At 43.8% G+C, this 71,350-nt stretch overlaps 4 protein-coding genes across 7 annotated transcripts; 1 reads left to right on the top strand and 3 right to left on the bottom strand.

Annotated features, from left to right (window-relative positions):
* Positions 1 to 8,508: 8,508 nt before the first annotated feature.
* On the bottom strand, positions 8,509 to 13,758 carry meak7 (MTOR associated protein, eak-7 homolog). Of its 3 annotated transcripts, none has more exons than XM_039017412.1 (8): positions 13,672 to 13,758; positions 13,249 to 13,411; positions 12,735 to 12,968; positions 12,491 to 12,635; positions 11,930 to 12,328; positions 11,626 to 11,744; positions 11,254 to 11,433; positions 8,509 to 10,240 (listed from the first exon to the last, which is right to left on the bottom strand). In XM_039017412.1, exons 2-8 carry the CDS (start codon positions 13,405 to 13,407, stop codon positions 10,118 to 10,120), a joined length of 1,359 nt encoding a protein of 452 aa, XP_038873340.1. In that variant the 5' UTR covers positions 13,408 to 13,411; positions 13,672 to 13,758; the 3' UTR covers positions 8,509 to 10,117. The 3 variants fall into 3 exon arrangements, with proteins under 3 accessions (XP_038873340.1, XP_038873341.1, XP_038873342.1); XM_039017413.1 differs by having other exon boundaries at positions 13,577 to 13,690; XM_039017414.1 differs by lacking the exon at positions 13,672 to 13,758 and having other exon boundaries at positions 12,735 to 13,018; positions 13,249 to 13,348.
* A 25,532-nt stretch (positions 13,759 to 39,290) lies between these two features.
* On the bottom strand, positions 39,291 to 47,094 carry LOC120066659 (coactosin-like protein). Its single transcript, XM_039018093.1, has 4 exons — positions 46,703 to 47,094; positions 46,091 to 46,173; positions 40,524 to 40,681; positions 39,291 to 40,297 (listed from the first exon to the last, which is right to left on the bottom strand). The coding sequence occupies exons 1-4, from the start codon at positions 46,777 to 46,779 to the stop codon at positions 40,187 to 40,189; spliced, it is 429 nt and encodes a 142-aa protein (XP_038874021.1). The 5' UTR covers positions 46,780 to 47,094; the 3' UTR covers positions 39,291 to 40,186.
* Positions 47,095 to 47,741: 647 nt separating this feature from the next.
* Positions 47,742 to 57,206, top strand: LOC120066209 (kelch-like protein 36). Its single transcript, XM_039017411.1, has 5 exons — positions 47,742 to 48,037; positions 48,170 to 48,253; positions 48,360 to 49,433; positions 55,250 to 55,407; positions 55,666 to 57,206. Exons 2-5 carry the CDS (start codon positions 48,194 to 48,196, stop codon positions 56,237 to 56,239), a joined length of 1,866 nt encoding a protein of 621 aa, XP_038873339.1. The 5' UTR covers positions 47,742 to 48,037; positions 48,170 to 48,193; the 3' UTR covers positions 56,240 to 57,206.
* A 3,473-nt stretch (positions 57,207 to 60,679) lies between these two features.
* On the bottom strand, positions 60,680 to 69,007 carry LOC120066208 (tyrosine aminotransferase-like). Of its 2 annotated transcripts, none has more exons than XM_039017409.1 (12): positions 68,874 to 69,007; positions 67,751 to 68,034; positions 67,531 to 67,635; positions 67,056 to 67,123; positions 66,745 to 66,903; positions 65,940 to 66,099; positions 65,780 to 65,832; positions 63,225 to 63,377; positions 61,976 to 62,104; positions 61,752 to 61,835; positions 61,556 to 61,654; positions 60,680 to 61,455 (listed from the first exon to the last, which is right to left on the bottom strand). In XM_039017409.1, exons 2-12 carry the CDS (start codon positions 68,025 to 68,027, stop codon positions 61,315 to 61,317), a joined length of 1,428 nt encoding a protein of 475 aa, XP_038873337.1. In that variant the 5' UTR covers positions 68,028 to 68,034; positions 68,874 to 69,007; the 3' UTR covers positions 60,680 to 61,314. The 2 variants fall into 2 exon arrangements, with proteins under 2 accessions (XP_038873337.1, XP_038873338.1); XM_039017410.1 differs by having other exon boundaries at positions 65,940 to 66,078.
* Between the last annotated feature and the right edge of the window lie 2,343 nt (positions 69,008 to 71,350).

Here is a 71,350-nt window from a genome sequence, read left to right as displayed (position 1 = left end):
TCTTACCTTCTGCTGGTACAGAAGAAACCGTTGGAAATCATGGAGAAGAACTGCAGAGGCATAGGGTTTATCTGTACTACTACAGTAGGGTAGAACCACAACACACCAACATACCATCAACAAGTCAAGCTTATCGGTATAAGCAGAGAAAAGGATTGATTGTGATTGTAGAACTACATACAGTATTTCAAAGAAATAGAAAGACCCACCCCATGATGAAAGCACACGACTCCCTTTAAAACTCCTCGAGAATCTGATGAAACATATACACACAAGTCACAAGTCAATACACAGTCACACACACAGCCAGGTTGACAGCACAAATCGGTCTCATCATATTTTTAAACATGCAAAATGTGATATACTAGCTAACACTTTCAATATCAACACATACAGTACATAAGCTGTAAGAAGAGTAAAACTGTTGGTAAATGGTGGTGAAACTGTAGTATATGTTCAGCATTTTGTACTTAGAGAGTGCATTAGTACAGTAACATTCTGATACATCTTTCTGATCGAACATTAGAATATTGTAGAATTTATGAAACTGCTCAAAGTCCAGGACATCTTTCCCTGCTCCAATTTCCTGGAACAAAAGTGGGAGATGGACAATGTTTGTTTTTGTTTTATACGTGCAGTGCATCTGGACAGTATTTAGACCCCTTCCCTTTTCCACATTTTGTTATGTTATAGCCTTGTTCAAAAATTTATTGAATTAATTATTTTCCTCATCAACCTACACACAATACCACACAATGACAAAGCCAGAAAAGGTTTTTGGGAAATGTTTGCACATTTATGAAAATAAATTCCTTATTTACAGAAATTATTCAGACCCTTTGCTATGAGACTCAAAATTGAGCTCAGGTGCATCCTGTTTCCATTGATCATACTTGAGATGTTTCTACAACTTGAACAAAGTCCACCTGTGGTAAATTCCATTGATTGGACATGATTTTGAAAAGTAAACACCTATCTATATAAGGTCCCACGGTTGACAGTGCATGTCAGAGCAAAAACCAAGCCAGAAGATTGAATGAATCGTCCATAGAGCTCCGAGACAGGATTGTGTCAAGGGTACCAAAAAATTGTGCAGCATTGAAGGTCTCCAAGAACACAGTGGCCTCCATCATTCTAAAATGGAAGAAGTTTGAAACCACCCTAGACTCTTCCTGGAGCTTGCCGCCCAGCCAAACTGAGCAATCGGGGGAGAGGGGCCCTTGGTCAGAGAGGTGACCAAGAACCCAATGATCACTCTGACAGAGCTCCAGAGTTCCTCTATGGAGATGGGAGAACCTTCCAGAAGGACAACCATGTCTGCAGCACTCCACCAATCAGGCCTTTATGGTAGAGTGGCCAGACTGAAGCCACTCCTCAGTAAAAGGCACATGACAGCCTGCTTGGAGTTTGCCAAAAGGCACCTAAAGGACTCACAGACCATGAGAAACAAGATTCTCTGGTCTGATGAAACCACGATTGAACTCTTTTTCCTGAATGCCAAGCGTCACGTCTGGAGGAAACCTGGCACCATCCCTAAGGTGAAGCATTGAGGTGGCAGCATCATGCTGTGGGGATGTTTTTCAGTGGCAGACTGGGAGACTAGTCAGGATCGAGGGAACGATTAACGTAGCTAAGTACAGAGAGATCCGTGTAAAAATCCTGCTCCAGAGCGCGCAGGACCTCAGACTGGGGCGAAGGTTCACCTTCCAAGAGGGCAACGACCCTAAGCACACACCCAAAGCAACGCAGGAGTGGCTCCGGGACGAGTCTCTGAATATCCTTGAGTAGCCCAGCCAGAGCCCGGACTTGAACCTGATCGAACATCTCTGGAGAGACCTGAAAATAGCTGTGCAGCGACACTCCACATCTAACCTGACAGAGCTTGAGAAGATCTGTAGAGAATGGAGATGAAATGTAGAGAAACTCCCCAAATACAGGTGTGCCAAGCTTGTAGCGTCATACCTCTTGATCAGACTCTTCTTGTACTATGTCAACTCTCCCTGCTGGCTTCGCCCAGACACCGCCATCTCTGCCCCTGTGGAATGGGCCCATACTCTACTTATAGTAGGGTGTGCAATGGTTTACTATGTCCACTGTTCTGTTCAGTGAATCATTATACCCCTACTTTATAGCCTCTCCATAAATCTGTTTCAGGAGTCATGGTTTCATCATGTCAAACAGAGGACGAGGAAGCAACTACAGGCCCGAACAGTCATAAAGCAGGCTTTTTAAAAAAATATTTAAAATATTTCAGGAGGTGCATAGGTGTACAGTGACACTATATGATGTTCATTTGCATTATGTTAATAGGCATCATGTCTATGTTTATAATAACATGGAAACAAATGGCCACCATTGTAATTTGCTTAATGTAACTTGGAACCGCTTTATAGTGCATTGCAGATTAGCTTATTTATAGATATTTTTTTCCCGTCAATACACCTACAATTCAACCAAGTGCATTGCACAGCTCTACTAACCATGTGGTCTAGGCTACTTTCTAAACCACAACGTTAACAACCAACCTTTTTCCTTTTTTTCTGATCAACGTCTCAGTGTGAGAGAGGGAAAGGTATTTGCAGCTCTAAGTTATTAGGCTTCAGGTAAATAAGGTATGGTGGTTGTGTACGGATGGAAGCAAATTCAGTGCTGGAATAGGGAGGGAGGTGATATTATATGAGCAGTGTGTCAGACCTGATTCTACATAGCACTCATTATTTACATCGCAAATGAGCAGCAGGCGCAGGGGATGGTGGGATTGACCCAGAGAGAGGTGAAGTATTAACCCAGAACTATTTCAATATCTTCCCTGAGGAAAGTTTGCTCTCCGCTGGTGCCGTCCCCTTATTGGGCTATGGATCAAATATACACAAATTAGTTTCCTGATACACCACTCTACAAAAACATAGCCAACAACACACATATAAACCATAAGCTTGACTGATGGTTCACTACTTCATTCTAAAAAATAAGTTTGTATCTAATGTAGTGTAGTGTAGTCCAAATGTGAAACCAATGAACACCGTGGCATTCCCCAGGTCTTGTCATGATGTACCTACCATATGAGAGATAATGCAATACACATGCAAATGGTAACCCTGCCTCATAGGCTATATTAGGCACATAATACATCAAAATACCCACTTTTTTTGGTTATTGGTGCTTGTTATCCACAATGACATCATGATGAAAACAGACGCAGCTTGTTAGACAATTACTCCCAAGTGTTAAAATGAAAAATAGGACTACAACATAACGGTTCTTTGGAAATGCATATTCTAAAGGAATTTTTGGAAATGCATATACTAACAGATTAGAAATTAGATCGACATTCGGATGTGCAACCGGTGTTTTGTCTTGCCTGCCAATTCTATTAGGAATATTAACACAAAAGACATCACCATTGCGCTCCAGTTGAACCTAAAAGCAGATTTCCCCCTTGTCACTCTGTCACTTTGCTGTCCACTTGCACACCTACAAAAGAATTGAACGTTTTAAGACTTACCCAATAAATGAAACAATCAGTGTTATAGCTGTAAAGTAGCCTCTTGTTTAAATTAGGCTACAGATGAAATAAGTTATGATGAACTTCACAGAGTGGTGAAAGTGCAAGGTGATGAGCTAGATGCTCCTTTCCAATAAATATCGAGGATCTTATTTTGGTGACAGGATCATCAATGCTTGGCTGTCATTTGACAAAATATCAAAATCTCTTTTGTCCATATTAATCTCATCATGCTGGCCATACATGGGCACGTGCCAATACCGAAGTGGGCACACTTGCTATATAACGCAACATCTTTTGTGGGAAAACCATCAGTAGAGTTGAAAATGTGATGGAAAGCCATTTACCATGTATGTTTTATTTGGTACATGGGAATTTACCCACAAATTATTTTTTATGTGTGCTACATCATCACGCACAGCCTTTTATCTGCAACAAGTCCATTTGATGGAAACACATCTCTGGTGGGAAAATGTGCATATTGTTTTTATGCAGATTTTAGAATATTCACATGAAAATCTGTCAAAAATTGGAAGAAAGCCTAGCTAGTGTTAGCAGTGGTCTTCTTGTCAAAACTAAGACTGTTGCTGAAACAAAGACTGTTCCACCGACCTATTGGAGGAAGGCTCCACACCACTGTCTCACTTGAGTATTTTACCTATTTATTGTCAGATTATCTCATTTTGCTCTTTTGTAGTATTGGCAACTATGTGTGTTTTCTATCCCAGTTCGCTCCTCTTCCTGTAGATTTTACAGAAACTCCCCGCCCCTTGGCTGCAACGCTTCTAATTTAGTGTACCCTGCGCGCACAACCCATGTGGAATTCCTGGTCTCTGGCAGTGTTTGGAACTGCCGATCTGCGGTCAAGATAGCGAGTTCCTCTCAGCCTATGCTGCCCTTCAGTCCCTATACCTGTTGTCCCTGATGGAGACATGGATCACCCCAGAACACTGCTACTCCAGCTGCTCTCTATTTATCTCGTCTCTTATATTCCCGAGAGCCTTTGGTTGTCGCAGTGGTGGCACAGGGCTGCTAATTTTTCCTAAGTGGAGATTTTCTCTTTTCTACCTCACTCACCTGATCATCTCCTCATTTGAATTTCAAGCTGTCACTGTCACTCAAGCTTAACATTGTTGTCATCTATCACCCACCAGGTGACCTTAAAGAGTTCTTCAATGAGTTTGACATCTTAATAAGCTAATTTCTTGACGATGGCTCACCGCCCTTCGTACTGGGAGACTTCAACTTCCTGACGTCTGCCTTTAATTAATTTATTTTCAACTCTTTCTTTCCCCTCCTTGCCACTTCTGACCTCACCCTTTCCCAGTCCCCTCCCACTCACAAGGCAGGCAATACGCTTGACCTCATCTTTACAAGAGGCTGTTCGCCTACTAATCTCATGGCAACCCCCCTCTAAGTCTCTGATCAATACTTTGTTTCCTTTTCTGTCTCCCTCTCCTCCAAGCCTAGCCACTCAGTCCCTAACCAGATGGTCATGCACAGTCGCAATCTTCGCTCTCTCTCTCTCCTACTACTTTCTCTTCTTCTATCCTATCATCTCTCCCTTCTACTAAATCCTTCTTCCTCCCGTCTCCTGATTCTGCCTCTTTGACCCTACTATATTCCCTTTCTGCATCATATGACTTGCACTGTCCCCTTTCCTCACGGCTGCCTTGGCCCTCCCCTCTTGCTCCGTAGCCGAGTAAATCATTCTGAGCTTAAATAACAGGGCTGCGGTCAGCTGAGTGAAAATGGACGAAAACTAAACTTCCGGAGGACTTATCATCTTTTCACTCCCTCATCTCTACCTTCTCTTCGTCTGTATCTGTTGCTAAACCTACTTTATCACTCTAAATTTCAAGCTTCTACCTCTAACCCTAGGAAACTCTTTTCCACATTCTCCTCCCTTCTTAATCCTCCACCCTCTCGCTCACTGCGGACGACATTGTCAACTACTTTGAAAAGAAGGTTGATGACATCCGCTCCTTATTTACTCAGCCTATTGAGTCCACTGGTCCCACTCACACATAACTACCCTACACCTTGACCTATTTCTCCCTTCTCTCTCCAGATGAAATCCTGCAACTAGAAACCCTCCTCAAGAAACCAAAACTCGACCCCTCTGACGTAAATAAATACCTATTTATTTTCTTTACAAAACACTAGAGAGTGCCGTCTCTGACCAACTCTCTTGCTATCTCTCTCAGAACGATGTTCTTGGCCCTAACCAGTCAGGCTTCAAGATGGGTCACTCTCTGCACTGCCAAAGCTGACTCTATCTCCTCTGTTCTCATCCTCCTTGATCTATCCACTGCCTTCAACACCATGAACCATCAAATCCTCCTCTCCACCCTCTCAGGCTCTGCATAGTCTAGGATTGCATCCTACCCGGCAGGCTACTTCTACCAGCCGACATGGAGAAGATCTTTGTCTGCACCACGTACTCTCACTACTGGTGTCCTCCAGGGCTCGGTTCTAGGCCCTCTCCTCTTCTCTCTATACACAAAGTCACTCGGTTTCATCATACCCTCACATGGTCTCTCCTATCATTGCTATGCGGATGACACTCAACTACTTTTCTCCTTCCCAATTGACACGCATCTGTGTGCCTGGCAGATATCTCAGCTTGGATGTTGGCCCACCACCTCAAGCTCAACCTCGACATGACAGAGCTGCTCTTCCTCCTGGGGAAGGCCTGCCCGCTCCAAGACCTCTCCATCAGGGTTGACAACTCCACGGTGTCCCCCTCCCAGAGTGCAAAGAACCTTGGCGTGACCCTGGACAACACCCTGTCGTTCTTTACAACATCAAAGCAGTGACTCGCTCCTGCAGGTTCATGCTTTACAACATCCATAGAGTACCACCATACATCACACAGGAAGCGGCGCAGGTCCTAATCCAGGCACTTGTCATAGCCCGTCTGGTCTACTGCAACTGTTGGCTGGGCTTCCTGCTTGTGCCATCAAACCCCTGCAATGTATCCAGAACGCTGGCGTTCAACCTTCCCAAATTCTCCCATGTCAACCCGCTCCTCCGCACACTCCACTGGCTTCCAGTAGAAGCTCGCATCCACTACAAGACCTTGATACTTGTCTACGGAGCAGCAAGAGGAACTGCCCCTCCCTACCTTCCAAGCTCTGCTCAAACCCTATACCTCAACCCAAGTACTCCGTTTTGCCACCTCTGGCCAGCTGGCACCGCATTGGTGGAAGTTGGAACCAGCTTCCCCATGAAGCTAGGACAACAGTCCCGGCCCATCTTCCGAAAACATCTGAAACCCTACCTCTTCAAAGTATTGAGAGTATCTTAAATAATCCTTGCGAGATCAGGATGGTTTGTACAAGGCTAGCACTGCATCGCTATCAGAGATAACAATTTGAGAAACATCAACTGATAGTTTATTTAATCGTTTCATAATTTCAATGTATTTACCAATGAACCATTACTATTATTCAGTGGCGTGCCGTGGGCCTGGGGCCTGGGCCTTCAGTGAGGTACTACACAGTCCCACCCGAATTAATCCACCTCATTATGATGCCATGGCTCTAGAAACTATACATTTAGACAGAAACGCAGTATAACCAGGCGTTGCGTCACCTTGAAATTGACAAATTGACATTTTTGGGTAAACAGTGTTTACCCAAAAACATGACACAATCAATGAGTCTTTTCAATATTTCCCTTCACCTTTTCATTGTGCAGCTCCGTTGCCCTGCGCGCTTGTTCTTTGAGCTGTAGATCCACTCCGGTGTCCCCAAAAGTTTTCAAAAGCACCATTGCTTGTTAGTGCCCAGCCGTACTTTGGTGTCTCGTTGCTGCCTTGGTTAGACAACTCAAGTTTGCAAAGCCAGTGTGGCTCCAAACACCAAATCGATCACTTGCAAATAATAGGCATTCCCAGCAGTACAGTTTGCAGTGCTTCTCGGAGCCAAGGAGCCTGTGAGCCATTGACAGCGCTCGTAGTTGAAACTTTGAAAGTGGCGAGCGAACGAAGCACTTTCCCGCCTGTGACAGGCTTTGTGGCGTCGGGCGACCTCTCCTTACAATGTCTAACTTTTCTTGAAAAGTTCGTCTTGAGAATGGCGTTATAATTATATCCTCGACCAAATCGATATCTTCTCCTCCTTCCGCCATTGTGGGTTGAAAAAACAGCTTAGTAGTACGCGAATTAATTCGTTTATCAAATTCAGTTTCCTAGATCTCCATAGGACCTGCCTCTCAATATTGGTAATCCAATCAAAAGACGTGCACGCACTACGCCTGCTAGCTGGCTCCTGTGTAACACTGGAGCCAGCCAGAAGGCGTACAATAGCCAACTCTAAAGCTGATTGGTTGACACTAAATTTTCATTTCCATTCACTATAAGCTACAAGCGCCCGCACTGTTGATTCTGAAGGCCTGAGGGCAGATTTTAGACCCCTGGCAACACATGATGGCTGAATATGATTGGATAAAAGTTCTAACATAAAGACCAGCCCTCAAAATCTCAACCTGGGGCTGGAAGCAGTGCAACCAAGAGGAAAGCTATGAAATGAAGAGTATAACTCTTACTCTGGGGAATAATTTAATACATATTTGTGGGAAAATATATTTAAAAAAAAATTATATTCTGATGATGTTTAGGCCAGCAGAGAAGGCCTTGCAGGCCCTGACGGCCCACCACTGCTATTATTAATACCATTACATACAAACCATTACATACTGAAGTCGATATCTAATATTAAACAAATGCTCAGTGACTACAATAAGCCTACGAAATATATATATATTTTTAAATTTAAGTTGTGGAAATGTCTGATCTATGATCTCTTATTTATTTTACTTTATGAAGCCGCCCTCGTGTTCTATTCCATTCACTGCGTCTACATGGAAATGAAACTGCTGATTTGCCTATGTAGCGTCACTTTCCCTCGTCATTTGCATAAAAATATGAAGAGGCGAGATCAGGCAACCAGAGTACTAAACCTAGCGAGGCAGTACAGTGAATGAGAGAACCGCCAGAGTAGGTTATGTAGGCTTCATTACTGTAAGTTGCCTCCTGGAAGTTTACATTTATTGGTGCTGTAAAGAAGTAGATTAGCCAACATGTCTATCTAGCGTCATACTTGAAAAAAATAAAAAGGTTTTACATACCATTCATGTTATAGGTGAAACACAATGTTTACACATCCTTACTAAACACTTTGGAATAAAAAGCCATCAAAGCAAAACAATGACTTATGACAATACAAATTATTAATCAATTACAATATTTCTTTAAATACTTGTTTACATGAGCTCAGACAGACTCGTCCTAATATTTATATATTTCTTAATTCCATTATTTTACTTTTAGATGTGTGTATGTTGTTGTGAATTGTTAGATACTAGTGCACTGTTGGAGCTAGGAACACAAGCATTTCGCTACACCCGCAATAACATGTGCTAAAAATGTTTATGTGACCAATAAAATTTGAGAAGATAAAGGTTGGTGTGAGTGGGCAACACCTGGTGTCCTGTTCAGTTAATGTAGCCAATAGTACCTGTAGTTCACACAGATAAAAAAATCTCAGACTTATCATCTACACACACACACAAAAATTAGGCGCTAGGGGCCCAATTCCAATTTAGGAAATTACTCCTTCCTTACACACTTCTCAGTAGTTGGTATTGACTGTAACGAACGCGCTTTGCCGGTGTGGTTAACTGCTGACAACCCTCCCACTTGCTGGCCAACAGATTTTCGTGTGGAGTTTTCATTCAATAGGGTTCAGTACGTTTATCTTAAGCCATCCCTTTAAATACGGTGTACCTCTTAGTTAGAATTTTGTCCACAGACTCACTAAAATGTATCAAGAGAACGGGTTCAGAATATTAGGGATCATGAAAGAAAGGGATCTAAATATATACATATTTGTCTCCGTTTCAACACCAATTGGTAGATTTAAAAAATACTCTGATCTTGTAGGTTATTTAGGCTTAGGAAAGTATTTATGAATCATAAAAGAACAGGTTAGGAGAGCCTTTACGCACGAAAGAAAGAAAAGTGGTTTGATTCATTCTGAAAATTGCCACATTCAAGTCTTCAACCCATTGTAATGTTGGATTGTAATTTTGGAAGATTAGTGTACTGTACATAGATTTATAATAGGGAGAATAGTGTACAATAGTGTTCTATACCCGAATATATTGCCTGCACTAACCATGGAACTGTGTGATGACACAGCCAAGTATTGGGCCATGTGTCGGGTTCATACTCTTATGGATAGAGTAGATGCTTTTTCCACTTGGAAGCGGTAGGTTCGCTAGACCTTATTCATGGTTCCTTGGGCGTAAAGGTGGTGAAATGATTTGGGAATTAAGTCAAGGTCAGAATACAGCGCACCTGTAGACACACTTATTCGATCTCCAACCCAAAAGAATAGCGGGTGAATAGCATGCTATTCTCATGCTTAAGTTCAAGGTCAGAATAAGTGTAGAGAAAAAGTGAATTTACGTTCCATTCACGCTCGCTTAACTCGGGTCAGAATCGGCCCCTAGGAGATTAGTGCACTCTTTTCTACAAAATTTCTTCTTGAAATGTCTTGTCTGAGAAGAAACTGTGACAAATCTATATCATGTCTACATGTCTCATTATTCATTGTTCTCCTCTGGCTCTCGGAGGCCCTGGCTGTGTAGGGTTTTCCCTGCCATCTCCATCATGGCCTGAACCTCAGGGTCTGCATCCAGGATACTCCTCTTGCCTCCTGTCGCTCCCTGCAACAAAACACCCCAACATCACTGATGTCCTCATGACAAGTCATGAATACAATAAATCAATGAATATTCACTGAGTGTACAAATCATTAAGAACACCTACTTCACTACATTCCTAAAGAATATTATGTACTTTTTACTCCATACATTTTCCCTTAAACCCAAAAGTACTTGTTACATTTTGACAGGAAAATTGTAAAATTCACACACTTATCAAGAGAACATCCCTGGTCATCCCTACTGCCTCTGATCTGGCGGACTCACTAAACACAAATGCTTCGTTTGTAAATGGTGTCTGAGTGTTGGAGTGTGCCCCTGGCTATACGTGAATTTAAAAAACAAGAAAACCGTGCAGTCTGATATGCTTAATATGAGGAATTTTAAATGGCTTATACTTGTACTTTTACTTTTGATACTTAAGTACATTTAAAACCAAATACTTTTAGACTTTTACTCAAGTAGTATTTTACTGCGTGACTTTCACTTTTACTTGAGTCATTTTCTATTAAGGTATCTACTTTTACTCAAGTATGACAATTTAGTACTTTTTTCATCACTGGTAGTAGGTGCCAGGCGCACCGGTTTGTGTCAAGAACTGCAATGCTGTTGGGTTTTTCACACGCAACAGTTTTGTGTGTGTATGAAGAATCGTCCACCACCCAAAGGACATCCAGCCAACTTGACACAACTGTGGGAAGCATTGGAGTCAACATGGGCCAGCATCCCTGTGGAACGCTTTCGACACCTTGTAGAGTCCATGCCCCGACTAATTGAAAAAGGGTGGGGGTGCAACTCAATATTAGGAAGGTGTTCCTAATGTTTGGTATATTCAGTGTACTTCGTAGGTTACTTCCTATAATGACTTGAATGTGCCTCTATCTCCACCTGCAGGTAAAAATAAGGAACACACTGATACAGGCACAGCATTAAAAGAGACAGAATTCATAAAATATTAGATGAAATAAATGGATCAAAGGAGTAAGAAGGCAGTGGTTGTCCAGGTTGATACTGACCTCTTCCTCCTCAGGGGGCTTCCCAACCCCCCACACCTCCAGAGAGTCCAGGGTGAAGTCCTCCTCAGCAGAGAGCTGAGGGCTGCCGTAGGTAGTGCAGCGAGGCCGTGCCCGGCTATGCCCACGGCCAAAATCACTGTCCAGCCACAGGCCAAAGTACCCATGCTGACCACCCATGCCCTGATCATAAGCAAATTATAGAAATTACATTGCTTGGGTTAAGAAAAAATACTATTGAAGCATAGGCATGTGGTAGTTAATATGATGTAGTTACTTGTGTGGTATTTCACATAATTATAGTAACATATTGTAAAATAAAATGTTCAGGTGAGATTGTGCAGTTGAGATTTATGTAGTAGTGGGGTGTCTCACCAAGCCGTTGGGCATGGTCTGCTGGCCCTGGTTGAGGTACATGTAGTGCTGGTTGTATCCTGTGCAGGTGTACACCCGTAGACAGGGGAATACTGAGAACAGGAAGCACCTGGAGTCTCCTACAATCAAGACAATCCAGTCACAAACACACACATCCAGAGATGAGCACTGATTATAGAGATGGACAACATACTGTATATGTCAGCATACATTACAAAAAAGGTCTTAAATATCTCTGAAGCAATCTCAGTAGGCCGTGAGCCTGTTTCTCCCGATTGCTACTTCCATCCACCACCACTCTCACCTTGGAACTGAGGCTTTACTTCCCAGCCATGGGAGGCGAAGCCACCAAAGATGTGTCCCTTAGTGTCTTTGATCAGGAGCACGGTGGGCCCTCTGCCTTTACAGCTGCCTACTATTTTGGTGAAGCTCTCCCCATGCAGCTGAGTGGAGAAAAGCAGCTTCCAGGGGATGTTGTACCCATCAGGTAACTGTGGTGTGAGGAACATCAGCACGGGCAGGTCCAGCAGGCAGCGCAGCTTCTCCCAAGGGGTTTCCCAGCATGGGGGCAGTAGGGTGGGAGGGGGACGGGAGGTTAAGCCCACGTTTAGGCCTTCACCTATCAGAAGGTCCATGTACATGGCCACATTGGAAACTCTGAACAGCCAGTCCTCCAAACATGGGACGTCACAGGTACGCTGGTCTGAGAGGGGGGAAGGACAGAATGTCAGGTTGTTGTTGATACAGTAATATGTATGAATCTGAATTATTGAAAATATGAAATCTGGGTGAGCAAGATTTATCTCCTTTCCCATTCACTCTATTCTGAAAACCTCATCAGTAAATTATCCCTCCATCCCTTTACCTGAGGGTTTCAGTTCAGAGCTCATCTGTTCAGCCAATAGTTTAACACCAATGGAACCGTCAGCCATACGCTCTGGCTTCCAGCCCTGCAAACGACCCTTCTGGATGATGATCTGCACCACAGCAGAAACCAGGTCCTGCAAGAACTGAAATCAGTGCCAAATTAATTTGAGTTCAGAGCTAAAAATGCATGTCCGCGAAGAACACAGGAGCACTTGCAGAAGACCTTCTGAGGGTCTACTAACCTCCATTATTTGGTCACATGTGGCAACACCTGTCCCTGCCCCCTGAGCCATTGCCATGAAAAGGGGCGCCCGCTCCTCTGCAGTGCCTCGCAGGACATCGGCCAAGAAGACCACCAGCTGCTCTCGACTCACCCCAGCCCCAGGGGGAGGAGGGGCCACTCCGGGGTCCATGCTACACATCCCAGCATAGACCCTCTTTATCATAGAGTCTGAGGCAATGTTTCCCATACAGGGCTACAGGACAGAAGATATGTTATATCTCCCATACTGGTACTGTTAAATATCTGCAAAGTAATAACCACATTTATTACATATATGTGTTATTATGCCTCCTACACATTGTTATTAGTTATTACATATCTTAACCTTCTTGCAACGTGAGAACTTACATATTTCTGTATTATTTGATTTCTTATTACAAGATTTTAAACAAGATTTTGATTCTGGAGGTTAACTGATTAGATATCCTCGATTTGATAAATAAAATGTAATATCATAGTAACTCCACCCTCACTTTCAACATGCCCAGCGTTAAAACCTTCCCTGCTTTTCCAGCGCCACCTGCTGGACTCGCGCCGTGGAGCCGATCGAACACTCCCTCCACAACCGGCCGCTCCTCTGGGCGAAAACGGGCCAGCCGTTTCTGCACCACAACACTGTCGGTGTTCCCCATGGCCCTGTGTACACATTGGACAACACTATCAGTGACAGGTCGGTAGCCATCGACAATAAAACGAGCACATGACTTGAAACTGTCTGAAGGCTTGAAGCATCCAAGGCTTCAAATCTGATGTAAAGTTAGCTATCGTGACTGCTAGCTAGGTGTCGGTGACATAATTTACCTAACGTTAGCTAGCTCGAGATGATGATTATAGCTATTTACTTATCTACTAACAAACAACGTGGCAATTAAATTAACATGAAACATCTAGCTAACCTTGTTGAAAGAGGATAATTATCTCATTCCAGGGGCACTATGTAAACACAATACACTTCCTGGTATAAATAAGGGGCGAAGATGAACACCAATCGAAATACCCGATAATCAACAGACTCCAATTATATTGGCTGGTAGTTCAAAATAATTATATGATTGGTCCAACGTCATATGGGTTTCCTCCAATCTGGAATTAGGGGAATGGGTGTTGGGCCGAAACCGAAAAACGTGAAGTTGATCGATCCCTGTCGAGGGAGGAGCTGTTTTTTGTATATGATAGTAAAACATTCTTATGATGACTATACAATGTGTTGGCACCTTCCATTCTTGCACATATTCTCATAAAACGTATATTTCAACACTGTCTGCTCAGGCAAATTTGCCGAACTGATAAACTTGGAACCAATTAGAACTCCCGTACAAACCCCTTGTGATGAAGCCAGCCAATGGCCTGCTTCTATCTAGGATGTAAACACAGCCTCAAAATGAAAACTCGACCTGCTTTCTGTATGTATGTGATGAGCTCCCAAAAACTGAAATAAGATAAATATATGTTATGTAGCACAATATTTGATTATTGCAATATGGTATCCTTCTGCGCGGCAGTGTATATAAGCGCAGAAGTATACCCGCAGCTATTCAATATCTTGGATCAGCTACTATACTCGTTTTGGTGTACCAGTATTGTTACAGACGACCCACACGTATAAAGCAAGAAATAAGCTAGAAACGTGTGTGAGGTAGAATGCCCCTTCACGATCAGGCAATTTACACTGTTGGATTAATTATTTTTCCACAAGGAAAACTACAGTCATTCATGTCTCCTCTCCTTTATTCAGATAGTGTATGAGACCAAGGCTGATACTGTAGGTCCATAGTAATCGGTACCTTTATGCAGTATATACTATAAACATAGTATATTACACTGATGGCTTGATTATTTCCAAAATGAAAAGGTACAGCCATTCACGTCTCCTCTCCTTCAGGTAGTGTATGAGACGGAGGATGATGCTGTAGGTTTTATTCTATACAGTATTGCCCAGTGTATAGTAGACACAGTAATATTACAGTTTGCTTCATTTTCCAGTATTGGGCTGAGTTTATGTTAACCCAACCATAGTTAGATTACATTGGTGTTTTTTTTCACACAGTTGCTGGGTTGCGATAGTTTTTGTTACACTATTTTACAGTACAGACAGTCATCGTTTCCCATGGAAACTCTATTGCACTGAGGGTTTCGGTGTGTAGCTGTGTTTACTATAATTCTGTTGCACTACTTTACAGTACAGACAGTAACTATCCCTTAATTGGACACTGACAGCTCTATTACATTACTGTGTCTAGCTGGGTTTACCTTAGTTTTCATGTTGCACTACTTACAGTAGGCTACATACAGTAACTATGCTAGTTTCCAGTGACTATCCTAGTTTCCCTTGGAAAGACCAGCAGTGTATTCTAGCTAGTCTGTTGTACTTACAGTTAAGATGGTAACTATCCTGGTTTCCCCTGGAAACTCAAATTACAGCTCAATTACACTGCTGTTTTTCACACAATGCGTAGCGGGGTTGGTGCTCAATAGTTTCTGTTACGCTACTTTACAGTACATACAGTAACTATCCTAGTTTCCCCTAGAAACTCACATAACAGCTAGAATACACTGCCGGTCTTACGCAGTGTGTAGCTGCCACCGCTATAGTTCTACTGAATACAGTGATGGAAGGCTACGAACTCCAATTCCGATGCTAAATGTCCCAGGGTCTTCTAGTGTTGATGCCCTGGTTGACTGAATGTTTCCCAATGAGTTCAGATGAAGGGGTGTCAACCTACATCTTAGCCCCTTATTCTGGCCAAGGATTCTGTCTGACAGACACGTTAACCTGCCTTTACAGTTGTCCATATACACCCCTCTTGCTGTTGTGGGTGATCTAAGGGCTTCCCCCAGTGTGTTGTGCCCGGCTAGGGCAATGGACACTTCACAAACGCAGGCAATACAAAATCTTTATCAGTTTCTGTTTACTATGGTGAGAGAGTTCTAGGCTAGGGTCTATTAGACCGGCCTCTCACATTGCATGGTGGACACTGTTACTGCAGCATTTCTACTGGCCCACCGGCCTTTGCCTTTTTCTGTGGTGGCATATTCTACTGGAGGAGTAACTGCCTTATATGGACGATTGGATAGTCTGTCCCATTCAGGGACCAGGCCACAACGGACACAAGGACGCCTTGAATCACATTAGAGTTCTGGGCCTCACCCTGAACAAGGAGAAAAGTCACCTGACATCTCACGGAAGGTGAGCTACCTCGGGATATCCATAGACTCGACTCTCATGAGGGCACGTCTCCCTCAGCTTTTTTGAGCATCTGGGGACCCATGCCAAATCTTTTCAGTCTCCTGAGGAGGAAAAGGTTTTGTCGTGCCCTCTTCACGACTGTCTTGGTATGTTTGGACCATGATAGTTCGTTGGTGATGTGGACAACAAGGAACTTGAAATTCTCGACCCGCACCACTACAGCCCCATCGATGTTAATTGGGGCCTGTTCGGCCTGCCTTTTCCTGTAGTCCACGATCAGCTCCTTAGTCTTGCTCACATTGAGGGAGAGGTTGTTGTCCTGAAACCACACTGCCAGTTCTCTGACCTCCTCCCTATAGGCCGTCTCATCGTTGTTGGTGATCAGGCCTACCACTTTTGTGTCGTCGGCAAACTTAATGATGGTGTTCGAGTCATGTTTGGCCACGCAGTCGTGGGTGAACAGGGAATACAGGAGGGGACTAAGTACACACCCCTGAGGGGCCCCAGTGTTAAGGATCAGCGTGGCAGACATGTTGCGCTTTACCACGTTCTTACCACCTGGGGGCGGCCCGTCAGGAAGTCTAGGATCCAGTTGCATAGGGAGGTGTTTAGTCCCAGGGTCCTTAGCCTAGTGATGAGCATTGTGGGCACTATGATGTTGACCGCTGAGCTGTAGTCAATGAACAGCATTCTCACATAGGTGTTCCTTTTGTCCAGGTGAGAAAGGGCAGTGTGGCGTGCGATTGAGATTGCGTCATCTGTGGATCTGTTGGGGCGGTATGCGAATTGGAGTGGGTCTAGGGTGTCCGGGAGGATGCTGTTGATGTGAGCCATGATCAGCCTTTCAAAGCATTTCATAGCTACCGACGTGAGTACCACGGGGTGGTAATCATTTAGGCAGGTTACCTTCGCTCCCTTAGGCACTGGGACTATGGTGGTGTGCTTGAAACATGTAGGTATTACAGACTCGGTCAAGGAGAGGTTGAAAATGTCAGTGAAGACACTTGACACTTGACAGTTGGTCCATGCATGCTTTGAGTACACGTATTGGTAATCCATCTGGGCAGCAGCTTTGTGAATGTTGACCTGTTTAAAGGTTTTGTTCACATCGGCTACCGAGAGCGTTATCACACAGTCACACAGTCATGTGACGCAGCTACCGTCTGGGTTTCCCTTTGTAGTCCGTAACAGTTTTCAAGCCCTGCCACATCGGATAAGCGTCAGAGCCGGTGTAGTTGGATTCAATCTTAATCCTGTATTGATGCTTTGCTTGTTTGATGGTTCGTCTGAGGGCATAGCGGGATTTCTTATCAGCATCCGGATTAGTCTCCCGTCTATGCTAGCAAAACAGTCCTGTAGTGTAGCATCCGCGTCATCTGACCACTTCCGTATTGAGCGAGTCACTGGTACTTCCTGCCTTAGTTTTTGCTTGTAAGCAGGAATCAGGAGGATAGAATTATGGTCAGATTTGCCAAATGAAGGGCGGGGGAGAGCTTTGTATGCATCTCTGTGTGTGGAGTAAAGGTGGTCTATGATTTTTTTCTCCCTGGTTGCACATGTGACATGCTGGTAAAAATTTGGTAAAACTGATTTAAGTTTGCCTGCATTAAAGTCCCTGGCCACTTGGAGCGCCGCATCTTGGTAACCATCATCTTCTGACCTCCCGGGTGGCACATTGGTCTAAGGCACTGCATTACAGTGCTAGCTGTGCCACCAGAGATGCTGGGTTCGAGCCCAGGCTCTGTCGCAGCCGGCTGCGACCGGGAGGTCCATGGGGCGACGCACAATTGGCCCAGCGTCGTCCAGGTTAGGGAGGGTTTGGCCGGCAGGGATATCCTTGTCTCATCGCGCACTAGCGACTCCTGTGGCGGGCCGGGCGCAGTGCACGCTGACCAGGTCGCCAGGTGTATGGTGTTTCCTCCGACACATTGGTGCGGCTGGCTTCCGGGTTGGATGTGCGTTGTGTCAAGAAGCAGTGCGGCTAGGTTGGGTTGTGTTTCAGAGGACGCATGGTTGTGTTTCGGAGGACGACCTTCGCCTCTCCCGAGTCCATACGGGAGTTGCAGCGATGAGACAAGACTGTAACTACTACCAATTGGAGATCACGAAATTGGGGAGAAAAAAGGGGTAAAAAAAAAAAATCCATCATCTTCTTTGCTTATGGCCTTATAGAGATGGTTGAGAGCGGTCTTAATTCCAGCTTTGTTTTGTGGTGGTAAATAGATGGCTACGAATAATACAGATGAGAACTCTCTTGGTAGATAATGTGGTCTGCAGCTTATCATAAGGTACTCCACCTCAGGCGAGCAATACCTCGAGACTTCTTTAATATTAATATTAAATATTAATACCTCGAGACTTCTTTAATATTAAATATTACATATTAATACATCGAGACTTCTTTAATATTAATATTACATAGTAATACCTCGAGACTTCTTTAATATTAAATATTAAAATAAATATTTAATATTAGACATCACGCACCAGCAAACGGGTCTGTAGGATTATAAAAAAAGCAGTTGGGAAATTAATGTTTGAAATACTAAATGTTCAGTAAATGTGAATATATTTAGTTGGTTTAAATGATTAGCCTAACTTTCCTACTAACCTTCTAAAAGTTGACGATGCCAAATTCTTGCCAATCCATTATTTCTCTACTAACTATGATTGAATGTAAGGCATGTTTTCCATAACGTACGTTGCATGAATATACATTAGAACAAAATCACATTTAGTGTTTCACCATTTATTGTGTACAGAGACAAATACTGTAGCTAAGGTGACTCAAGCAGTATTTGAAGTATCTAAATATATTGCCGGTGGGGGGGGCACAATCTTACAATGTTGCAGTCCAGAAATGAGCGCTTTACCATCTATGCCAAAAGCCTTAGCCTGTAATGGAGACAGTAGAACTGTCATCAACGCATGCTTCAGTATTCCCCCCTCTCTCTAGGATGGAGACAGTAGAACTGTCATCAACGCATGCTTCAGTATTCCCCCCTCTCTCTAGGATGGAGACAGTAGAACTGTCATCAACGCATGCTTCAGTATTCCCCCCTCTCTCTAGGATGGAGACAGTAGAACTGTCATCAACGCATGCTTCAGTATTCCCCCCTCTCTCTAGGATGGAGACAGTAGAACTGTCATCAACGCATGCTTCAGTATTCCCCCCTCTCTCTAGGATGGAGACAGTAGAACTGTCATCAACGCATGCTTCAGTATTCCCCCCTCTCTCTAGGATGGAGACAGTAGAACTGTCATCAACGCATGCTTCAGTATTCCCCCCTCTCTCTAGGATGGAGACAGTAGAACTGTCATCAACGCATGCTTCAGTATTCCCCCCTCTCTCTAGGATGGAGACAGTAGAACTGTCATCAACGCATGCTTCAGTATTCCCCCCTCTCTCTAGGATGGAGACAGTAGAACTGTCATCAACGTATGCTTCAGTATTCCCCCCTCTCTCTAGGATGGAGACAGTAGAACTGTCATCAACGCATGCTTCAGTATTCCCCCCTCTCTCTAGGATGGAGACAGTATAACTGTCATCAACGCATGCTTCAGTATTCCCCCCTCTCTCTAGGATGGAGACAGTAGAACTGTCATCAACGTATGCTTCAGTATGCCCCCCTCTCTCTAGGATGGAGACAGTAGAACTGTCATCAACGCATGCTTCAGTATTCCCCCCTCTCTCTAGGATGGAGACAGTAGAACTGTCATCAACGCATGCTTCAGTATTCCCCCCTCTCTCTAGGAGCATTCGTGTGCCCAGGCCCCATAAGCGTATCAAACGTTTCCCAGCCTGGTCACCAATGTAGCCAACCAATGTAGAGAGAGAAGTGCCTTAGCGGAATGCAATCTTAAGATCGTGTGGTCCAGAGACGAGAACTCTACCATCTACGGCAAAAGCCTGGGCACTTGACTGGGAAATATAATTCTCATCACTGTTACAATAGTAAAACGTAATGTTAGTCACCTCATCAAACTGATTCTAAATTGAATTTTGTCTTCCAGATGCTCTAACAAGCATGTGTATATGTAGTTGGTGATCTTCAATTATAAAATGCAGTAGACTGTAGGCTGTGTAAGACAAACCCCACAAAGAAAAGACATCAGGCACATGGATATGTGTTCTCAATGTCTAATAGTGATGGCAGGGCTACTTTAAACAGCAGTAGGAGGGTTCTCCTCACAGGTGAGTGACTCAGCTGAGCCAATGCTTGGTTAATAGCACATGGTTGATCATCGGGAGCAGGCCACAGGAGAGGAGAGCTAAAAAGATAATGGGAGAAAAAAGTGAGAAGAATGAATCAAAGAAATGACATTAAACGATTGTAGTTTATAACTAGAAATGAACATCCTGACAGATCTTCTTTTTTTTTTTACAACAGCTAGGCTACTAGAAGGATAGAGGCAGGGTGCTCTGCATCCTACTCCAACTTAGCTACAGATTGTACACCAGATAATGTGATATAACCAAATACTTTTGATATCCATTACTGGATGTTACAGGTTTGCCTATACCAAAACGCAGTCATACATTCCTCAACTAACCTGGTATTAGCAATACTGTCTTCGTTCTCAATTCTGGAAAACAGTTATCTTATAAATGTATGTTTCCAGTTGCAGGTAGTTCTGCAAACAGATAAAACTCATGAAGATTGTAAATCCTTTCGTACCGCACAAGGAGGTTCCTCGCCATCTTAGCTGCCGCACATCTAGAATTTCCCAGCATCTTTGCCAGAACTAGTCGTTTCTATGTGATGCAGCCGCGGCCACCTGTAAAAGTAGATGACAGCGCGTTCACACCGCGCTACTAAAACAAAAAGATCTACACACATGCAAGAGGCATATTTCAGTCGAGACAAAACATGGATTTACTATATAAGTTATCTCTGGTCTTTATAGAACCACCTGCAATTTGACACAGACGTGTACACTGGGTGTACAAAACATTAGGAACACCTTCCTAATATTGAGTTGCACCCCCTTTTGCTCTCAGAACAGCCTCAATTTGTTGGGGGGTCATGGACTCTAACGTGTCGAAAGCATTCCACAGGGATTCTGGCCCATGTCGACTCCAATACTTCCCACGGTTGTGTCAAGTTGGCTGGATGTCCTTTGGGTGGTGGACGATTCTTGATACACACGGGAAAATGTTGAGCGTGAAAAACCCAGCAGCGTTGCAGTTCGTGACACACAAACCAGTGTGCCTGGCACCTACTGCCGTACCTGTTCAAAGGCACTTAACTCTTTTGTCTTGCCTATTCACCCTCTGAATCGCACACATACACAATCCATGTCTCAACTCTCAAGGCTTAAAAATCCTTCTTTATCCTGTCTCCTCCCCATCTAGACTGATTGAAGTGGATTTAATAAAGGATCATAGCTTTCAACTTGTCAGTCTGTAATGGAAAGAGCAGGTGTTCCTAATGTTTTGTACACTCAGTGTATAATATAACTGTTTTCCAGAACCGAGAACGAAAACAGTATCGCCAACAGCAGGCTAGTTGAAGAATCTATGGCGCCGTCCAGTAATGGATACCAACAATCTTCGGTTATATCACATCTAGTGTAGCCTACAATCTGTAGTTAACTATTGACAGGGATAATGTGGCATTTCTTATTTGTTATATGAATGAAATTAGTGAGTCCTGCCTTGATGACAGTATTAGCTTTACAATACTTGTCCTATAGATGTTTGTAGTTTTAAATTATTACTTGGAATAATGATATCTAAAGCTCCCTGTCCTGGAATGACATGATGATAAAGATATCTGCTCCTGCTAGCTATCAACAGGTCTACTTGTTGTAGCTAGCGAGCTACATTGCTAAGGTTGCTACATTATAAGTAAAGTTGGGAGTTATTTTACAGCTTGCATTATGGTATCATGTTTCTATAAGTAAATAGATTACGAATATAAAAAAATACATTAACCATAGCAGTTTGTCGGACAGAGATCTCTCGAGGTGTCGCCGGCTGTGTTTAGTTCCTTAGATATGGAGAACTTGATTGGCAGATGTGATCAGCAGAGATGGAACCGATAGTTCACGGAGTTGTATCTCTAGTTCTATGAGTGGAGCAGAGCCCAATTGTAACGGCGGCCTTCCCTCTCTTCACTAGAAGAGGGGGTGAAACAGGGATCGGACCAACACGCAGCGTAGCCAGTGCTCAACATGTTTATTTAACAAAACTACAGTGAACACTAAACAAATACAAATTAACAAAAGTGGCAAACCGATACAGACCTATCAGGTGCAGAATACAAACACAGAGACAGGAAACAACCACCCACAATCCCCAACACAAAACAAGCCACCTATATATGATTCTCAATCAGGGACAACGATTGACAGCTGTCTCTGATTGAGAACCATATTAGGCTGGACACAGAAACAGACTAACTAGACACACAACATAGAATTCCCACCCAGCTCACGTCCTGACCAACACTAAACAAGCAAAACACATAAGAACTCTGGTCAGGACGTTACAGTACCCCCCTCCTGAGGTGCGGACTCCGAACGCACCCCTAAAACTCAAGAGGAGGGTCTGGGTGGGCATCTGTCCGCGGTGGCGGCTCCGGCGCAGGACGAGGACACCACTCCACCACAGTCTTTGTCCCCCTCCTTAGCGTCCTTTGAGTGGCGACCCTCGCCCACGACCTTGGCCTAAGAATCCTCCTCAAGGCCCCCACATGATTTAGGAGGTAGCTCAGGACAGAGAGGTAGCTCAGGACAGAGAGGTAGCTCAGGACAGAGAGGTAGCTCAGGACAGAGAGGTAGCTCAGGACAGAGAGGTAGCTCAGGACAGAGGGGCAACTCCGGACAGAGAGGCAACTCCGGACAGAGAGGCAACTCCGGACAGAGAGGCAACTCCGGACAGAGAGGCAACTCCGGACAGAGAGGCAGCTCTGGACTAATGGCAGCCCCGGACTGAGTGGCAGCTCCGGACTGAGTGGCAGCTCCGGACTGAGTGGCAGCTCCGGACTGTAGGGCAGCTCATGACTGTAGGGCAGCTCATGACTGTAGGGCAGCTCATGACTGTAGGGCAGCTCATGACTGTAGGGCAGCTCATGACTGGAAGGCAGCTCATGACTGGAAGGCAGCTCATGACTGAAGGGCAGCTCATGACTGGAGGGCAGCTCATGACTGGAGGGCAGCTCATGACTGGAGGGCAGCTCATGACTGGCTGGCGGCTCTGGCAGCTCCTGACTGGCTGGCGGCTCTGGCAGCTCCTGACTGGCTGGCGGCTCTGGCAGCTCCTGACTGGCTGGCGGCTCTGGCAGCTCCTGACTGGCTGGCGGCTCTGGCAACTCCTGACTGGCTGGCGGCTCCTGACTGGCTGGCGGCTCCTGACTGGCTGGCGGCTCTGGCGGCTCCTGACTGGCTGGCGGCTCTAATGGCTCGGGACAGACGGACGGCTCAGATGGCGCTGGGCAGACGGACGGCTCAGATGGCGCTGGGCAGACGGACGGCTCAGATGGCGCTGGGCAGACGGACGGCTCAGATGGCGCTGGGCAGACGGATGGCTCAGATGGCGCTGGGCAGACGGATGGCTCAGATGGCGCTGGGCAGACGGATGGCTCAGATGGCGCTGGGCAGACGGATGGCTCAGACGGCGCTGGGCAGACGGATGGCTCAGACGGTGCTGCGCAGGCAGGCAGCTCAGATGGCGCTGGGCAGACGAGCAGTGCAGGCGGCGTTGGGCAGACGGCCGACTCTGACCTGCTGAGGCGCACAGTAGGCCTGGTGCGTGGTGCCGGAACTGGTGGTACTGGACTGGAGACACGCACCTCAAGGCTAGTGCGGGGAACAGGAACAGGGCACACTGGACTCTCGAGGCGCACTATAGGCCTGGTGCGTGGTACCGGAACTGGAGGTACCGGGCTGAGGGCACGCACCTCAGGGCGAGTGCGGGGAGAAGGAACAGTGCGTACAGGGCTCTGGAGACGCACAGGAGGCTTGGTGCGTGGTGCCGGAACTGGACGTACTGGGCTGGAGACACGCACCATAGGGAGAGTGCGTGGAGGAGGAACAGGCCTCTGGAGACGCACTGGAAGCCTGGTGCGTGGTGTAGGCACTGGTGGTACTGGGCTGGGGCCACGCACCATAAGGCGAGTGCGGGGTGCTGGAACTGGAGGAAATGGGCTGGGGCGGGAAGGTGGCGCCGGATATACCGGACCGTGCAGGCGTACTGGCTCCCTTGAGCACCGAGCCTGCCCAACCTTACCTGGTTGAATGCTCCCCGTAGCCCGTCCAGTGCGGGGAGGTGGAATAACCCGCACTGGGCTGTGTTGGCGAACCGGGGACACCATGCGTAAGGTTGGTGCCATGTACACCGGCCCGAGGAGACGTACTGGAGGCCAGATATGTAGAGCCGGCTTCATGGCACTTGGCTCAATGCTCAATCTAGCCCGGCCAGTGCGGGGAGGTGGAATAACCCGCACCGGGCTATGCACACGTACAGGAGACACCGTGTGCTCTTCCGCATAACACGGTGTCTGCCCGTACTCCCGCTCTCCACGGTAAGCATGGGAAGTTGGCGCAGGTCTCCTACCTGACTTCGCCACACTATCCTTTAGCCCCCCCCCCCCCCCCCCCCAAGACATTTTTGGGGTTTCTTCACGGGCTTCTTACCGCGTCGTCGTGCTAACCTCATTCGCCGGTATCCCTCTGCACATTGCTCCATCGAATCCCAGGCGGGCTCCGGCACTCTCCCTGGGTCAACCGACCACCTGTCTATTTCCTCCCAAGTGGTGTAACCCAGATCCGGCTCCTGCTGCCGAGCTAGCTCCTCGAAACGCCGCTTCTCTGCTTTTGCTGCCTCCAGCTCTGCTTTGGGGCGGCGATACTCCTCTGGCTCTGCCCAGGGTCCTTTTCCGTCCAGCTCGTCCTCCCATGTCCATTTCTCCTGGTCCCGCTGCTGCTGCTGCTGCCACTGCTGCCCGTTGCTACGCTGCTTGGTCCGAGATTGGTGGGTGGTTCTGTAACGGCGGCCTTCCCTCTCTTCACTAGAAGAGGGGGTGAAACAGGGATCGGACCAACACGCAGCGTAGCCAGTGCTCAACATGTTTATTTAACAAAACTACAGTGAACACTAAACAAATACAAATTAACAAAAGTGGCAAACCGATACAGACCTATCAGGTGCAGAATACAAACACAGAGACAGGAAACAACCACCCACAATCCCCAACACAAAACAAGCCACCTATATATGATTCTCAATCAGGGACAACGATTGACAGCTGTCTCTGATTGAGAACCATATTAGGCTGGACACAGAAACAGACTAACTAGACACACAACATAGAATTCCCACCCAGCTCACGTCCTGACCAACACTAAACAAGCAAAACACATAAGAACTCTGGTCAGGACGTTACACCAATAGGGGAGCTCTGCTCCTAGTGGTTTACCCCACTGCTTAGGCAGCGAACAGCCTGAGAGAAAATTATGCACACACCTGCAGCCAATAGGAGTACAGGTGTCCCTATATAAGGGGATGCTTCCCCTCAATCAGCCTCCCGAAAAATGATCTTCAGCGAGACTGGGGGTCGGCTGGGCCTTAAGTCCTATGGGGCTCCGCTCCACTCATAGAACTGGAGTTACACTCCGGTAACTATCGTTCTATATCGTGGAGCTCCGCCCCAAACACCTTAATGGTGGCCGGGGACCGCTGCTTGTCAAACATGAACTGTAGGAATGAGAGCACGCTCTCGACCTGACAGCACACGGGGTCCAAATTCTCTGTGGCACACCATTGTGAAACACGTTCCATCTGCTGGCATACATCCTGGATGTGGAACTGGCACGCGAGCCCTGTATGGTTCTGATTACTGAATCAGATAACCCACGGCGCTCTAGCCTGTCCCTCTCAGGGGCCAAACCCTCAGTGGCTGGCTGATTAGAGGCAATTGCTCTATCATGCTCTCCGCCTGAGACATTGCGTCCTCTCGATGTGGAATTGGCCATGATGGCACAATCAACATTTGAGTCATCTCTGCGTACCACGGAGCACCTGGGTGATCGGGGGCTATTAACCTCTACCTCTCACCAAACCCGGATCCGGGAGCACCCCCACCAGTAAAAAAGCTGACTAGCATAGCCTAGCATAGCGTCACAAGTAAATACTAGCATCTAAATATCATTAAATCACAAGTCCAAGACACCAGATGAAAGATACACTTCTTGTGAATCCAGCCATCATTTCTGATTTTTAAAATGTTTTACAGGGAAGACACAATATGTAAATCTATTAGCTAACCACGTTAGCAAAAGACACCACTTTTCTTACTCCAACCATTTTTTTACTGCATCAGTAGCTATCACAAATTCGACCAAATAAAGATATAAATAGCCACTAACCAAGAAACAACTTTATCAGATGACAGTCTGATAACATATTTATTGTATAGCATATGTTTTGTTAGAAAAATGTGCATATTTCAGGTATAAATCATAGTTTACCATTGCAGCCACCATCACAACTCTCCCCAAAGCGACTAGAATAACTACAGAGAGCAACGTGTATTACCTAATTACTCATCATAAAACATTTCTTAAAAATACACAGCGTACAGCAATTGAAAGACACAGATCTTGTGAATCCAGACAATATTTCAGATTTTCTAAGTGTTTTACAGCGAAAACACTATATAACGTTATATTAGCTTACCACAATAGCAAACCACACAACAGCATGGATTCCAGCCAAACATAGCGATAACGTATTCACCACCAAAATATATTAATTTTTTCACTAACCTTCTCAGAATTCTTCAGATGACAGTCCTGTAACATCATATTACACAATGCATATAGAGTTTGTTCGAAAATGTGCATATTTAGCGGCACAAATCGTGGTTATACAATGAGAAAAGTTGCCAAGCTGCCCAGAAAATGTCGGGCGCCATCTTGGAGAGGCACCTATTCTAATCAATAAATAATCATAAACTTGACTAAAAAATACAGGGTGGACAGCAAATGAAAGACAAATTAGTTCTTAATGCAATCGCTTTGTTACATTTTTAAAATTAACCTTACTGCGCAATACAGCGTGCGCTAAACAGAGGCTACACAGAAATTAATGGCGGCTTATGCATTTAACATTTTTCAACAGAACAACGATTTATCAGCATAAATAGTTCTTACTTTTCGATGAACTCCCATCAGAATCTTGGGAAAGGTGTCCTTTGTCCAGAACAATCGTCTTTTGGTCGAAAGATGTACTCTTGTCCTGTCGAAATAGCCGCTAACGTTCGGCATGTGCCGGAAAGGTGTCCAAATCTTGAAAGCGCGTCACAAAGAAATGCCAGAAAATCGCAATAAACTGATATAAATTGCTATAAGTCGGTTTAAATTAACTACCTTATGATGTCTTTAACAACTATAACGAATAAAAACATGACCGGAGATATAGAACTGGCTAAACGAAAGCTTGGCAGGAGGCCACTCTGGTGTCCATACTGCGTCAGACGCACAGTTGAAAAGGACGGTACTTCCGCTCCAGGGTCTTATATAAGGTCCCAGATTGCGCAATCCACTCCATTCAAATTCTCCCCGCTTACTGACATCTAGAGGAAGACGTATGCAGTGCATGTAGCCCCACAGCGTACACAGGGACTTATAAACTGACCCTAGAACAGGGACCTCGATTTCTGAAATCTCACTCCCTGGCAGGAAATGTGCTGCAGAAGGAGTTCTGTTTCACTCAGAGACATAATTCAAACGGTTTTAGAAACTAGAGAGTGTTTTCTATCCAATAGTAATAATAATATGCATATTGTACGAGCAAGAATTGAGTACGAGGCAGTTTAATTTGGGGACCAATTTTCACAAAGTTGAAACAGCACCCCCTATACTCTCAAGGATTGACAGCCCTCCTGTTCTCATGTGGGCTAGCAGTGGGAGAATGCAGGACAGCGGTGGAAATGCGTACAGGAGAACATCTGGCCACGGTGGGTGCCCAAAAGCGTCTATCACTAGTGGTGGTTCATCCTGGGCTCGTAGGGAAAACCATAGGGGACACTGCGCGTTCACATGTGACGCGAACAGGTCCACCTCGGCTCTCCTGAACTGTTCCCATATTTGGAGAATAATGTCGGAGTGCAGCTGCCACTCGTTGTCTCGGGGACGTTCTGATAGCCTGGAATATGTGCTGCTGTCAATGAGCGAAGGTGCTCATGAGCCCACAGCCACAATTCCTCCGCCAGCCGGTGGAGTGCAGGAGACCTGACTCCTCCTTGGCGATTCATGTAGGCTACTGTGGTTCGGTTGTCCGACCAGACCAGCACGTTGTGACCCCGTAGGGTAGACACGAAGTGAGTCGGAACCAGTAGAACTGTCTCCAACTCCAGAAGGTTGATGTGACGTCCAGAAGGAGGCCACACACCTCCGACCGCCCGAGCCTGACATGTCCCTCCCCATCCAGTCAGACAAGCATCTGTAAACACTGAAATGTAGGAGGACACTCTGCCCATTGGGACCACTTGCATCAGGACGCACGGGTCTCTCCAATAGTTCAGGTCCGCTCTGAGCGAGAAGGGAACTACCAACAACCAACGATAGTGCCTCACTGGGTCCAGTCGTAGTTGGACAAACCATCGCTGTGTTCTGCACATGTGCAGAAGTCCCAACGGAACCACGGAGTGGGCAGACAACATGTGACCCAAGAGTGTCATGACGGAATGCGCCGTCACCGTGTGATTCGGATAAAACATTTGTAGGGCTAGCAACAAGGCAGTCCGCCGAGGATCCGAAATTCAAGCCTTCATAGTCACAGTGTCTAGCTGTAATCCCAGGTAGACAATCCGATGACTGGGCCAAAGCGTGGTCTTTTCCCAATTCACAGCGAACCTCAGACGTGTGAGATGAATCACTGTCTGTGTCGTGTGTGCGATCGCCAGCTCTGCTGAAGGGGCGAGAACCAGTAGGTTGTCTAGGTAGGCTATTAGCCTTATCCCCTGACGATGCAACGGTTCCAATGCCGCCTCCGCGCATTTGGAAAAGGTGCCAGGGCGTACCCGAAGGGCATCCTCGAATACTCATACGCTACCCCTTGGAAGGCGAAATCCAGAAACTTCAGGTGACGCGGACATACCGGCACATGAAAGTATGCGCCCTTTAGGTGTATGATTATACAAAAGTCTTTGTTGTGAATACATTCCAGCAGACGCTTTGTCCCTCGACACTGAAGTGATGGGACACCCCAGGGTGGGCCCCCCTCGAAAGGGGGAGGAAATATTGCCGTGTTCTGTGAGAAACGCGCCAAGGTTTTGGTTATACGTGTAACCTTGTGGTTCCAGCCCTCCGTGAATGCAGCACGGGTCTGAGCTGCACTGACTGAGGCACCTGCCTGAGTCGGTGCGCCGTCCCCCAACAGCGATTGCGTCATCGGCCCAACATGGGGCTGTGTACGCAAGCTGTTCCTCAAACCCTTATCAACATTACTCCTAAGAGTGTGGATGTAGGGTCGGAATTATTGGTGCGTTCTGTGAGAAACGGGGGCGCCGACACTTTGGTTATACATGTAACCTTGTGGTTCCAGCCCTCTGTGAACGCAGAACGGGTCTGAGCTACACTAACTGAGGCGCCCGCCTGTGTTAGTGTGCTGTCTCCCAACAGCATGGCGGCTCATCAAGAGCGTCCACTTTGCTGCCCTCCATGTAATTTCCACTCACAACGTCCTCATGTGTGTGCTCAGCTACGCACCCATGGTGGGCTGTGCTACACACAGAGTGGTGTGAGGAAGAGAGAGAGAGAGAATGAACCTGAACAGTCTTAAGTGTGTTATGGAAAGAGGTTATCTTGTGACGAAGTCAGATGGAACACATTCTTTATTAACAATTGACACATTGGCTCCTCCATCCCTTTGCAGGGGTGGAGGAAGAACAGTGGGCGCTGTCACACGAAGTGCTGCGCTCTCTTCCGTCCTCTCCCTCGTCCCGTCATGGTCGTAGTCTCTTCTGGCAGCCCCTAGGCCGCCAGGGTGGCGAAATGAAGACCTCTCTTGCCAGTGGAGCAGCTGTCTTCTCTGGTCCTGCCGGAGGGGCGGGGCCTGCTCTTGGTGCACCGGGTGCTGCCGCTTGACAGGCTCTCCGTCTGGCCGTAGACCCATGTCTACTAGAGACGGTGGGACGAGGAGGCTCTTTTGAAGCCACTCTAGACCCTCCTGCCAGTGGCAGGTGTCTAGCTAGCTGCTTCTTCTCCTCCTCTAGCTTCCCAAAACGCGCAATCGCATCTTTGGCGGCGGCTCCAAAGAGGCCGCTGTCAGAGATGGGGGCGTTCAATAGGGCGGCTTTGTCGGTTTCCTTCATAGCGTCATAGACAGCCAGAGGTGTCGCTCCGCGACCACCGAAGTGGCCATGGACCTCCCCGTGCATACAGCCGATGCCTGTGTGAGGTGGAGGATGGAGCCGGAAATCCTCGACGCTTCCTCTATCTCCTCTCCCGGCAGCTCAGTCTTACCCGTGGTGAGACGGGACAGAGAGGCCGCCAGGAGGGCAATATTATTAGCTGCTGCTACAGCTTGTACACCTAGAGCGAAGAACTTCCCTACCCTAACTTCCCATTACCTACAACTAAGTCTGTCCTTAGTTGTAGGTAATGTGGGTTTCCCAGACGACGGCCAGGAGCTCAAACCTGGGACAAGGTACACGGCTAGTGCGTCCTCGAGCCTAGGGATCTCCTGAACCCGTTGTCCGTCCACTCTGGTGAATCATCAAATCAAATGTATTTATAAAGCCCTTCTTGCATCAGCTGATATCTCAAAGTGCTGTACAGAAACCCAGCCTAAAACCCCAAACAGCAAGCAATGCAGGTGTAGAAGCACGGTGGCTAGGAAAAACTCCCTAGAAAGGCCAGAACCTAGGAAGAAACCTAGAGAGGAACCAGGCTATGAGGGGTGGCCAGTCCTCTTCTGGCTGTGCCGGGTGGAGATTATAACAGAACATGGCCAAGATGTTCAAATGTTCATAGATGACCAGCAGGGTCAAATAATAATAATCACGGTGGTTGTCGAGGGTGCAACAGGTCAGCACCTCAGGAGTAAATGTCAGTTGGCTTTTCATAGCCAATGGGAAATGCGACTGTTAAAGGCGACTCCCATGCACCCTCCACATATTTTGCGAGTGAGGGCATGGCAGGTGCCAAAGGCACAGCCGCCCGTCGCGGTCTAGAGTCATATCCACCTCCAGGCTGTGGGGAATGGGGGGCAGTGCAATCTCTAGACAGCTCGTGGCCTGCTCAATGAGCTCTGTGAAGTCAGAGCGCAGAGAGGTCATTGCATAGGAGGGGGCTGCTGAGAACTCAGAGCCTGTCTCTTCCTCACCCAAGGATGTGAAATTCCCCTCGCTCTCCCTAGGGAGGTGTGTCATTTCAGCTTCGGTCAGTAGACTGGGTTTTTCCGGGGAAAAACCCAGACACTTCCCAACATCCTCGTCATCTCCGGAGGCGCCGTCATCATATGATGCCTCAGCACCTGAGGCTAACACAGACATGGCGTCCTCCAGAGGCAGATCTACCCTGAAAAACACCCACCGCTGTTTCCTCTCCTTTAAAGAAAAGAGGGTGCAGCTAGGGCATTCCGCAGCTAGGGTGCCGCCCCTAGCGTGCTGCAAACCCAAACACACGAAACATAAGTAATGTGGGTCCGTAGCCGCCATAGTGAAGCAGCGACACTGAGCTCTTAAAAGAGCTTTTGGGAGTAGAAAAGGCGTGCTCATGACGACATCAAGACGATGACGACGACGATGAGACCTGAGTCTTCTCTCTTCTCTTCTAGGCTTCTTCAGTCCAGTCCTTTCGCTGAAGATAATGGGAGGCTGATTGAGGGGAAGCGTCCCCTTATATAGGGACACCTGTACTCCTATTGGCTGCAGGTGTGTGCATTATTTACTCTCAGACTGTTCTCTGCCTAGGCAGCGGGGTAAACTACTAGGAGCAGAGCTCCCCTATGGAGCGGAGCTCCACGATATAGAAATGGAACCTGGATAGTACACAAGTTTTGATTGGTTTGCTGTTTAGTACTTGGCAGCGTTTGCCTGCAAGAATTGACAATGCCAACAAACGGAAATGTGTTCTGAATAATAAATGTTCACAATATGTAAAAACCAGCTGCTCCCTCGCCAGGGACCAATCATCTCGAAAACTAGTACAATCAAGAACTGTTTGCACAATTTGGTAAAGTTCTACGATGTTAAATTGATGGTGTATCAACTAGGTACTGAATAATTATTAGTGAAACTGATCATATAAAATGTAAAATATAAATAATATAAAATAATGTTTAGAATTCTATTATGTTTATCATTGGCTATTTTCTTATGGTGTAATAAAGTGCAGGGTGTATGGTGGTCATTACTGTACAAGGGGCTTCAGAGAAATTAAGCAGCTTTATTGTAAGCTAAACTGCCACCCCAAGATCCTCTGGCTGTAACTTTCCAGGCTTTGAATTGGAAACGTAGAAATGCGTTTTGAACATCCCATCCTTGAGATAGGCCTAAGGCAGGTACTAAATAATATCTGTATTTCATAAACACATATTTTTTTTGTTGTCAAATATCCCACTGAGCACACACTGGTTGAATCGACGTTGTTTCCACTTCATTTCAATGAAATGACGTTGAAACAATGCTGAATAGACGTTGAATTGACGTATGTGCCCTGTGGGATGTTTGCTTAATATTATTATAGTCTATGATGCATGATCGAAGTGGGGAATATTTTAGCATTTTGTTTAATTATAGTAATTACACAGTTTAGATACATTCATTTACTATCAACATGTATCACTATTCATTCATCAACAAACATGTTAGATACATTTATTCTATATAATTGGACAAACTAACAGAACATTCTCTGAAGAGCAGATTTGTTTCCGTTGAACGTCCACTACTATTCCCTTGTTCGCCAGAAGAGTGCGCAAAGGAGGAAGTAAAAACCGAACCACTGTGCTTTGCAGCAGCTCATATTGAAACAGTCGGCAATGAAAAACGCCTTTTAAGGGCATAAGATTTACCGTGTTGAGGGAGTTGGGTGTGTTAAACGTTTCCAGCAGACGACTGCTCTGGTCTCGCTCCATTTGTATAGGTTACGTCGCCAGGTGTCTCTTGCACCAATCTGTGATGACATTACAGCGTTGTATTTTATAATCATCTATATTAGGGACAAGTTATATCAGGTTCAGGGACCATTTATATCTGTTTGTTAAAGATGATGATATAACTTTATTTCTCAATTACCGGTATATAAATGCTCTCTGTTCATTTTGCTCATTTTAATGTGTGTACATTTGATGGGTGTGTTGAAAAGGTCATGGTTGGTACCTAAGCTGTAGGCCTACCCTAGAGGAAGCAAAATTATATCTCACAAAGCCTCATAACCTTGCACTATTATTATAGAATGAGAAACACAAAGAGCTTCCGTTTTGGTGAGCCATCACATACAGTAGGACTGAGACACTAAAGGACATAGAAGTAGTAGTGATTCTTTTGGTGTGTGTAGGCTGTTCTCCTACTCCTAGATATTATGTGTTATTGCAGCAAGTCTGACTATTGCTACTATATTGGAATACAATGGAAACAGCAACTGACATAGAGTATGACAGATGTGCCATGCCCATTGAAATTGAAGGTGCACAGAAGCATGTGAAGAAGTAAGCTAGGATGAAAGTGAAAGTAGAGATACAGTTCAGTCATCACCTAATACTGTAAGTCTGAAGGGAACTTCCTGTTCTCTGATATCAATATTTTATTTTTATACACCGGGTCTCTTTTGGGGCATCTGAAACCGAGCATTACTCCAGAATAAGATTGATGATTATCTTTCAGTTGTGCAGTGTAGGTCATACCAAGCGCATGATTAGGCAATGAATGTGTCATTCCATCCATGTTAAAGCAAGCTCTTGATGTGCTTGGATGCCAAAACGTTCAGATTGTCATGATAAACAAGGCCAAGGTTTCACAATGAAATTACCATCCTCTCTCTCCATCTGGCTCCTGGAAAATTCATGCAGGTAGAGACAAAGGCAGAATGAAAAACAAGTTTTCTCTGAAACTGAGTGCACATGTAGATGTTCCAGTAAAGTTTATTGACATGATAGGTATCTCTGGCAGTCACTAATTTGTTCCTCACTGCTGCTTCGTCTATCTGCAAGTTGAGACTTGAGGTTTTTCTCTCCCCTCTCGACAGTTCTTCTTTCCTCTTCCCCTGTCTGCCCCCTTCTACTCACAGCCCTATATGGTCAAATATTTACTGTTGACTGACAGCACAGGAAATGTATCACTTGAACATCTGCAAACACAAGAACATACAGGTAACTGCCAAAGTAATGGAAACACTTGAATAAATGAGGGATACAAAGTATATTGAAAGCAGGTGCTTCCACACAGGTGTGATTCCTGAGTTAATTAAGCAATTAACATCCCATCATGCTTAGGGTCATGTATAAAATATTGGGCAGGCCATTATTTTGGCCATTATTCTGGCTACCGTGGCTATACCCCCATCTACAGAGCATATGAGTGGTCACTGAATGATTTGATGAGCATGAAAACGATGTAAACCATATGCCATGGCCGTTTCAGTCACTAGATCTCAACCCAATTGAACACTTATGGGAGATTCTGGAGCGGTGCCTGAGACAGCATTTTCCACCACCATCAACAAAACAATGATGGAATTTCTCTTAGAAAAATGGTGTCAAATCCCTCCAATAGAGTTCCAGACAGTTGTAGAATCTATGCCAAGGTGCATTTAAGCTGTTCTGCCTCGTGGTAGCCCAACGTTCTATTAAGAAACTTTATGTTGGTATTTCCTTTATTTTGGCAGTTACCTGTACATTATAATAATAGTATCACTCACTATTTTTGTTGGGGTAAAACATTTCTGAAAACTCTGTGCTCTTGTTTGGAGTTCATAGCATGGGTTACAGACTAATCACCCTAGGGCACTGTTAATTATTGAACATACTGTATAATATCACTATCAAACACACAATCAAGTTGAAGAACATATGTGCACACAACCACCTTGAATCGCCAAAGCCTGGGGACATTGGTGTACATATGCAGTTCATAAGACTTTGAATCACAGGTAACTTATTTTAAAGCATTGGATATTTATCGTATCAAGTGTATGACCTGCTTAGACTCTCAGATTGTTCTTCAGGTTGTTGTCAGTACTAACCCAGTACTGACCCAAAAATGATTTTGGTTTGTATACCTTTGTAATACATACAAGTCATCTGTAGGCTAAAGTGCACAGTTTGTCACTCTATTGCTGAAAAAAATGAAGTTCTTAACTAGCGTTAGCATAATTGCTAACTAACATTAGTGCAATGACTGGAAGTCTATGGTAACTGCTAGCATGCTAGTAGATGCCATAGACTTCCAGGCATTATGCTAACGCTAATTAGCATTGGGTCACAAAACTACCTCTAACTTCCTTCATACTGGATGCAGAGACATAACAACGGTCTCCATGGATTCATCTGACTCTAGGGAAGTATATAAAGGGCTTCGTTGGCAAAATCCCAAAGTATCCCTTTAAGCTGCTGTGCTGGCACAGACCACTTCCTCATTCTGATTTATGTTTGTGTAGTTTATTTGGCTCGTGTGTTTTGAAATGTCCTGGGTTGACCTTGAATCTTACTGACAAATTAATCCAACTTGTAAATGCCAAACTCCCCAATGCAGGAAAAAAGTATTAAAAGAAAACTCATAGAACATTTTAAATGTAATATCTAATGCAACATCAGTCTATGCAATTAGCTGTATATCAAGCTATAGACAGGTATAATTATATTTTTCCAATGGTCAATAATATGTGTTGCCTCTGAAAAAGCCAGAAGATAGATAGATGTCTGTTCTAAATAGTTACCATGTTGACCCATTGGTGATTGACAGTGTTATCACATAGGCTGGTACTGGGGTTATTACACATCAAATCAAATTGTATTTGTCATATGCGCCGAATGGGTTATTTAAAGGCCAATTAAAATGCACTCACAGACCCCAGTCATGCTATAGAGGGAGATGACCTTTCTTTATAACCTCTGTCTACCGACCATGTTTCATATCTTATTAGTCTGTATGCAACTTGAACAGGATCAATAAATTAATAACTATTTTACCGGTGTTATTCATCCATGCAGAGGAGTTGAATATTAGTTTAAATAGTGACTCCAGCAAGAAAGATAAGCTGGACATGTTGGCGAGTGAGTATGAGAGGGAGACAAAAGAGAGAACATTTATTGCCTCAGGTGTATGAGCTATATCTAGACAACGTAACATTCTGAGGGTTTTCAATGAAGAAGAGTCTGTTCTGAATCAGATTGTCAAACTCTATTCCATCTTCATCACTTCCTGTTCTGTTTCTGTCTTCGTATAAGCTCCTTGTGATGACCTTTGAAACAGGATCCAAGAGATTTCTTCTTTCTGAAGCACAGAGGCAGATTAGGGCCTTTCCTTAACCCCAAATACACTGTACACCAATGAAAATCATGTTACTCTCACCCATTGGTATTGTTAGTTGGTATGTTAGGTCAGTGTAAATCTAAACACAACCACCATTTGATCACCCCTCAGGACATACAATTCTGTAACCAGGCATGTCAATGGTGGGTGTAGCTGGTGCATGGAAGTCAGGCACAGGAGAGCAGAGATGAATGGACAAAGCACTTTACTTAGGCAATCGTAATACAGAACGCAACCGCGCTACAAAACAAATGCCCAAAGAACAAGTGAGGCAGCACAAAGTACAAAACCCAAGTACAAAGTACCGGCTGCCACAAAGCACGGGTATAAAACAATACCCGACGCAAACCAGCCGGAAGTATACCAACCTTGACAATAAACAATACCCCACAAAGACATGGAGGGAACAGAGGGCTAAATACACATGTAAATTAGTAGGAGATGTAAACCAGGTGTGCAGGATGACAAAACAAATGGAAAATGAAAGGTGGATCGGCGATGGCTAGAAGACCGGTGACGTCGACCGCCGAACGCCGCCCGAACAAGGAGAGGAACCGACTTCAGCGGAAGTCATGACAAGGCAATAGATGAGAAACTATACCACATTTTTCTAAGAAAATTAAACTACTCGATCATATTCCTCATTTCTTTGGCCATGATGACAAATATTTTTTTTGACTTACAATCATTTTCTTGTGGAAAATAACTGCTTTCATAATTTCCCAAATTGAGTCATTTGAGTGTTCATATGTCAGGGATGACAGAGATAGGGGAGGGTTTGATCTGGTGGACAGTGACCTGAGTGGACCGACAGCCAGTGTATTCACTGCACTGAGGAGACAGATAGATGCATCAATTTGGATGGAGTGCAGCTCAGCTCAGCTCGTTATGCCCTGACAATGGCTGCTCTGTGACAATGCTGGAGTGGCACACAGGAGCATTGAGATGTGACCCATTCACACTGGCAGAAAGGGCCCCCCTCGCTCGCCCCAATTTCTCCCCTCCCCAACCAAAATAACCCCATGAATTGGTCCCCATGAACTTTATTCCCGATTCTGAGCCCACCACACAATCCTCTTCCCCCTCTCGCGCTTCAGGGGACATGATAGAAGAAAGTGATGAGCTCATCTGCACAGCGAGGGGTTGGTTAAATATCCCTTAAGTACACAATCCATCCGTGCTAGTCACTTTGTTAGCCCATGTTGTGATATTTGGGGAAGTGACTGGGGGCTGTCATTTTTCTTTGAATCCAGGGAGGGATCTTGATAATGTCAACTGCTGCAGTGAATAATACAGTTAAATGATATTTCAGTGATATTGGCAAGATGTTACAACAGACTCCATACTCTTTATATCTCTTGGTCCTCCGGTCAAATGTGATATCTGGTTTGAATTATACATGTTGCCAAACAAAAGAACAACAGAAAAAGCCTCCCTGTCAGAGTGGAAGAACATTGCTGGGATAAGATGGATCGCACAGGCATTCAAACACTCACTGACGTAGACACACACGACTCTGCAGCGATGTGTGGGATGTGAAATATGCTGGATATGGGAGGCCTCTGGAATCCAGGAAGGAGCTGAGTATTTCTGGCAGGAACTCGCTTGTGAATCCCAGAGTTAACAACACTCCTAGAACTCACATACTCACTTCTTAAGCAACTCTCCCTTACTGTAATACACATGTACTTACACCCTCCCTCTTTCTCCCTCAAGCTTATACTCAAGTACTGTATAGTTACACTCCCACAGCACAAGGTAGAAAACCTGGCTTCACTTTTGGCCTTGCTGTCAGAACATGCACATGCACAGTATGTGAGTGTCTATTTTCCTGTGAGTATGATCATCTCAGGTTAAATTATGTTAGAGTCAGAAAGCATTCTGTCCACCGGTGTGACAAGGATGCAAATTAACTCCCTAAAGTCGTTAATCTAATTAATATGGTCCCCATAGACACCACACAACACCTGTCTCACCCATCCTCCACTCAGCTCCAACTGGGCTAAGTCACATACTCACAGAGGTACATCCCACACGAGATTACCCTAACAGATCACATACACGGGCACACACAAACATCACAATAAGCACAGTTTAAAGATTTGATCTCACCCTGCATCCTCAATTACTAGAGTCTGTAGCCCTTACTGTGACTTAATACTGAGCCATGAATCTTTATCTTCACCTGACTAGTACAGCCTCACCCAGAACACTGTAACCAGTCTCTCAGTCCCCTGCTCTCACTCCACCACTCAGTCCGCTTGTCTGGACCTGAACCAGCACTGCTGGAGGCTATTGATTGACCTAATATAAACAACATTCAACACTCATTCAAACTACACAAACAAACAATAACATTCAAATTACACATAGGGTTAAGGCTCTGTTTGAAATCGGTCTTTACCCCTCTATCATTCTCTTACCCACTACAAGTCATAAAAGCAGACTGCTAGAGGCTTATAGATTACTAGATTAAGTAATTAGGCAGTCGAGTTCACATCTGTTGAACAAAACTACCGGTGGCGGGGGAAAGGGGATATGGGATGGGGGAGGTGAGAGAGAATAGGGGCAAATAGAAAATTGTTGGAGAGGAGAGAAAAGGGGTTAGCCAACAGAGGGATTGAGGAGCAGGGAGGGGTTCTTATTGACAAGCTTTAGAACAGAAAAGCTTGTCCTGAGAATGTGATTGGCTGAGCCTGACAGTAGTGACCATGACAACATATGCTACTCCCATAAGCCCCCCAGAGACAGTTACTATGTGTACTCTAGGCTAGGGTGGCACAATCACCCAGCCCTCCTTTCCATGTCAATGAGCGCTTTAGACACAAACAAAGAGACCAGCAAGCTTGAAAAAAACAAACAACGGTTTTATTCAGAAATGATTGATCGTGTGCCCAGTTCAGTTTTTAAATGTCTCTGTGAATCTCCTACATAACATTGCTCTCAAGAATAAATCAAAGGTTAAACTCTTAGAGAAAATAAAAACATTCATTTTTGGGGTTTAATCCAAATAAAAAGAGGCTACACCAGAGAGATAGATGGCTGCTCCTGGGTTGGGCCGACTGACAGTGCTACAGCCCTGCCCTATTGGTTTGTGTTCCATAGGCGAATCTTAGTCCCACCCCCCGAGTGGAGGATAGCCAATAACAGTGTAGTGTCCACAAACACACACAACTCCCATGATGCCCTTCTCTCCATGGGAGATTAAGGCAGTAAACACAGTGGGGTATACCTTGGGGGTGGATTGGGAGACGAAACCGCTGGGCAGGAAAGACCTCTATTGACCAATGATGCATGTTTGGACTACAACCACAGAGGAAGATACAGTAAAAGCACAATGATGATAAGTCCAATCAGAGAGACAAAGAGAATCATTCTGCCCTTCTGACATACAGTACAGTAACGTGTCTTTTCCAGTTGTAACACAAACACAGCACCACAGATTGAGATAGTTCTAAACGTTGTGGCGCAGCTGAGATGAGAGTGAGATGATGCACAGTACAGTAGATAATCAATCATGACCTGACTGGTAAGAGGGCTGAGGATAGGACTGTAGGCATATGTCTGAGTGTGTTTCAATGTGCTTTTTTTATGAGTTTTTTTTGTTGCTGTGTGTTGTGTTTATCTGTGTGTTTGTGCATGTGTGTGTGTATATCCCCCCCTCTCTCTCTCATCCAGGCATGAAGACCCCTCCCTCCCCCAAAAAGTAGCAGCCCCTCCCCTGCCCTTGTGGACTTTGCTCTACTCTCCCTGGGCGTCATAGTTGGCCCCGCCTGCCTTCTTCAGCTCGGTGCGAATGTAGTCCTCCTCCAGCTCACGAGCATCACTGATCATGAACTCCTTAGCAAAGTTCTGCAGGAGACAAAGAGGAGAGGGGGAGAAGGTGACAGAAAAGGAATGTGTGAGAGAGTGTTAGACAAGGAAGACAAAGGAAGCTAGAGAGATGGCACAGACAAAATTGTGTTGTACTTTATTTGGCAATCAATTTACTGTATTGTATTTTAACAGCACATTCATTAAAAATAGTATTTGTTTTAAAAAAGCATGTGAGTATGGGTGAGAACAGAGAGTCACTAACCTGGACAATATCTTTCACCAGTGTCTTGTCAGTGCTGATCTTGGCACGCTGCAGGCCACTTACGTTTTCCCCTATCCAGGTGATGAGGGTGAACTTGGCCCGCTTGCTCATGGCGTCACCCGTTGTGATCCGCACAAAGCCAAAGAGACGCACATCATCTGAGAGTGAGAGAGAGATGAGACAGCAGCAGTCAGTCAGAGATGAGACTGACCATCAGACAGGCTGATGACACCGCAGACCATTTCCATTCCCAGCTGTCATATGACAGATAATTATGGTATAGTTCTTAAATAAATTGATTTGTCACCATGTTTGAGCCAGCAATTGGCAAGGCCTGATTCCTGTGTACTGCGAGTTGATTGAGCTTTGTGAGAGTGTTTCTATGCTGCTGTAAGAAGTATGAACACAGGCGGGGAATATTGGCTTATTATGGCGACACTGTCAAATCCAAAAGTGGGGTAAATCTGTGAGTACGAGAGAAAGGGGAAGGTATTAAGGTCAACAGGTTCAATCAAAGGGGTCTGGAGTTGTGAGCAATACTGGGATTGGAGAGGCAGCGATTCTGGGTTCACTGTCTCTCCCTCACACAAACACACATTCATATCACATGTTAGCCCTACATCACTAGCTGCATTGTCTTGGAATAGAGCAGTTTTATTCTCTACAGTTCAGCACACCAAATATGTGCAAATTCACATCTCTAAGTAGATTATAGTAAAGGTAATAACACATTTATGACATGAATCTGCTCTGGACCAGGCCCTGTCCCTTCATTACCCTTAATAATGCACTGATGACACAATCTATGCATGATTTCTATGTTTATCTGTGCCTTACTGATTCAGAAGCAGCATACGTCTATCAGACCTCAAAGCTATGTTGTGCATTAACAAGAATCAGTGTTAAAATTATCAGCATGGTGTCAAAGGCCATCGCTAGTTTCAACACCTCCCCATACAAGAGTCCCCTACATGTCACCTGACTGAACTGTGATATCCACCAGACCACATAAAGGCCTATACTGTTTCTCTGTATAACAACCAATGTTTCTAGCACTTAAATAAAAAATATTTACAAATACTTTTGTTGTGCTTGTTTCTATATTTGTCATATTGTGGAAGTGGGTAAGGCTGACAAGTAATGAATAAGTATATATATAAGTGTTGAAAAAAAGAACATTAATTTTGCTAAAGCCTGACTTCCCCTGTCGTAAACTTCCTGGTGTGTCAACATCTCTTCCCTCTAAAGCCTTCCCTTTTAGTTATGCTGACAACGCTGTTAAGACAACAGTCCAGAAAACAGCTGCACTACTGTGACTATGATGATGCAGCAAAAAGACAAATAGAACGCTTGAGTTTAGACCTTTTAGTTGATAAGACAGATGCTTCTTTTAGAACACTCAGCCTATCAACTTCTTAGTGCAGCAGTCTGTGGCCAAGCCCTCAAAGACAGGATGAGACTTTCACAGTTTCTGTTAAAGCAGATTCATCAGAATGTATATAACGTTTTATACAGTAAGATTAGAGAAAAAATATTCCCTGGGCAAAGACAAGGTACATAGTGAGGAGAGACTATAGTAGTATGGGACAGCCCAGCCTGGTCTCCAAGACTAAACGTAACATAGCAAATGTAAATCCGGGACACTGAAATTAGTATGATAAGTTACGTTTGGTATGGTTACATAAGACAGAATGTTACTTAAAGCATTATTTATATTATTTCTATGCTTCCCGTTCTTAAGTTTTGTTTTTGCGGCTTTTACTTTCGGTTTTGTACACCAGCTTCAAACAGCTGAAAATACAATATTTCTGGTTATGGAAAATATATTTCACAGCGATGATAAAATTATGGTAAAATGATTCTCTACACTATAGTTGCTTGTTTTGTCACATAGTTTGCCCAATTTCCATTTATCAGAATTTTAGCAACCAGGAAATGGCAGAGAAATTTCTGCATAGTGCATCTTTAAGGCAAACACAAAATGAGGGTGGTTGGTTGGTTTGAATGGGTGAGCGTATGACGCAAATGTCTATCAAATCAAATTATATTTGTCACATGCGCCAAATACAACAGGTGTGAAATGCTTACTTACAAGCCCTTAACCAACAATGCAGTTAAGAAAAATACCAACAACAAAAAATAATAAGGAAATAAAAGTAACAAATAATTAAGAGAAGCAGTAAAATAACAATAGCGGGGCTATATACAGGGGGTACCGGTACAGAGTCAATGTGCGGGGGCACCGGTTAGTCAAGGTAATATATACATGTAGGTAGAGTTATTTAAGTGACTTATGCATAGATCATCTCAAATCTCAACACAAAAACTTTAGAATTTTAGTAACTTTTCAACGACTTACTTACTTTTTAGCTACTACTTAGCATGTTAGCTAACCCTTCCTCTAATCTAACTCCTAACCATAACCTCTAACCTAGCTAACGTTAGCCACCCAGCCAACGTTAGCCACAAAAAATTGGAATTCGTAACATATATCTTTCGCAAATGCATAACATATTGTACATTTAGCAAATTTGTAACATATCATACAAACTGTAATTCATAACATATCATGGAAAATGGACATCCAAAAATGTATACAAACCATACAAAACGTAACATATCATACTAAATGGAGGATTCGTATTTAGGAAAACAGGATAATACAAAATGCTCTGAGACCAGGTTGGACAGCCAGGTGTAGGCCTACTATTTGGGTAGTTAGTATAGCAAAACATCAGTTGTCTTTAAAATAATATAAATCAGTAATAGGCCTAGATTGTAATACATTTGTATTTCATCACTGGAATGTCAGCCCTGAAACAAAACTACAGCCTGGGGAAATACAGGCGCGCAACAGCACAGGAGTTTTTAAACACCACGCCCAACACTCCAGCATCTAATTGGTTAGTGCTATCCGGAATCCTTAGGACATCCCTACCCTAACATTACCCTTATCAATTTACATTTAAACTTCAATGGGGTACAGCCGTCCCAGGGATCCCAGATAGCAAGGATCGTATCTTATTAGGGGGAAGAGAGTGTGGGAGGGTAGGGTGCTGATATGGTGGTGACAGCATGATTTGCTCACTAGGGGTGTCCATACCCTATTTAAGTTGAAATGTAAATTGATAAGGGTATTATGTCCCGAGTAGAATAAGACCCTGCGCTGCACACAAGAAACAGTTGGAACAACTTCAATATTACTGATATTATAAGCTTATAGGCCTACACACTTTAAGAACTAAGAAAGGGATACTTCCATATGATGAAGTCACGGGACAGATTCCGGGAACAGACCAAGCACACCAGGCCAGGGTTTGGGGTTTAAGAAGTCAATGAGAGAAATGAAAACAATCTACTTATTTGTTAATTTCCTCGAAATCTAAAGGCACAACCTAGATTCGAGCCAATATTTGAAGTAGTTGAAGATGTTATTACTCCAACGTCGTGAAAGTGATAAACTGACACTTTTCATTTTCGTAAAAAAAATATATTTTATCGAAGGAGCATCTTTGATTTGACCGCCTGCACATGCTGTTATTGTGAAGTGGAAACGTCTAGGAGCAACAACGGCTCACCCGCGAAGTGGTAAGCCACACAAGCTCAAAGAACAAGACCGCTGAGAGCTGAAGCGTGTAAAAATCATCTGTCCTCGGTTGCAACACTCACTACCAAGTTCCAAACTGCCTGTGGAATCAACTTCAGCACAAGAACTGTTTGTCGGGAGCTTCCTGAAATGACTTTCCATGGCCGAGCAGCCGCACACATACCTAAGATCACCATGGGCAATGCCAAGCATCGGTTGTTGTCTCTACCTTCTTGCCTTTGTGCTGTTGTCTGCGCCTAACAATGTTTGTACCATGTGGTGTTGCTACCATGCTGTGTTGTCATGTGTTGCTGCCATACTATGTTGTTGTCTTAGGTCTCTCTTGTCGTGATGTGCGTTTTGTCCTATATTTTATTTTTAATCCCAGCCCCCGTAGGAGGCCTTTTGGTAGGCCGTCATTGTAAATAAGAATTTGTCCTTAACTGACTTGTCTAGTTAAATAAAGATAAATACAAATCGGCTGGAGTGGTGTAAAGCTCGCCGCCATTGGACTCTAGAGCAGTGGAAACGCAAAACAGGGCCCCTCTGTCTCTGTATCTGTAGCCCATCTATCTGATGCCGTCTAGTCAAAAATAGTATTATATTGTTGCCGCCCGTAGAGTTGAATGCAAGGGAAGCCAGAGAGTATTTGGCCTGCCTTGGTAAAATAAATAATAGCAAATCAGCGGTGAGCTCAACTGTAAATGGTCCTGGCGCACCAGAAAAAAAGCATCAAGGGAAGCCAGTTTGGATTTGGCTTCACACCACTCACATCACATTGTTGCATCTCATTGTGTTGTCCTCCGGCGGCTGGCTAGATAGCTAGCTAGCTAACATTGTCCCTTTTCTAAATTAACCATGGATGGAGATAGGGATTTGGACTTGTGGTTTTACTTCTCTATACTGGCCAATGATTATAACTGCGATTCTGATCCAACCATACATTGTGCCCCTGGCCTGTAGATGATGGAAGTTCAATATGTAGCTAAATGTAGAGTAGTAGGTTAATGTTAACTAACTGGCTCATCATTAACCATGAAAGGAAGTTAGTCCAGCGAGCAAGCATTTTAGCTGGGTAGCCTAGAACAACAAACACTAAAAAGGTATGCTACTGTATGACAGAGTCGTAGACAGTTTCAGCAACATGAAAGAGAGGATGGCATTGGCATCTCTCTACAAGTAGGGGGTGTCAACATGTTTTTTCTACTTAAGCACACACACACACATACAGAACTCAGTACAATGGACAGCCACATTACATTTAGCTTAGATTGATTGGACACTTTTTTGTTGTTGTAATATTTTAGTTGTCACTGTATTAAGCAGAGGTGATTTGATGATGTTGAAGTTGAATTGGTGCTGGAATAGTGGAGGCAGTTCCGGTTTTCTTCGTGACTTGCGGTAACTCTGGTGTTCTAAATCAATAGTTGTTTAGTAGTCCGAAAATGTCGGGAAACATTAACTTCATTGACCATGCTGTAGGTAACTGTTTGTTACATGCACTATACTTTGTGGACTCCACCTGACAGATGTTGCTCTCCGGTTTTGTGATGATACAAAGGTGTGGTTGAATTTATTCTGCCACTGTATCTTATTGTCTCGGCCTTAGGCGCATATATCACGGTGGCAAGCCATATGACCTAACATAGGCTGTAATATGACTTTCCATATTACTCTATTGGCCTACTGGGAGCCAATAGAGGACAGATAATGGCTCTGGTAGGTTACAGGGCGTCACAACTTGGTAAGTTCCTTCAAGCACTGGTGCATGCATTACAACTTGACACAGGCAAGACAATTTTAAACAATTTTAAATAATCCACGTTTCCAACAACTCAACGAGCACTACTGACTGACATCGCAACAAGTCGTGAAAATGTTGTGTGTGGTCTATTACAGCGCTATTGCCGTTATGCAGGAACATTGTGGTCAATTTGAAATAACCGCATAGGCGCAAAAATAAGTGAAATCCCGGCCTTACCTGTGCACTGACTCTTGAATTCTTCATAATCAGTCCCCTGGCCCGCCGGCACAATCATATGGCCCTCATATTTAAACGCTGCCCTAAAATAACATAAAATGCACACTACATGAATTAAAATGCACTGACCTTACAGACATGTCAAATTGAATATTTGGGCCCTGTCTGTCAAAAAGATCAGGGATGCTCTATGCCAGTCTACTCCACTAATGCGTGTCCACGTCCATCATAAAACATCTATCGGATGGGATTACAATGTAGCGACCAGTCTAAAGTAGGCTAATCATTCAAAAACCGATGTGTCAAATGTGGGGCAGACGTATATGTTGACACAACACCGGACATGTGTCACTATCACTGTACCTCTTCGATAGACAAAGGAAGTTAGTCATGCCCCGGTACCCTGAATTATTAGACTAAGATATGTATGTTTTAGGGAGAGAAACAATGATTCAAATGGAACACTGGGTGAATGAATGAAAAGTGCACACTTTGATCATCCACCCATTGTTATGGATTTTATAAATGTAGACTCAACTCAATTCTTAGGATGCTGTGTAAAATCTCAGATGCCCACAATTGCCTATGCACACCTAATTTAAACACACTCACCAGTTTATCTCCGTGTTATCGTCTCTGACGAGGTTATACGCTTCCCTGCAAGCCTCTTTATCGATTCTTGTTGCCATTTTGGATGGACGCAAATGGACAGTAGCCTAGAGATGAAAGAAAGCACACGGCGAAAAGAACAATCCAAAATGAGCAGAACGTGAGTTCTACAATAGACGACTAAATAGCCTGAAATCACGCGCCCCTATTGAACAGTCGAACATGCGCTATTACACGAGCAGTGCGCGGAAAAGGGTGTATCTTTTCTCAATTATCAGAGAAATACTCTTTTCACGACTCGATTCATTTCCTATATCCAGTTTATGGGCGTTGGTGATGTTTGTCAATCAGGTTGCGGTAGTAGAGCGGCGAAGTCCCCATACGCAGCATTCACATCCTCCCAATGGTCAACTGAGGGATTCAGCCAAATAAATCCACCCTTTTTTATTGTTGCCGTTTTACTGCGCTATCCTGCCATCTTGTGGTCTGTTAATGTAATCGATGCATGAGAACAATAGTCTGCTGCAACACAATCAACCAAAATTAAACGTTCCAATAATAAATAACATTAAATTAAATTAAAATACAATTATATAATAAAATAATAAACCATAATAGCCCTAGAACACACAGTGATAGAGGTAATTTATTTCAAGCTATATGAGGGACAAAGAGAGAGAGAGAGCGCGCATGCGTGATAGGCTCGCTAAACAGTCATTTTACAACGGCTGTCTCACAAATCTGCTATTTTCAGGAACCTGAAAACAACCTACACCCTCAGAATGGACCCGCATGACCACATCCCTCCATGAATTGATGAGCCCAACATATATAGAATGAAATCACTTGTCTCATAAGGACACATTGGAAAAGGCATCAACGTGGTGCATATAAACTAAACGTTTCTGCACTAGGGATTTGATTGCGGTGAGAAACACTTTTAGCAGTGCAACGCGCAAACTAACCTTTTAAATCTGTATTCAATAGCTTGACGTTTTCATTAGTGGGCCCCATGCACTAGCCCTGTGATTGGTTGGATTCACAGACAGTCTACGGCTACTTCCTGGATGAGATCATGGCTGCGACTAAACAATACATTTTAAAACTGCTTTTGATTCAAGCAAGCTGTAACAACGGGTGATGCTGTGCTACATTTAAACACTGTTTTATTTTTTCTCGATACATTTAGCTGTCGAACATAAAAGCGTCTCGTGTTGATCGTTGCTTGCCTACATGTAGCCTACTGTTGGATCTCAAAGTTGCTGTTGTTGAATAGCTGCTACAATGTAACAAGATGTCAACATCTCCCAGCGTCCTCCCCTGACACGTCAAAGTGAGGTGATACCTTGTAGCATGATGTCAGTCAAATATTTTTGACAAACAACCCGAAAGTTAGTGTAGTCCAAATTGACTCCACTTGTGGTTTCTCTGAATTATATCGATTCGTCATTGAATTTCACTGTCTTTCAGATAGTGTTGAATTGAGAGAACACAATGGATAATGGACGACAAAGCCGTGTTTCACGGCCTCAACAGATAATTGAGTCATCCAAGGTTAGTTGCATGATGTGACATATCAAGCTAGTGTTAGTTTTGTCTTACCTGACCAACTTCCTTCAAGTAAGTTTCATGTAATATTACCTGTTGCTCTGTGTCTCAGGTGTACCGTTGGGCTGAGCAAGCTGACTTCCTCCTGCAGGGTCTGAATGAGCAGCGTCAGCACGGCCAGCTGTGTGACATGGTGCTGGTGGCTGATGAGCAGCGTATCCCAGCCCACCGTGCCCTGCTGGCTGTCTCCAGCCCTTACTTCCAGGCCATGTTCACCCTGGGCATGAGGGAGGAGCGTCAGGCAGAAGTGGAGCTGGTGGGGGCTTCCTACATCGGTCTTAAGGCTGTGGTGGACTTCCTCTACAGTGGGGAGCTGCCTCTGGATGGAGGGAACATTGACTATGTTCTGGAGACAGCCCACCTGCTGCAGGTGTGGACGGCAGTGGACTTCTGCTGCCAGTACCTAGAGAAGGAGGTGAGTGAGGAGAACTATCTATACCTGCAGGAGCTGGCTCTGCTCTACAGCCTGGAGAGACTAGACACCTACATTGACCACTTCATCCTGGAACGCTTTGCAACCCTCTCCTTCACCCCAGGCTTCCTGAGGGATGTCCGGCTGCCCAAGCTCAGCTCCTACCTGGCCAGCGGGCAGGTCCAGCATGAGAATGAGCAGGCTCTGCTCCAGGCTGCTCTTCAGTGGCTGAGCCACATGTCTGACCGCCCTGCACACGCCCGCCAGCTGCTCTCCCACATACGCTTCCCCCTAATGCCAGCCAGTGACCTGGTAGGGCGCGTCCTCCCGGCTGTACAGGCCCTGCTTCCCCCGGAGGCTGACTGTGAGGTGCTGGTGGAGGAGGCTCTGAACTACCACAACAGGGCCAGTGCCCAGCCCGGGCTGCAGACAGGCCGCACCATGCTGCGAGGAGGGGAGGAGCGCCTCCTACTGGTGGGTGGGGAAGTGTCAGAGCGCAGGGAGGAGCTGACTGCAGATGTTAGCTGGCTGGATGGAGACTCTGGTGAATGGATGGTAGAGACCCAGATCCCGGCACAGAGGAGCCACCACTGTGTCGCTGTACTGGGGGGGTTCATCTTCACAGCTGGAGGCAGCTCATCAAGAGATAATGGAGGTGATGCTGCCAGCAACCTGCTGTACCGCTACAACCCCCGCGACAACCAGTGGATCAAGGTAAAGCCAAAGATACTGGTAACTAACTCAAATATCTCATCTGCATCGTTTCCAATCAAAGCAAATTAACCATAGTGTGCAGAACAAGCAAGGAGGTGGGCAGAGCCAAGCACAAGTTGGCGAGATCCTATTGGCTCGTTCTTGCATGTACACTGAACAAAAATATAAACGCAACTTGTAAAGTGTTGGTCCCATGGTTCATAAAATATCCCAGAAATGTTATATATGCGCAAAAAGCTTATTTCAAAAAAAAAAAAAGTGAGCATTTCCCCTTTGTCAAGATAATCCATCCACCTGATAGGTGTGGTTTATCAAGAAGCTAATTAAATAGTATGATCATTACACAGGTGCACCTTGTGCTGGGGACAATTAAAAAGCCACTAAAATGTCAAGTTTTGTTGCACAACACAATGCCACAGATGTCTCAAGTTTTTTAAAGGAGCGTGCAATTGGCATGCTGAATGCAGGAATGTCCACCAGAGCTGTTGCCAAAGAATTTAATGTTAATTTCTCTACCAAAAGCCGCCTCCGTCATTTTAGAGAACCGCAAACCATGTGTAACCACGCCAGCCCAGGACCTCCACATATGGCTTTTTCACCTGCAGGATTGTCTGAGACCAGCCACCCGGACAGTTGATGAAGTTGTGGGTTTGCACAACCGAAGGATTTCTGCAAAAACTGTCAGAAACCGTCTAAGGGAAGCTCATCTGCGTGCTCGTTGTCCACACCAGGGTCTTGACCCGACTTCAGTTTGGCGTCATAACCGACTTCAGTGGGAAACTGCTCACCTTCAATGGCCACTGGCACGCTGGAGAAATGTACTCTTCACGGTTTAATCCTGGTTTCAACTGTACCGGGCAGATAGCAGGCAGCGTGTGTGCGAGCGGTTTGCTGATGTCAATGTTGTAAACAGAGTGTCCATTTCTGGCAGTGGGGTTATGGTACGGGCAGGCATAAGCTACGAACACAATTGCATTTTATCGATGGCAATTTGAATGCACAGAGATACCGTGACAATATCCTGAGGCCCATTGTTTCATTCGTCCACCGACATGACCTCATGTTTCAGCATTATAATGCATGGCCACATGTCGCAAGGATCTGTACACAATTCCTGGAAGCTGAAAATGTCCCAGTTCTACCATGGCCTGCATACTCACCAGACATGTTACCCATTGAGCATGTTTGGGATGCTCTGGCTTCGACGTGTACGACAGCATGTTCCATTTATCACCAATATCCAGCAACTTCGCAGAGCCATAGTCTAAATATATGTCTAAATATATGATCATTAGCGCTTGGTTTGGAGGGCTCTCAGATATGAATCTTAATATAACCTATAATACATGCAGGACATGGAATCACCTCAACATTAAAGTAGACCATGGAATCAGTCACCTCAACATTGAAGTAGACCATGGAATCAGTCAACTCAACATTAAAGTAGACCACTTTTGCAGCTTACAAAATGACTAGCAAATATATTTTAATTGAGTGACGACGTAATAGATTAACACTTTACATCAAGTTATTCATGTGTAGTAACTTTTATTACAATAGCAACATTGTTACATTGGACTTTGTAAATTGCTTTATAATGTGTTATTACATATGTAGCATAAGGAGCAGTGACTATTCCACTTGTGTACAGTAGTTACAAAAACTCTCAGCTCATTGCCATGCAATTAAAATGCAATTACCAAAGTGTTATGTAACAACATGCTATTGAAATTGCTCAAAGTAATTAAAGTTTTATTGCACAAGAACAGTTTAATGTTAAGCGTTACTAAAAATGCTAACGGTAACAAAATATGGCTATTAAGTGTCGAAAGGAAACTAAATATCCAAAAACTGCAGTCTTGAATCAACTACAGCCAAGGAAGGTGGAAAATCATGTTAGTTTGTACAGTTGAAGTTGGAAGTTTACATACACCTTAGCCAAATACATTTAAACTCAGTTTTTCCACAATTCCTGACATTTAATCCTAGTAAAAATGCCCTGTCTTAGGTCAGTTAGGCTCACCACTTTATTTTAAGAATGTGAAATGTCAGAATAATAGTAGAGAGAATGATTTCAGCTTTTATTTATTTAATCACATTTCCAGTGGGTCAGAAGTTTACATACACTCAATTAGTATTTGGTAGCATTGCCTTTAAGTTGTTTAACTTGGGTCAAACGTATCGGGTAGCCTTCCACAAGCTTCCCACAATAGGTTGGGTGAATTTTGGCCCATTCCTCCTGACAGAGCTGGTGTAACTGAGTCAGGTTTGTAGGCCTCCTTGCTCGCACACGCTTTTTCAGTTCTGCCCACAAATGTTCTATAGGATTGAGGTCAGGGCTTTGTGATGGCCACTCCAATACCTTGACTTTGTTGTACTTGAGCCATTTTGCTACAACTTTGGAAGTATGCTTGGGGTCATTGTCCATTTGGAAGACCCATTTGCGACCAAGCTTTAAGATGTTGCTTCAATATATCCACATAATTTTCCTCCCTCATGATGCCATCTATTTTGTGAAGTGCACCAATCCCTCCTGCAGCAAAGCACCCCCACAACATGATGCTGCCACCCCCGTGCTTCATGGTTGGGATGTTGTTCTTCGGCTTGCAAGCCTCCCCCTTTTTCCTCCAAACATAACAATGGTCATTATGGCCAAACAGTTCTATTTTTGTGTCATCAGACCAGAGGACATTTCTCCCAAAAACTTATTGTTTGTACAGATGAACGTCGTACCTTCAGGCATTTTGAAATTACTCCCAAGGATGAACCAGACTTGTGGAGGTTTACAAATTTTTTTCTGAGATCTTGGCTGATTTTCTTTTGATTTTCCCATGATGTCAAGCAAAGAGGGACTGAGTTTGAAGGTAGGTCATGAAATACATCCACAGGTACACCTCCAATTGACTCAAATGATGCCTCAAATGATGCCTATCAGAAGCTTTTAAAGCCATGACATCCTTTTCTGGAATTTTCCAAGCTGTTTAAAGGCACAGTCAATTGAGTGTATGTAAACTTCTGACCCACTGGAATTGTGATACAGTGAAATAATCTGTCTGTAAACAATTGTTTGAATAATTACTTGTCATGCACAAAGTACATGTCCTAACCGACTTGCCAAAACTATAGTTTGTTAACAAGAAATTTGTGGAGTGGTTGAAAAACAAGTTTTAATGACTCCAACCAAATACCCTGACTACACCGCTTGCGTCACAAAATAAATGCAGGAATCTATGTTATTTAATTATTGCACCCACACTGCTCGCGCGCGCCAACGAGCGTTTTATGTGTGGATTAATTGTCGGAGTAGAGGAACTTGTGCATTTCAGGTAAAATAACAACTCAAGGTTTATATCCCAGGACAAATTAGTTAGCAACAGCAAGCTAGCTAAATAGGACAAATTAGCTAGCAAGTGCAAGCTAACTAGCTAAATTGCCATACATGTTTAATGCTTTTTGACCTGTCCCCAAATTAATGGCATTGGTTCAGAGTTTGTTTTGATATTTTAACATACGTGTCGTGATCGCGTTTGGTGTAGGGGGACAAAATGAATTTATGCACGATAGCGCACGCGCGCAGCCGGTTTGGGTTCCGTGTAAGTGTATGTAAACTTCCGACTTCAACTGTGTATGGGGTAAACTATCCCTTGGAAGATGTACAGTCGTGGCCAAAAGTTTTGAGTGACACAAATATTAATTTTCATAAAGTCTGCTGCCTCAGTTTGTATGATGGCAATTTGCATAAACTCCAGAATGTTATGAAGAGTGATCAGTGAATTGCAATTAATTGCAAAGTCCCTCTTTGCCATGCAAATGAACTGAATCCACAAAAAACATTTCCATTGCATTTCAGCCCTGCCACAAAAGGACCAACTGACATCATGTCAGTGATTCTCTTGTTAACACAGGTGTGAGTGTTGACGAGGACAAGGCTGGAGATCACTCTGTCATGCTGATTGAGTTCGAATAACAGACTGGAAGCTTCAAAAGGAGGGTGGTGCTTGGAATCATTGTTCTTCCTCTGTCAACCATGGTTACATGTAAGGAAACAGGCAAGGATGTCACAGGCAAGGATATTGCTGCCAGTAAGATTGCACCTAAATCAACCATTTACCGGATCATCAAGAACTTCAAGGAGAGCGGTTCAATTGTTGTGAAGATGGCTTCAGGGCGCCCAAGAAAGTCCAGCAAGCGCCAGGACCGTCTCCTAAAGTTGATTCAGTTGCGGGATCGGGGCACCACCAGTACAGAGCTTGCTCAGGAATGGCAGCAGGCAGGTGTGAGGGCATTTGCAGGCACAGTGAGTCGAAGACTTTTGGAGGATGGCCTGGTGTCAAGAAGGGCAGCAAAGAAGCCACTTCTCTCCAGGAAAAACAGGGACAGACTGATATTCTGCGAAAGGTTCAGGGATTGGACTGCTGAGGACTGGGGTAAAGTCATTTTCTCTGATGAATCCCCTTTCCGATTGTTTGGGGCATCCGGAAAAAAGCTTGTCCGGAGAAGACGAGGTGAGCGCTACCATCAGTCCTGTGTCATGTAAAGCATCCTGAGACCGTTCATGTGTGGGGTTGCTTCTCAGCCAAGGGAGTGGGCTCACTCACAATTTTGCCTAAGAACACAGCCATGAATAAAGAATGGTACCAACACATCCTCCGAGAGCAACTTCTCCCAACCATCCAGGAACAGTTTGGTGACGAACAATGATGATGGAGCACCTTGCCATAAGGCAAAAGTGATAACTACTTGGCTCGTGGAACAAAACATCGAAATGTTTGGTCCATGGCCAGGAAACTCCCCAGACCTTAATCCCATTGAGAACTTGTGGTCAATCCTCAAGAGGCGGGTGGACAAACAAAAACCCACAAATTCTGACAAACTCCAAGCATTGATTATGCAAGAATGGGCTGCCATCAGTCAGGATGTGGCCCAGAAGTGAATTGACAGCATGCCAGGGTGGATTGCAGAGGTCTTGAAAAAAGGGGTCGGCACTGCAAATATTGACTCTGCATCAACTTCATGTAATTGTCAATAAAAGCCTTTGACACTTATGAAATGCTTGTAATTATACTTCAGTATTCCATAGTAACATCTGACAAAAATATCTAAAGACACTGAAGCAGCAAACTTTGGAAATTAATATTTGTGTCATTCTCAAAACTTTTGGCCACGACTGTAGTGTGTTTGAAACAAGAACACTTCCCCTCAGATGGACAGAGTTTCAAAGTTGTTTTTGCTAAGCATCCAACTTGCCATTTGCAATGTTTGCCTACGGCTTTGAATTTCTCTGCTGTATTATAACATTAATTGCAATTTTCCACCTTTTCAGTAGCATGTTGAATCACAACGTATTTCTTTTGTATCTGTACAAAATATAATTGCATTTTGTTTGATTATGTACATCTGAGGCAATGGACATTCAAGAGAATGGACATTTACAGAATGTTCAGATAGTCATATTTGATCTAAACAATGCATGTCTGTCAGATTGGAATAGTATCGGAGATTTGTGTTTTATTCTTTCTATTTTTATCTTCCACATGCAGTTCTCGATACAACCCTGCTATTAGTTGAAGGCAGCCAATCCAATCGTTTCTGAAAAATAGTCACTTCCTGAGATCTGTATTCAAATACTTTAAAAAGTAGTTTCTTTCTCAGATCTGTATTCAAATAGTTTTAAAAAGTAGTAATTTTTGGGGATCTGTATTGTAGTAGTTGTAGTCACCTCCAAAGCATAGTTAAAACTATAGTTATCCCAGCTCTGCTGCAACCCAACCTAACATTTCCAAAATGTCTCCAATGATGTGTCATCTTTACTCTAGAGTGCCCCAATGAATCAGCGGCGTGTGGATTTCTACCTGGGAGCCGTTGGGGAGTGTCTGATCGCTGTGGGAGGGCGTAATGATAACGGGGCTCTGTCGTCAGTGGAGGTGTACAGCCCTGCAGACGACTGCTGGACATACGTAGCAGGACTGCCCAGGTGCCAACTGACACTATTCCTCTATAATGATCTCCCAAAGGGTTACCTGTACTCCTGTCCCTCTGATATTAATTCCACCTGTTAAGCAGCAAGACAACAGAGTAATGAGAACAACACTCTACCTCTAGGGACAGCTCAATGTTATGTCACGGTTCCCAATAGACCTACAATAACTATTATGCCTTAGCTGGCAGACTGGCACTGCTCACATCAAAGCCCTTTCTCTCACCTGTTCCTCTCTTCTCCATGTCTATGCAGGTTCACCTATGGCCATGCAGGCACATCTGATAAAGGAGTGGTCTATATCTCAGGTGGCCATGACTACCAGATTGGGCCGTACCGGCGAGACGTGTTAAGCTACGACCCCCGAGGAGGAGACGTCTGGGTGGAGCGCCAGGCCATGTCATCGGCACGGGGGTGGCACTGCATGACGTCACTTCACCACCTCATCTATGCAGTCGGAGGCAGTGATGACCACGAGGAGAGCATTGATCGTTTTGACATCCTGGCAGTGGAGGCATTTGACCCCCAGAGTGAACAGTGGACCCGTATAGCCCCCCTCCTCCAGCCTAACAGTGAGGCGGGCTGTGGGGTCTGGGGGGGTAAGATCTATGTGCTGGGGGGCTACAGCTGGGAGAGCATGGTGTTCTCACAGGCCACACAGGTGTTTGACCCTGACAAGGGCCAGTGGGTGCGGGGCCCAGATCTGCCAAAACGCATCGCAGGGGCTTCAGCCTGTGTGTGCTCAGTGAGACTCCAGCCCTGCAGCCCAGACAGGAAGAGGGCAGGACACAAGGGGAAAGGCAGGCATCACCCCACCCACCCCAACTAAAGAGGATACAGAGGACTGCAGGGGATGGAAGGGGTGAAAAGAGCTGTGTAACTACCAATGGAACTGTCAGTGGATTACATATAATATCATCTCTAAAAGCACACAATAGGACTGGTTCTGTATCAGCTGGTTTGTGAAGGCTTCCAACATGCCTAACACTGGGGACTGTGAAAAATGTATTTGATTTGCTTAGTATTACAATTAAAGCATAATCTATGTGTTTTAACCTAAAAGTTTTGTTTGATTTATGAATTAAGAAATACTGAGTTCCATCAGAATCAGGCAGAAAGGGCAGTGTTGACACACGTATTCAAATCAAACCAGCAAAAAAACAACAGCAACATCCATTCTTTACCTTAAGTGCTACTATTTCATTTATCATCCAAGTATCACCTTACAGGGAAACAATTTACACTGGTAGAAGACCATTTGCAGGCGTATGCTGCTGATGTTGATGAGGAGCTGGATAGTAGTCTGGCCTTGTTAACATCAGGTTGAGAAGCAGTTATCTTATCCCCAAGTGACTTCTCTGTCTCTTGTCTCAAATGGCTGATCCTCAGGGACTGTCATTGGTATGGATGAGACTTCAATCTGAAGAACCGAAACATACATTGTCAGGGTAGGAGCAGTTGTTCTCTACATGGAATTATTGATGTGTAGAAGAGCATTAAGTATTTGTATAAGGAAGGGTGAACCCTGTCTCACGTGTCTGATGCAGGACTTCTAGCCTCAATCCAGGCCTTTCAGTGGCCTCCTCCAGAAGTCAAAGATCTGCAGACAACACACTTCCCATTTGACTTCTCACTGCACCCTTTTTCAATGATTGTCAGAATTAATACATCTCCATAGATTTATGTTAGTGAGTTAGTAATGTGTGTGAAAGTTAAGTTAATAACGATATTGATCTACCAAGACATTGACCTGACATTGATCAAACTATAGCACAAAGACTGATTCCTAATTTAATCAGTCATATTGCTCAAACTGAACTTGATATGAACTCATAGTATGATTCAGCAAGAGCCATATGTAGGTCAAATAAGGAAATATAATCTATATTGGCTTAGAGAAAGTTCACCTTAGTGTTTTCCAGAATGTGGTTGGTTTTGACACTCTTGGGGATCAATGCAATACACTGCTGCATATGATCCCTCAGCACCACCTGAAACAACACACACACACACACACACATACACACACACTCCCTGAAGATGCATACACTTCAGATTTGGGTTTCTACCAGAACTCTATTCTAACCTGAGCAGGGCTCCGTTGGTGCTTCAGCAGCTTCTCGGGATCAGTGTCTCCACAGTGACTGCAGGAACTATTGACACGATCAACTTTTGAAACGTAGAGAGAGATGATTACTGAGTGTCAAAAAGTGCAGGATAGAGTCATATAGTGCAGGATCATAGTACAGTTGCTACTGTAGGGGAGAGGGGTGAAGTTAAGCCTGTTTCTGGGAAACCGTACACGAAATGTATCATTTGACCAAATATTTAAGAAGAGGTCATCATTTCATGTGAAGGAAGAAACTACATGGAATAAGTGGTAAGCAAGTTAGATTTAAAAAAATTATTGTGTTAAGAGATTTCATGATGCTTGTATCTAAATCAATTAGATAGTTTTAAGATTGTTCTATCCATCAATATGAGGCTCTAAACCTAGCATGAAAGTGCATCCTTGTAGCTGCGTGTGCTAATATAGTCAAAATATTTGCCTTGGGGTAAGTTGAGCCAATTGCAAGTTGAGCAAATTGAAGTGATTTCTTCCCAGGTGTAATGTAAGGCATTATCACTAGGATATGAGGTAACAACAGGGCCTGGCATATGTTGAAAGTGTTTTTAAAAAGTACAAAGTGTTTGTTAGGTGTTAACCCTGTGTTCAAAGATGCTCAAAATGATTAAAATATAAAAAATTGACTGTGATTGTGTTGAATTGTGTTTGGGAAATAAAGATAGACATGTTTTTTTTTTAAATGGTGGTAATATTTCATTCAGTACAGAAATTTGTAGGCGGCTTAACTTACCCTGTCCGCGGCTCAACTCACCTCATACCTGGAGTAAGTTGCGCTAAGAGATCACTTTTTTTGGACAAGCTATGTTTTCAAAACTAACATTTACATGATTTCTGGTTATTTCTAGGGATACACATGTTGAATCTTTGATAGAAACAATACTATATTTGTCTTGACGGAGTGATGCTGAATGTAAAAAATGGCTCAATTTACCACACTCTCCCCCATACATGTTATTATCAGGAGGACTCACATGTTTTGGGTCTTCTAGGCCTAGGGGAACCAAAGGGTCTGTAGGCATTGAGGGTATTGTTGCAGACTTGCAGAAATCTGCCAGGTTAGACTGGACCAGATAGGGATGCAACGCCACCTGCAGGAGAGGAGAGAGAGATGATATGACAGAGATGTCAAAACGCTCTTTCGGCCGTTGTCCATTTTTGTCTCCTCCTCTCGGACCCATTAACAACACCCACACACTCTTTCAGCAAGGTAAACACACACCCGTTTACACATGTAGCATCCATGCATAAACACAGTTAACTGTACATTGTACTGGATGTATGAGCTGGTTAAAGAAGTGAGGTATAATGCATTATTAAGGTATTCATGATATCAGAATGTTGCTTTAGTAGCAGGTCAAAGGTTTATTGAGTACCTGGTTAACTGCAGGGGAAACCTTGGCCACAGAGAACAGTCTCTCAAGCTGGAGGATGTTGAAGTTGGACACCAATACTCTTCACCTTCCCTGAGGCCTGCAAGGCCTCCATCCTGCACAGCATTACAGGACAGGCACGGCAATACACCACACTTGAAGATACCAAACATAGACCACAAAGAAAGACAAACCGTTTTGTTGCTATGAGATAAAGTATAGTGATGTTAATAAAGAGAAGGGGATAAGATAACGTTCTGACCTTCCACAGGCCCAGATAGTGTCAGTGGTGAGCATTTCTCCACCTGTTATAGGGAAGAGCTCATCACACACTTTCTAGAAGTAATTTAAAAGATGTGAACGCACACAGAGATTTGTTATTGAAATGTCAAGAACGGTATCAGTAGAGACCATTAGTCCCTGTATCATCCATGTGATTATTTGTGCCAGTGTCTGTGTGTATGTGGTTCCGTGTAGCTCAGTTGGTAGAGCATGGGAAGTGCCAGGGTTGTGGGTTCGAGTTCCATGGGGGACAATTATGAAAAAAGTATTAAAATGTATGTACTTGCTACTGTAAATTGCTCTGGATAAGAGTGTCTGCTAAAATGTAAATGTACTGTAATCCCACCTTCAGTCCTACAGGGAAGTCCAGCTGCAGGTCACTCGGGGACTTGTTTCTCTTGCTCTCTCGCTTCCTTATCTTTCTAGTTAATCGTTGAACAATGTAAGAAGTACTTCACCACTATTGTGTATTTATGTGTACACTCAGGATGAAGGGGATGAAGGGGAATGTCCTAAAGGACATTTTCTTCTGAGGGGAAATACTGTAGACCTAGACTACAGGATCCTCATGCCCAAACAATATGTGGTAGGAAAGATGTGAGATTACATAGGCAAATGCACTGTGCGATATATGTGATATTGTACAATAGTGTAGATTAAACTTAAAGTGTTTGGTAGTGTAATGCAAATACATTCCGGTATGCAGGTCCTGGAGGACAAATAATGTGACCATGTTGAATCTGCTCAGTATGGTCCCAGGCTGCAATTCATATATCAAGCAGTAGATTGTGCTGTAGTATCAGCAATGAATGATTTCATGCTAGTCAGTCATCACACCGATTTTTCATTTTTTACAATAATCTTGAGAAGCATACCATTGAACCACAAGTGTATCTACAGTACAAATAGTCAAACTGATAAATGTATCTGTGTGTAGTAAGAGGGGAAGTATTCCAATGTAATATTTATTATTTGTGAGGATGTTTGTTTTCTTTAAATCCAAGAGAGCCTACATAGCGCTTTGAAACTGAAGGTGATTCGAGATCTTTCTAGGGGGTATGACATTTTACTATAAGAGAAAGTTCTGGCAGAAAATCTATAAGAGTACTGAATAAACAAAGTATGAAATGACAACAGCTCAAGACTGAAGTCATTCAATATCGTGTTCATGTTTAATGTTTTAATCCTCTTGAAGTCTTTTGAAGATTTACACCTGATCATAAACACTGGGTACATGCAGGCGTGTCAAAGACAAAGGACCAGTGAGTGAAACCCTAACCATGTCCACCCCCATTCTGGACTGATTGGACGTACCGTTCAACCCTTAATAAGCTGTTACATGACTTTACTGATGGACAGGTCAGCTCAGGTCAAATCCCCATGTCTGGATTGGGTGTAGGCCTCAATAACAAACTATAATCAATAAATTAGTGGATACATCCTTTGATTTAGTTTTTATATTACCATGAGCTAATGAGTCACAACAAAAAACAGGTATTTCATAGCTTTACTTTGGTTTAAATAACTTTTTTACATAAAAAAAATAACATTCAATATTACATGAAGATAGATTAACAAGTAGATAGGAAAGGTTTTGGTTGAGCATCATAATCCTAGCAAGAAAAAGTATGTAACACAGACTATGGAAAGCACTGTATGTAATCTGATCCGTGCTGGTGCTTGAGTTCCATTTGTTTTCCTGGTAGGATCAACCCAACCATTAACCCCATCATGGTTTGAACAAAGGGGGTGGGTAAACCCCCGGTCCCTGGTTCTATAGGCCCAATGGTGTTCTGGTCAACCCAACATACAAAATAACACTGGAGCCTTGAGAATTGATACAACCATGAAGCCAAATAATTAGTCAAAGTAAGGTTAACATAAAATGGCCATACAAAATATAAATATCAGGTCTGCTCATAAATTTAAGTTACCAAAGATGGACGACCACCAATTACATTGCTAAATCCTTTGCTCCTGCAGTGCAACATAATTCTCTCACTCCTCTTCCCTAGTTTCTCTTCTTTCTTTCACCCGCTCTCTTCCCGTTCTCTTTTTTTCACATTCACTTTTGTCCCTTACTGCGTCCATACTCTCTGGTCTCCCTCTCTCTCAGGCTGTCTCTCATTGGTCCAGCTCGTTGCTGTCTTGGCTGCAGGGTCTGTAGTGGCGCTGGCAAAACTCCCGAATCCGTGCACATGCCTCCACCATCATCTCCTCTGGTACGGTCACCACGATCCGGAAGTAATTTGGGTACTCAAATGCCTGCAGGGAGAGAAGAGTTGTAAAAGACAGAACAAGGACATTTCTCCACCCTCGGTAGACAAAAAGGATGGATGAGACCATTGTGTGTGTGATGTTTTACCGTAGCAGGCAGGCAGAAGACGGACTGCTCAGTCACCAGATGCTCAGTGAACTGCACATCATTCTGGAACTCTGGGAAGTGTTTCATCTCAATCCCCACCTAGAAATGCCAAGACACGCACTAAGTATCCTGGTCTGTTCTATTATCTCCCCACCTACCAACTCCACACCAAGAGTTCTGGACACGTGAGACTCACCATGAGGTACATGGCTCCTGCTGGCAGCACAGGGGTCAGCCCAGGAACAGTGGACAGTTCAGAGAAACAGATCTCTGAGTTTGACTGAGAAAGAAGCAGGAAACCAGTCAATAGACAAGTCAGTAGGACAGTCAGACAGACAGATATCCAGATACGTCAATATGTTAGACTACTACCATCTGTAAATAAAGTAATTGGGGAAGGTTCAAGGGAGGGGGACTCACCTTGAGGAAACTAAGGGTTCTGTAGTAAAACTCCTGGGGCGTGTTGTTCAGGATGCTCTCTATCGCCCCCTGGACAACGGTGCAGGCACCCAGAATCCTCTGGCTAAGCTTAACCAAACCCTGACGAATCTAAACGCAGAAGAGAAACAAATTAGACACATAAGAAGTGATTCAACCCCCAGAGGACATGCACAGACTAATTTTACTGTGTGAGTATTGGTGTAGTGCAGGGAACATCAAGCAGATTCAGACGCGGGCCAATCTTTTCATGAGCAGATGGTCAGGGGGACAGAACATAATTACAAATCATTTGTAGACTGCAAATTGACCGCAAGAAGCCAAAACAGATATAATATTTGACTAAAATAATAATTTCAAACCTTGCTTACATTTGTGTACAATCATGTGATTATTATTATTATTATTATGGCTTCATGGTTGTATGTACACTGAGAATACCAAATATTAGGAACACCTTCCTAATATTGAGTTGCATCCCCCCCTTTCCCTTCAGAACAGCCTCAATTCGTCTGGGCATGGACTCTACAAGGTGTCAAAAGCGTTCCACAGGGATTCTGGCCCATGTCGACTCCAATGCTTCCCACAGTTGTGTCAAGTAGGCTGGATGTCCTTTGGGTGGTGGACCATTCTTGATACACACGGGCAACTGTTGAGCTTGAAAAACCCAGCAGCGTTGCAGTTCTTGACATAAATTGGTGCACCTGGCACCTACTACCATACCCCGTTCAAAGGCACTAAAATCTTTTGTCTAGCCCATTCACCCTCAGAATACACAATCCATGTCTCAATTGTCTCAAGGCTTAAAAATCCTTCTTTAACCTGTCTCCTCCCCTTCATCTACGCGGATTGAAGTGGATTTAACAAGTGACATCAATAAGGGATCATAGCTTTCACCTGGATTCACCTGGTCAGTCTATGTCATGGAAATAGCAGGTGTTCTTAATGTTTGTACACTCAGTGTATATCTCTCTATTATGCGTGGGAATACTTTGGAACAGATTTCCAAAATTAAAATCACTTGGACCTGATTTGCTGGCGTTTTATACATTGTTTAACGTCCAACAATAAAATGTGAATTCAAACAAAGAAATATTTTGCTCAGAAAACTTCCAGGACCACGTAAAATCACCCTTGGGCTGTCAATTAGGGAACACTGGTGTAGTGTAATGTATGTGTATAGATAAACTGGACCATACATATGCAATTAGTGAGAGGCTGAAGGATTTACCTCTTTTCCAAAGATTTGATTCCTGTCATGAATGAGGATCCAGCCCATCCTCCAGCCAGGAACCAACCATCGCTTGGCCAGACCGCCACATGCCAGGATGGGCACATCACTGCTGAGGGACGCCATAGATTGGTACTTGCAACCTGGAAACACCTGATAATGGAGATACATTAAACACTCATATCAATACAAAACACTGTAGAGGACAATGTCAAATCATCAGTGTTAGTTTACACTAAAGGGAAAGTGTTTTTACATAGTGATACATGTCTATTCTATCCACACTACAGAGCAGTACACTCAGGGTCGTGCAAATGTCTTGAAAAATACACCCAACCACCAAGCAGATTGTGGCCAGTAAAAAAGGAAATGCAACAGATGAGACCGATCCAAGATAAATCTGATTGAAGGCCAGCTTGGGAAGGGAAAAGGGTAGAGCTGTGTTGACTAATCAAAAATGTCCTTTTGACACAAAGACCCTGATGTTTAGTGGGACTGACTTTTTTGATTAAAATACCTTTCTGCGAAAAGCAACCAAGAAGAGCAAATTTGGCAGTTGTGGAGATTCAAATAGATTAGAATAGAGGGGAAATCTTCAATTTCCACTTAAGGTCACTTCCAAGCTGTGTGGCTCAGCACAGCTTTCAAAGATGTTCAAAATCTGCCATTTCAGTGTGTTTGAGGCAAACAATTGCAGCCCTCATCTTGATTTTAGATTGGGTAATTCAAAATGTAATAAGCTGTTTTTGAGTATGTAACTGTAATCCAATTACACATTTTTTAAGAAGTTAAATAACTCCAGATGGGCTGGTACAGTAACTGTAATAAGCTGGCTTTCATTAAAGATGAGGCCTTGACGTCGCGTTTGGGATCCGCCCCGCATCCTATTGGTCAGAGCACACTGACTGACAGTTCAGAAAAAGCTAATCTTAAACCTCACCTCAGACCTAATTTACAAACAGAGCATTTTTGGCACCACTCTATGCTCTCGTGAGCGATAGGCTTTTTCCACAGAGAGGAGCCCACAGGGGCCCTTAGGGAAAGAGCCTGGTGCTTGCCAAACATTCCCCTCTAACCGTGAGATGGAACTGATGCTGCCCAGACACGTCATGCCTCCACGCAGCCCCTAAACACCCCCACTCACCCCCACCCTCTCACTCGCTCTCGCACTATACTACCCTCACATCTACATTAATCGCAAACACATGCGGAAAAAGTGCACAGTCATTCTGAGTTCTTCTGTTGTCCTGAGTGAGACATTGCTGGATTCAGAGCTCATGTGATTTATGCACTCACCCCCTCTAAAGGATTCACAAATCACCCCAACCACCTCTCTCCATTCTCACAGGGACTAATCATAAAAAACACAGATTTCTTGTAAATCTCATCAATGCATGAAATACTGCAAAAATACTGTTCCCCTATTAAATACATCTTAAAACACCTTACAGAATTTCAATTTAACACCCAACAATGGTAAAAACAAATTCCAATACCTTAAACTATCCCCCAAAAATCTTAAAATAACTCTCGGAAATTACTAAACTAATTCCAACCCTCAAAGCAGAGCAGAGGAGCGCCTACTGACGATTTTGAGGTGGTACAGAAAGCAGCTGCTGCTTCACGAGATATCTCTACCTGAAAATACATGATCTAAGTGATTGATAGTTGGTATTCAACAGTCATAAAAGTATGCCTTATTTACTTTGAAGAACTACAATATAGTGATTTTGTCAGACAGCATAAGCAGCAGCTCTATAGAGATGAGATGATGACTTGGAATTAAATAATAAAGTAATCAAATAAAACAAATGTAATATACACAACAGCTGAAATATTTTATTAAAGTAATGTTAATAAATTATGGTTTATATGTGATAAGCATCATGGAACTTTGATTCACTGTTTTATTCTGTGTTGTTACAGCATTCAACCCACATAGTGCTTTTAATGTTTAAAAAAGTAATCGAAACCGAAATTATATATTTTTTTAACGAAACCGAACCGTCCTCAAAAAGCACTAATCACTCAGCAATACTACAGTATTACCTCTGTGGCTCATCCTTCACTTGCCCTGACTGACCTAACCCCAGCACTGTTGCTCCGCCACTGCCAGCCCCGCATTCAGCCTGTGACACCCCTAATCCCCCCAGTGCTGATGTGGACGTGTCAGGCAGGTCTCCTCGGATACCCAGCAGAGCTGAGCCAGGGAAAACCTCCCTGTTACAGAATGTTAAAGAATGTGCCTCGCTGGTATTATGTATTACATGAGGGACAGTGGCCAGCACGTAGGCTATACCCCAGAACTAGAAGCCTCCTCCTGGATGCATGACCTGGCTATTACTGTACTCCACCACACCTCCATAGACCCCCATAAACCAATCCACCCTGTGTTACACCCTAGTAAGCTCAACATCTTCATAATGCCAGAAGACAATACATTATCCTCTCCTTTTATGCAACAGACACAATGGCAGTTCTCTATTAATCTGTATGAGTGTTTGTCTGTGTTGTGTTTGTTTCTGAGAGGGCTTCTGTGTGTGTCTTGAACTCACCATGTCACCATAGATCTCATCAGCCAGGATTGGGATGCAATTTTTGGAGGCAACTAGACAAGAGAATAGACACAGTCATAGTTGTTTTAGTATAAATCCTTATATTGTGCTATAGTGAGAGGGAACACTGTGGCTCAGGGGGTGAATGAACAGAGCTCACCAGAGAGGACATTCTTTAGGTGCTCTTTACTGTAGACAGAGCCGCAAGGGTTGGAAGGATTGTTGATGATCAGGCAGGTTGTCCTGTCATCGATCAGGCTTTCCATGTGCTGGAGATCGATCTCCCAAGACTTCTCTGGCTGCAAGTACAGACAAAGCCCCTATGAGGCAGAGAGCAGGCACATGCACTTGAAAACATACAAACCTATCTGCAGATTCTGCACTGCCCTAACTATCTCAACTGACCTTTGATCTCTTAGTGCTATGATATCTTAGTGCTATGAAATGATATGCAGCTCCAAGTATTTATGTATTTGTATGTATGTAGTATGTGTGTGTGTGTGTGTGTGTGTGTGTGTGTGTGTGTGTGTGTGTGTGTGTGTGTGTGTGTGTGTGTGTGTGTGTGTGTGTGTGTGTGTGTGTGTGTGTGTGTGTGTGTGTGTGTGTGTGTGTGCGTGTGCGTGCGTGCGTGCGTGCGTGCGTGCGTGCGTGTGTGTGTGTGTGTGTGCGTGTGTTTGTGTGTGTGTGTAAGCCTAAAGGAAAGTAAGTATCCAATGTGATTTATAAGTGCCAGATTTGCACCAGTGAGGAAGAACTCAGCATTTCCCCCAATCTTTCCTTTTCAACAATATATTTTTCCCCACCCTTGCTCTCTCCCTCTTTCTTTCTCTTCACAAAAAAATCTATATCAGCCCGCTTTTTCTTTGTTTGCTTTATTTTCCCTCTATTTTGTTCCTTCTCCTCAAAACATATTTTTGTCACTCTCCCTCACATTTGAATCGCTCCCCTCTCCCTCCAGTACTCACCAGCAGGTTGTACAGTTTGACCTGGATTCCCAGAGACACAGCCAAAGTCTTGTAGAGGGAGAATCCAGGGCAGGGGATTAGGATGTTGTCTCCAGGGTTACACAGCACCGTGATGGCCAGATCTATAGCCTGGCTGCAGCCACTGGTCAGAACCACATCCTGCAAAGGAAGATAACAAGAGATTGTTAGAGGTCTGTATGTCCTCTAGTTCTGGGGAAAGTTACAGTAGGGAGACAGAGGTGAACATATGGTGAAGAAAAATAAAGTTTGAACGAGGAAAAGCAGATAAAGGATGAGTCAGGTAAACGCACCTCTGCCTCCAAGGGGGCCTCGGGGCAACTGTAGAAGTTTGCCACCACATCTCTGCTCTTCTGATAACCTGTCGATGAGTAGAAGACAACAGCTTATATTTTGTATTGTGTACTGTATTCAGTAGTCTGCTGGGACAAAGGGAGATTTCGCATGCATACGTCATTAGAGCTACAATCATCATCAATCCTAGCGGGGAACCTATTCAGTTCATCTGCCGACAGGTTAATGGCCCTATTTCACTTAGCTCTCAACTTCCCTGACCGAAATTCCTTTATAACATCCAACCTCTCAACCCCTTGCAAGTCACCCAACTCCCCTTTTAGCTGTGCCTCATCTAATATCTTCTCAATTACCATGTAATTTTCTTTACAAAAAAATATAATTTTACACCATCTCACTCTATCCTTAGTATTTTGCACTTGACAAGCTTTTTGAAGTGTTGGTGCTGTGATAAAGTGTTTGCATGAGTCTTACCAACAGAGGGAGCATAGCCATTGTATTTGTGTGAGTCAATGGCATCCTTCAAGGCCTGGATAACTTTTTCATCGGTAGGCAGGTTCCCGAACACTGTAGGGTCCCCTGATGGTGTGACAGAAAGACAAAGGAGTACATAAGAAACATAATTCTGGACAACTGCACATCACAAGTGAACACACTGAGTATATGCAAATAAGATAGTGGTGTAGCATCTCACCAATGGATAGAGCAATCATGGGCTTCTCGGGGTTGGGTGTGAGCCTCATCCCGTCCACAATGGCACGGATGGGATTCAAGGTGTTGATTGACATCTCTGAGGGCCGGATGTTCCATCGCTGCCTGCGGCTCTTCTGCTTGGATTTATAAACACTGCCTTTCACAGTCTTATGTTGGATACCATTCTCGTTAAGACCTTTTCCATTTACGCCATTGAGAGAACTATTCTCATTGACACCATTCCCATTCATTTTGACCACATAGGAATTGTCCTCCATGTTACAACTGCAGCTCCAGATGGAAGTGATAGGAAGAAAAGTCAAATTGGGAGTAAAAGATAGGTAAAACAAATAGATTTCGATTAATAATTACTGCATTACATTTTTTTGAAAAATATCATACAAATAAAATACTATACTATACTAAAATGATGAATGAATATACAAATAATACATTGGAAAACTGCAAATAAACTTGTTGGATAATTAAACGTCAGTGCAGAGAAGTAGGCTAGCCCAGATGTTCAATTACCCATGTAAATTCAACAGGTGCCATGTCTATAAAATCCAGATTGAACTCAAACGCGCTGCGCTTACTGTTCTGAACTGAAATGAAGATATGCGCGCAGTTGAACATTAAGGTGGCCTAATGAAGAGCCATCTACTGATCGGACTTGGACAAGTCTATCAATGGCTATCTTATCACAAGCGCAGTATAAATACATGCATTGTATAGTCCATAAGCTAAGAAATAAAACACATTTACATCACGCAAGAACAATAAATTAATAACCTAATTAACTTACATTTAACATAATAAAATCGAACCATTTAATCAACTCGTTGAGTTATCTCAAAAATATGAGAAACATAAGAAAATTGAAATAAGACAAAAACAACAAATATTCTGAAACGACATTGCCTATAGGCATCTCTTTTAAATAATATAATATTTGTTTCTACATGCGTAATAATAAACATGCGAGCTATACCTTAAATAAAAGGCAATAATACATTTGACCCGTAGCGGATTATACATTTCCTGTTAATAAATTGGATATTTACTTGCTAAGGGTAGTTAAATGCGTAATCATACATTTAAATGACAAAATAATGTTTAAATACCTTTACAATCTCAAAATAATTTCACACTCCAAATGAAGGAATTCAGGTAAAATATTCTATATGTACTTATACTGATAAGTCTGTTATAAACCAGCTTTATAGCAAGCCCCCGAAAATGGGTGTTGGACCCTGCCCATCACTTCATTGGTGGAGACTGAGTGTTGTGCCATACACCCCTGTTACACCATTCCCAAAAATGTGAAACACCTCAAGGTTTGGGTTTATATGTATCATTTAACTCTTTCCAAAGGACATATACGAGACTCGTGACAGGAGACCCGTATGCTGTCCTCGTGCGTAATGCACATTTTCATGAATGGGAGATTTTTTTCGAATGAAGCATCAATCAGTTTCGATTAATCAAAGTAATTGATTTCAGCCTCTAACAACGGATCTCTCAAAAACGTGTTGAGGCTCAGTCAGGTTGAGTGCAGTTTAGGATTAGTATGACTTTTCCATTGTAAAAAAAAAAACAATGTAAAAATGGGGGTAAGTAGGCTAATAGACCCTAATCTATGGAACAGCTACACCTTGCTTACATGATGGTCTCTCCAGAACTGGTTTTGAGAGTGTTGTTTCAATGCTCCATGCATTGGGTTATTTTAAAATCCAGATTCTGAAGGGAATTATGATTTCTGGCAAATGACCACAGCATGTACAGTATGTATACAGGAGTACATGTAAGCTAAATAGGTATATACAGTCAAATACAGATAAGTAGTATACGATACAGTGCAATTGCTTCATGTGTGGAAAATAAAGCTTCAATTTATACACGTTGAAAATTCACACTTGACCATTTCTATTTAACACAGTAATGTAACAGGTAGCCTACAGCATAACTGTTGTTTTTTTGCTCCACTCTGGGGTTGATTACCCTCATGATGGGTAAATCAGTGAACTGGGACTGAAGGATTCGTGGTGCAATATTGATAAAGAGAGAGCTGTGTCCTGAAACATTTACAGAGGAATGTACTTTCTCTCAAGATAAATAAATACAAATCCTAGTAAGAACATTTTGCAGTAGTCCAAAACACACAAAACTCCCCTGAAACTTTGTACCCCACCATCCCCTTATCATCTGGCTAAGGACCCTTTGCCCTATGCACCAGCCAGTGTGATGGGGTTGAGTCAGTGAAGGACCTGGTCATTCTCCGTACCTATGTTGACCACGTTCCTGTCCACCTTCTACATACACAATATTCTGAATAAATAAAACATTTACCTTGAAACACATACCCTAAATCGTTGTCCTCACTTGACCTACCCCAAAATGATTATGGACTAACAGTACTTTTCCCTCTAAAGGCAGTGTGTCAACACAAATGCATAGGGGGTATGCACTGACAGTTTGATGACCCTTAACATGTCACTTACATCACAGCCAGGAATGATTCACAGCTCTCCATTTGTACATCTGTTGTCGGGCGATTCCACACCAACTGGAGCGGAAAATATTTTTGGTATCGCAGATTGTTCTGACAATTCTCACATAGAAACTTCATTGAGAGGAAGGATGTTTGAAATGCTTTTTACAGTTTTATCACAAACCATTTTTTAGAAAATTATAACGAAAGTGGCCATTTTAGGCCCTTTTTTAGACCTATACATGCCTCCTGGAAGACGTTATGATCTGTGAACACCAAGTGATACAGAAAACATTTGTGTCACAATACTCCTTATGTGCTCTAAAATATGGAGTATGTCTTGATTCTGAAATTTTTCACATTAATTTATTCAACATTAAATATATTCATATTTCAAAATAACCCTTTTGATGTTGTTCATTTTAAGACATTGTTTGGAACAATATACTCTACAAGTACATCACATTTCCAGAGTGGACTCTGCTAACTCTGAATGTATGAAAAATGTTATGCGCACCACCAACACAGTGAATGGGAAAATGGATTCAAAGGGAACTCCCTCTGCTGGTGACTTGCTGAATGTGCAATCATAAAAGAGGGCTGTGATTGGTTAATGACCTATGATGTCAATTTCTATATATAAAATGGCTCATATCATTAAAAGTACCAGAGAGAAATTGTAGATGTTTGTAGAGTATAATTGTCACAAACAATGTCTAAAAATAAACTACACTAAACAGAAATATAAACACACCATGTAAACTGTTTGTCCCATGTTTCATGAGCTGAAATAAGAGATCCAAGAAATGGGGGGTGCGGAGGAGTTTTTCTGTCTGTAATAAAGCCCTTTTGTGGGGGAAAAGCTCATTCTGATTGGCTGGGCCTGGCTCCCCAGTGGGTCGGCCTGGCTCCCAAGTGGGTGAGCCTATGCCCTCCAGGCCCACCAGTGGCGGCACCCCTGCCCAGTCGTGTGAAATCCAAAGATTAGGACCTAATGAATTTATTTAAATCGATTGATTTCCTTATATGAACTGTAACTCAGCAAAACCTTTTAAATTGTTGCATGTTGCATTTATATTTTTGTTCAGTATAAATAAAAAGGGTCGTTTT

The sequence above is a fragment of the Salvelinus namaycush genome, chromosome 21 (assembly GCF_016432855.1).
Source record: "Salvelinus namaycush isolate Seneca chromosome 21, SaNama_1.0, whole genome shotgun sequence".
NCBI classification, from domain to species: Eukaryota; Metazoa; Chordata; class Actinopteri; order Salmoniformes; family Salmonidae; genus Salvelinus; species Salvelinus namaycush.
The sequence above is the reverse complement of the archived record's forward strand: the minus strand, read 5'-3'. Positions and strand labels throughout refer to the sequence as shown.

Excerpts from the sequence above, each read along its gene's own strand:
- meak7 (XM_039017412.1), bottom strand. The coding sequence starts at position 13,407 with ATGGGGAACACCGACAGTGTTGTGGTGCAGAAACGGCTGGCCCGTTTT. Across the intron at positions 12,636-12,734 it reads CATGTGACCAAATAATGGAG|TTCTTGCAGGACCTGGTTTC; the intron begins GTTAGTAGACCC and ends CACTGATTTCAG. Across the intron at positions 12,329-12,490 it reads CTCTGAACTGAAACCCTCAG|ACCAGCGTACCTGTGACGTC; the intron begins GTAAAGGGATGG and ends CCCCCCTCTCAG.
- LOC120066659 (XM_039018093.1), bottom strand. The coding sequence starts at position 46,779 with ATGGCAACAAGAATCGATAAAGAGGCTTGCAGGGAAGCGTATAACCTC. Across the intron at positions 46,174-46,702 it reads GATAACACGGAGATAAACTG|GGCAGCGTTTAAATATGAGG; the intron begins GTGAGTGTGTTT and ends ATGTTATTTTAG. Across the intron at positions 40,682-46,090 it reads ATTCAAGAGTCAGTGCACAG|ATGATGTGCGTCTCTTTGGC; the intron begins GTAAGGCCGGGA and ends TCTCACTCTCAG.
- LOC120066209 (XM_039017411.1), top strand. The coding sequence starts at position 48,194 with ATGGATAATGGACGACAAAGCCGTGTTTCACGGCCTCAACAGATAATT. Across the intron at positions 48,254-48,359 it reads AGATAATTGAGTCATCCAAG|GTGTACCGTTGGGCTGAGCA; the intron begins GTTAGTTGCATG and ends TCTGTGTCTCAG. Across the intron at positions 49,434-55,249 it reads GCGACAACCAGTGGATCAAG|AGTGCCCCAATGAATCAGCG; the intron begins GTAAAGCCAAAG and ends TCTTTACTCTAG.
- LOC120066208 (XM_039017409.1), bottom strand. The coding sequence starts at position 68,027 with ATGGAGGACAATTCCTATGTGGTCAAAATGAATGGGAATGGTGTCAAT. Across the intron at positions 67,636-67,750 it reads CATGATTGCTCTATCCATTG|GGGACCCTACAGTGTTCGGG; the intron begins GTGAGATGCTAC and ends TCACACCATCAG. Across the intron at positions 66,100-66,744 it reads TCAAACTGTACAACCTGCTG|GGGCTTTGTCTGTACTTGCA; the intron begins GTGAGTACTGGA and ends TCTGCCTCATAG.